The following is a 68092-nucleotide window of genomic DNA, read 5'->3' as shown; positions in this document are numbered from 1 at the left end:
TTTGCTTATTTTCATTGAGGTCCTCCAAGATGGCATCTCTTAGGAAAACCTTCAAACAGTTTACCCACAACAGATGTTAAACTTACCGGCCTATAGTTTCCAGGCTCTGTTTTTGGACCCTTTTTAAATATCGGCACCACATTTGCTATGCGCCAATCCTGTGGAACACTCCCTGTCAGTATAGAGTCTATAAATATCAGAAATAAGGGTCTGGCTATGACATTAGTTAATACTCTTAGGATACGGGGGTGTATGCCATCTGGTCCCGGCAATTTGTCTATTTTAATCTTTTTAACCACTTCACATCCAGGCCATTTGCCCCCTTCCTGACCAAGCCTAATTTTGCAAATCTGACATATGTCACTTTATGTGGTAATAGCTTTGGAACCCTTTTACTTATCCAAGCAATTCAGAAATGGTTTTCTCCGCTTTTTCTCTAGTTTTCAATTTCTCTGCTTTTAAAACAGAACGTGATTCCTTATAAAATACTTATTACTTAACATTCCCCATATGTCTCCTTTATGTTGGGATCATTTTGTAAATTTTATTTAATATTTTTTTTAGGACATTAGAAGCCATATAATTTTAGAAGCAATTCTTAAAATGTTTTAGAAAATTGCCAAAACCCACTTTTTAAGGACCAGTTCAGGTCTGAAGTCACTTTGTGGGGCTTACATAGTAAAAAAAAAAAAACTATAAATGACCCCATTGTAGAAACTACACCCCTCAAGTTACTTAAAACTGATTTTACAAACTTTTTTAACACTTTAGGTGTTCAACAAGAATTAAAGGAAAATGGAGATCAAATTTTGAAATTTCCCTTTTTTTGGTAGATTTTCAATTTTAATCAATTTTTTTCTTTAACACATCGAGGGTTAACAGCCAAACAAAACTCTATATTTATTACCCTGATTCTGCGGTTTAAAGAACCACCCCACATGTGGTTGTAAACTGCGGTATGGGCACTCGGCAGGGCGCAGAAGAAAAGGAGCGCCATATGGTTTTTGGAAGGCAGATTTTGCTGAACTGGTTTTTGGATGCCATGTCCCACTTGAAGCTCCCATGATGCACCCTTACAGTAGAAACTCCCAAAAAGTGACCCCATTTTGGAAACTAGGGGATAAGGTGCCAGTTTTATTGGTACTATTTTAGGGTACATATGATTTTTAATTGCTCTATATTACGTTTTTTGTGAGGCAAGGTAACCCAAAAATGACTGTTTTGGCACTGTTTTAATTTTTTTAAACATTCATCTGACAGGGTAGATCATGTGCTATTTTTATAGAGCAGGTTGTTACGGACGCAATGATATCAAATACGGTATGTCTACTTTGTTTGTTTCAGTTTCACATAATAAAGCATTTTTGAAAAAAAATAGTTTTTGTGTCTCCATATTCTGAATCTTTTTTATTTTTTACATGTGAAACTTTTTTTTTTAACACTTTGCGTCCCCCATAAGGTCATACAAGACCTCTGGGGGACATTTAACTTTACATTTATTTTATTTTCTTAACTAATGATTTCTCCTGTAACTGGGACTGACATAGTAGCCCCAGTTACAGGGGAAATACATTTCCCAGAGAGGCTGTACAGCGGTATACAGCGCTGTACAGCCTCAGTGCAGGGCTGATCGAGATCTGTAGAAGACCCGACAGCTCCTGCACTCTCCCGACCCCGGCGATCACATGACCACTGGGCCGGGACAGGAGGTGCATAGCGCTGTGTATACAGTGATCTAGAAGGCAGGTCTCTAGTTTGGCCGCTTTTATTTGTTTTTTACATGTTCTATTTTTTTCCTTATAGTTTTTCAGTGCTTCCTCGCCCCCCTCCTGTTTTAGTGATTTTAAATGCTTTCTTTTTGTCATTAATTGCTTTCTTTACCGTTCTATTTATCCACATTGTTTTGTTCTTGCTCCTTAACCTTTTATTCGCATAAAAGGTATGTACCTCTTACAATTAGATTTTAGGATGGTTTTAAAAATCTCATTTTGTGGCTGTATTTTTATTTTTGAGGACTTTGTCACAATTAGTAAGGCCTATGGGCCTCTCTTAGTTGGCTAAATTTAGCTTTTTTAAAGTTTTGGTTTTCTTTCCCTTTTTTATTTAGTTTGGTTATTTCCCTGTCATTTGTATTAAGGCCTGATGGAGATTCCTGTTTGTCCTTCCTTTTGGAGGAACGGGTTGTCTCAGTCCTGACATTAGTACCAGGGTCCTTTAGGGTGAGTTAGGACATTAGGTATTCCTGTGTATGAACTCACCTACCTCTGGGGTTTGTTCATGCTGGTAGTTAGTCAGGACTTTGATTAGGGTTTTACTAGGAAGTGTCCATCTTCCTTCCCTAGTTCTCAGATGGTCCTAGTGGTGATGGTGGTTACCAGGCCTGTTTCGAGCCTAAAGTTGCCCTCCCGGAGAGATTCTCTGGGGGAAGTGATAATTTCATTTTGTTTAGGGAGGCGTAAAAATTGTATTTTAGGCTAGGTCCACACTCATCTGGGGATGAGATTCAGAGAGTTGGTGTGGTTATTTAGTTGCTTAAAGGGGATGCTCAGTCATGGGCATTTTCTCTGCCGACTGGATCGCAGTCTCTCCGGTCGGTGGATGAATTTTTCAAAGCTCTGGGTCTCATCTATGATGACCTGGATCGGACCTCCCTGGCCGAGACCAAGCTACGTGGCCTTCATCAGGGAGAGCATTCTGCTAAGATCTATTCCTCTAAGTTTAGAAGGTAGGCTACGGATACTGAGTGAAACGATCCTGCCCTCCGTAGTCTGTTTTGTCAGAGATTATCAGAGAGTTTAAAGGACGCTTTCGCCTTTCATGAGAATCCTAAGTCTCTGGAAGCCGCTATGTCTCTTGCAGTAAGCATTGATAGACGAGATCTAGGGGCCCCCACTCTCAGGACATACTATCACATGTTGTATCGTCCTCCTCTGACACTTTGGGTGAAGATAATCCTGGGTTTATGTCTGGGGATGAACCTATGCAATAGAGGGAGCTACTTCTGGATCTGCTTTTAAGCGTATTAGTCATAGAAAGGGAGTGTGTTTTTTATGCGGACAAAAGGGACATTTTATCAATGTATGTCCATGCATTCAGAGTCAAAAAGAAAAAAAAAGGGGACGTCTAATTCCCATCTGACTCTTGGAGGGGTGAGAGGAGAGTCAGAGAAGGTGCATTTGTCTTTGACTGGTAGTACCCGATTTCTCCTGACTGCTGAGTTGGCGCTAGAGTCAAAGACTGTGGGGATTGAGGTGTTTAATCGACAGTGGGGCACCTGATTGATGCTCAGTTCCTCCGTATGCACGGGTTGTCACCGAGTGCATTAGAGAAAAACATTTCTATTTTTGCTATTGATTCTGCACCTCTACCTCAGAAGTGTTTATCTCAGATGGTGCATGATATCAGATTAAGAGTGGGTGACTTTCATCAGGAATTTCTCGTGTTTTTGTGTTGAAGGGTCTCTGCTCCAGTGGTTCTGGATTTACGGCAAGCTAGGCAGATTCTGGGTTGGGGTGATTATTGCATTGAAAATTGTCTGAATACTGGACGGCACCGGAGATGGCTGCCTGCTAAGTGAGCTCCAGAGCCCGGTTCTCATCTCCCTCACCTAGCGACTTTCACAGCATCAGTCGGCATTCCTGAGACCCCCAGAATGCCTGCCAAACAGTTGGGGAAGAAGGGGCCGAAAGCGAGAGGTCCGCTGCAATTAGAGCACTTTTTTTACCCTGAGGCGGCGAACAAAGATTGCGCGGACACAGAGACAGCGCGGGTAAGCAGACCGGCCCTGCTTGATCTCCCGCTGCACCTACCTCACCCAGCAGCCTCTCCGGCCCCGAACCCCACAGCAGCCCAGCAATTCTCCCTAAATGGGGACTGGGACTCACCGATCCCCTCTGGAATGGAGGGCGACGTCCAAAGCATACATGAAGCCTTGAATAGGCATCGGCATTCCCCAGCCCCAGGGAAGGGAGGCAGCCATACCTCTACCCCTGTAGGAGATGGAAAGGAAGCGCTGCTGATTGCGCAGCAACAGAGGCGCATTGGAAATCTTAAAGGGCAAGAAGCTGCTCCCCTACAATCTATTATGTTGGAGGGAGAATCTGACATTTTTTCACAGTTTCATACTTCGGACAAACAGAAAACACCTTGAAGAGAATGCTACTCACACTGCACTCTTCCCTGCACAAGGACCTCACCAGTATTCTCTCCCCCCTTCACACTGTGATCTCAGAGTTTGGTGATAGAGTCTCCCACATAGAATCCAAGATGGCGTCCTTCGCAGAGGCACATAATACCGTGGTTGACTCTCACAACTCCCTGGACGATAAAATTAATGTCCTGCAAGCCAAACTGGTGGAATATGAGGACAGGAGCCGTCAAATTCCGCAACATCCCAGAATCTGTTCCCGGTCCAGAACAGGGTACCTCCAACTATTCACAAAGTCAATGCTTCCCGACTGCGCGGATTATGAGCTCAGCATCGACAGGGCGCACAGAGTCCCTAAACCACCTACCCTGCCAGATTCGGTTCCCAGAGATGTCTTGGCTAGATACGTTCTACCATGTAAAGGAAAGGCTCATGGAAATAACACCGAAGCAACATCTACTTCCGGACCCATATATGTCCTTGAAGATATTCACGGATCTCTCAGCGGCCACTTTACAAGCCCGGAAACGCCTAGCTCCTTTGACTTCTCTCTTGAGACAGCATGGCATTCCGTACCGCTGGGGCTTCCCGACTAAAGTTCTCATCAACAGAAAAGGAACTTTCCATGCTGCTGCAACAATAAAAGAGGGAAAGGCGCTCCTTTCCAGATGGAACATTACCATAGATGAAGACCCTGCCCAGCTCACCAAAAAACCTCCTGAGAGGATGGACAAGGAATGGCATACAGTGTCCAGGTCCTGAGATGCGGTCCTAATTGGATCTGCCTTATCCTCTTGTTCTCCCTCCTCTTGTCGCCCTATGTTTAGGGTGAGGGAACTAGATGAACCTCCCTACAGTTAGTTCACCATGCTAACTGCTTTCACCCCCAGTTCACTATGTACCACGCAGATCGGTCACCTCTATGCGATCTGGGTACAGATATTGTTATGTTTTTGTTTATTGCGTACCTTTCAGAAATGTTTTTTTTTGTTGTAAGGCAATATCAGGAATTACGCACCTACTAAGATGGTCTCTGGGTAATATACCCTTTGGAGGCACTGGGCAACCCACTCAAACTGACAAGCATACTTATCACCTTGCTATGACTCACCATGGTACTTAAATTCCTCTCTTTGAATGTCAGAGGGTTGAACAGCCCTTTCAAAAGGTCGGTGTTATGGAAAGAATTGAAATCTCAAAAGTGTGATATTGCATGTCTTCAGGAGACACATATTTCATCTGCTAACCCGCCTAAGCTTCATCACAGGGATTTCCCCACCATTCTTAGCACATCCTTTCCGCAAAAGAAAAGAGGGGTGCTAATAGCTTTTAGGGCCTCCATAGCGGTCCAGATCTCTCAGACCTGGATAGACCCTCAAAGTCGATATTTAATAGTGCACTGCCTAATTAACAATGTAGAATATACTATCGCAAACATTTATGCTCCCAATTCACATACAGAACGCTTCCTCAAGCGCATTCTGCGTAAGATTCAGAATGTTAAGAAAGGCAATGTGGTGATATGCGGAGACTTTAATGCTATCTGCAACCCTTCCCTAGATACCTCTGCGCCTTCCCAATCCCGTAGAGTCTCAGTGATGAAGCTGGCGTGGGCACACGAATTGTACGACATATGGCGGATTTTACATGTGAATGAGAAGGATTATACGTTTTACTCTGCCGTACATAAGACCTATTCCCGTATAGCTATGTTTTGGATAGGAAGATCACTAATTGATAAAACCACCAAGGTGGAGATCGGTTCCATCCATTGGTCTGATCACGCCCCCATTTTGCTAACCCTAGAAGAAACTCCCTCTAGGACCTCTGACTACGTTTGGAGATTAAACACTTACCTTTTATCAATACCATCAATCGCTAAAGAAGTGGAGGAGTCCCTTAAGGAATTCTTCACTATCAATGCTACTCCAGAAACACAGCCCCACACCTTGTGGAGTTGTCAGAAGGCATACATGAGGGGGGTGCTTATCAAACAGAGCAGCATTTGGCATAAGCGCAGAAACAGTGAAATGCAGACTATCCAGAGATCAGAGGCATTAAATAAACAATCTCTCTCAGAGGCTCACATAACGGAGCTCTCTAGAGCTAGATTGCACTTAAAGAACCTCCTCATGTGCACATATGAGAAATCCTTTAAACACCTTAAATTCCAGTACTACGCCCAAGACAACAAATCTGGGGCACTTCTAGCTAGGAGACTGAAGTCTCTACAACTCAAATCGAGGATCCAAGGCATACATCATCCCCAGACGGGACACCTAGTCTCAGCGCCTAGAGACATAGCTAATGCGTTTAGGGACTATTACTCTCGCCTATATAACCTAGTAGATGATGCCAATACCGCCCAACCTACTCAGAACGAGATTGACTCCTTCTTGGATCAAGTAAATCTCCCCAAGTTAACCCCAGAAAACTTAGAGTCTCTAAACAGACCAATATCTGCAGAGGAGGTGCAGACAGTGATTTGTTCGCTCCCACTAAATAAGGCTCCTGGCCATGATGGTTTCTCCTCACTATACTATAAGAAATATAGCGCCCATTTAATCAAACATCTCCTACCAGTGTTTTCTGGGGCGGTGTCCTCTGGTCGATTGCCATCAGAAATGCTAGAGGCACTTATAGTGACCATACCAAAACCGGGGAAATCTCCTTTACAAACAACAAATTACCGACCTATCTCACTGCTAAATTGTGATACCAAAATATATGCTAAGATCCTAGCAAACAGACTTCTTTTGGTTGTCCCCTCTTTAGTCTCAATTGATCAAACTGGTTTTGTGTCAGGGAGACAGGCACCGGATAATACTAGGAGACTTTTGGCGCTTCTGCAGACAGCAGAACGTTCGGCCACGCCAACTACATTCTTAACACTGGACGCCGAAAAGGCGTTCGACCGTGTAAATTGGCCGTATGCCTTCTCGGTGCTACGAAAACTTGGCTTCTCTGGACCAATCTACTCAGCAATTGCTGCACTTTACTCCAATCCTTGTGCCAGAGTGTTTACAAACAGCGCCCTGTCCACAAATTTTAAGCTGACTAACGGCACCAGACAAGGGTGCCCACTGTCCCCTTTATTTTTCATTCTCTCCATTGAACCCCTAGCAGAATTACTTAGGTGCAATCCTAATATTAACCCCTTAAGGACACAGCCTTATTTCACCTTAAGGACCAGGCCATTTTTTGCAAATCTGACCAGTGTCACTTTAAGTGCTGATAACTTTAAAACACTTTGACTTATCCAGGCCATTCTGAGACTGTTTTTTCATCACATATTGTACTTCATGACAATGCTAAAATTGGGTCAAAAAAGTAAAAAATTTTTGCATAAAAAAATACCTATTTTACCAAAAAATGGGAAAAATTAGCAAATTTCAAAGTTTTAGTTTCTCTACTTCTGTAATACATAGTAATACCCCAAAAAATTGTGATGACTTAACATTCCCCATATGTCTACTTCATGTTTGAATTATTTTGGGAATGATATTAAATTTTTTGGGGATGTTACAAGGCTTAGAAGTTTAGAAGCAAATCTTGAAATTTTTCAGAAATTTACAAAAACCCAATTTTTAGGGACCACTACAGCTCTGAAGTCACTTTGCGAGGCTTACATAATAGAAACCGCCCAAAAATGACCCCATTCTATAAACTCAAGGTATTCAAAACTGATTTTACAAACTTCGTTAACCCTTTAGGTGTTGCACAAGAGTTATTGGCAAATGGGGATGAAATTTGAGAATTTCATTTTTTTTGCCTAATTTTCCATTTTAACCCATTTTTTCCACTAACAAAGCAAGGGTTAACAGCCAAACAGACTGTATCTTTATTGCCCTGACTCTGCCGTTTACAGAAACACCCCATATGTGGCCGTAAACTACTGTACGGCCAGACAGCGGGGCGTAGAGTGAAAGGTGCGCCGTATGGTTTTTGGAAGGCAGATTTTGCTGGACTGGTTTTTTGACACCATGTCCCATTTGAAGCCCCCCTGATGCACCCCTAGAGTAGAAACTCCATAAAAGTGACCCCATCTAAGAAACTACACCCCTCAAGGTATTCAAAACTGATTTTACAAACTTTGTTAACCCTTTAGGTGTTGCATAAGATTTAATGGAAAATAGAGATACAATTTCAAAATTTCACTTTTTTGGCAGATTTTCCATTTTAATATTTTTTTTCCAGTTACAAAGCAAGGGTTAACAGCCAAACAAAACTCATTATTTATGGCCCTGATTCTGTAGTTTACAGAAACACCCCATATGTGGTCGTAAACTGCTGTACGGGCACACGGCAGGGCGCAGAAGGAAAGGAATGCCATACGGTTTTTGGAAGGCAGATTTTGCTGGACTGTTTTTTTTACACCATGTCCTATTTGAAGCCCCCCTTATGCACCCCTAGAGTAGAAACTCCAAAAAAGTGACCCCATTTTAGAAACTATGGGATTTGTTGGTACTAGTTTAGGGTACATTTGATTTTTGGTTGCTCTATATTACACTTTTTGTGCGGCAAGGTAACAAGAAATAGCTTTTTTGGCCCTTTTTTTTTTTTTTGATATTTACAACATTCATCTGACAGGTTAGATCATGTGGTAATTTTATAGAGCAGGTTGTCACGGACGCGGCGATACCTAATATGTATACAATTTTTTTTATTTATGTAAGTTTTATACAATAACTTCATTTTTAAAACCAAAAAAATGTTTTAGTGTCTCCATAGTCTAAGAGCCATAGTTTTTTCAGTTTTTGGGCGATTATCTTAACTAGGGTCTCATTTTTTGCGGGATGAGATGACTGTTTGATTGGCACTATTTTGGGGTGCATATGACTTTTTGATCGCTTGCTAATACACTTTTTGTGACGTAAGATCGCAAAAAATTGCTTTTTTTACACTTTTTTTTTACGGTGGTCACCTGAGCGGTTAGGTCATGTGATATTTTTATAGAGCCGGTCGATATGGACGCGGCGATACCTAATATGTATACTTTATTTTTATTTATGTAAGTTTTACACAATGATTTCATTTTTGAAACAAAAAAAAAATAATGTTTTAGTGTTTCCATAGTCTAAAAGCCATAGTTTTTTCAGTTTTTAGGCGATTATCTTGAGTAGGGTCTCATTTTTTGCGGGATGAGATGACGGTTTGATTGGTACTATTTTGGCGTACATGCGACTTTTTTAATCACTTTATTACCTTTTTTGGGAAGTAAGGTGGGCAAAATTGAAATTTTCTCATAGTTTTTATTTTTTTATTTTTATGGCGTTCACCATGCGGGGAAAGTAACATGACCGTTTTATAGATCAGGTCGTTACGGACGCGGCAATACCTAATATGTGTAGTGTATTAATTTTTTTTAATTTTTATTCAGTGCTAAATGTTTTTTTTTTTATCTTAACTTTTTTCACATTTTTTTTTTTTTTTTTTTACCCAGACCCACTTTGTTCTTGAAGATCCAGTGGGTCTGATGTCTGCATAATACAGTACAGAACCCTATATAAGGTTCTGTACTGTATTTTACTTACACTGAACAGATCTATGCTTTTAGCATAGATCTGTTCAGCACCATGGACAGCAGGACGCCTGAGCAGGCGTCCTGTTGCCATGGGAACCTTCCCCGTCTGCCACGACTTCGCAGACGGGGAAGGGTGAGCATGGGGCTGCGGGGGGCTGTCGGGGGACTCTCTCCCTCTCCATTGGGGGGCTGCAAAGGCACAGCAGCCCCCCGATGGAGAGGGAGGGAGCTCCCTGACCGATGACCGTTAACCTTTTCCATACAGCGGTCCGTACGGACCGCGGTATGGAAAGGGTTAAACTGCTGACATCTGCGCAGATGTCAGCCGTTTATACCAGGGTGTCAGCAATGTGCTGGCACCCTGGTATAACCCACTAGAAGCCAACGAATTTTCAAGGGGAGGCGGGCTGGGGGATCGCGATCCCGCCTGCCGCACCGCCCGCCTCCCGCAACGCCCCCACCGCCTGCGACACCCCCCCTGCACCACCCGCCGGCATCAAATCGTGCAGGGGTGCAGGGGGGGGGGGGAAATCTTGATTTTAGGCACTCTAAAGTTTCTGATCCCCGCGGTCAGGGACCGCGGGGATCAGAAACTGCAAAAAGCGCAGCAAACCGCAGGTCTGAATTGACCTGCGGTTTGCTGCGATCGCCGACACGGGGGGTCACATGACCCCCCCTGGCGTTGTGACAGGATGCCGGCTGAATGATTTCAGCCGGCATCCTGTTCAGATTAACCCCTGGGGCGCCGGAATGCATATTTAAAGTTAGGACGTACCGGTACGTCCTGTGTCCTTAAGGACTCGGGAAATAGGGCGTGGTACACCCTGTGTCCTTAAGGGGTTAAAGGCCTACAATTAGGACCAGCTGAACATAAGCTGGCGCTCTTTGCCGACGACATTATAGTAGTCTGCACAGACCCGGTAGCCTCCCTTCGCAGAGTATTTGACCTACTGACATCCTTCGGTCTCATACTACAAATTAAATGTTGACAAATCCCAATGCTTGCCTATTAACATACCATCCGAACAATTATTACTACTAAAACGCCTATTTCCCCTGGACTGGCAACAGGAAAGTATTTCATACCTAGGTATTCAACTAACCCACCCAAGATCTAAAACATTCCACTCCAATTTCCCCCCTATCTTAGAAGAAATACAGCATGATATCAAAAATATGAAGAGTCAAATGATCTCCTGGTTTGGGAGGGTTGCAGCGTATAAGATGCTGTTACTGCCCAAACTTCTCTATCTTTTCAGAACCCTGCCTATCCCGATCCCTGACCATTTCTTTAACAAAGCTAAAGAACAGATGATGGACTTCATCTGGAACTTTAAACACCCAAGAGTAGCATATGCAACCCTGACCTCTCACAAAAAAATTGGAGGACTGGGAGTGCCTAACCTAAAACACTACCGAACAGCATGCCTGCTGGACCAACTGGTTCACTGGTGGAATGATTCCAAAGATAAACACTGGGTAACCATGGAGAGAACGTCTCTCAACCTCTCCTCACTCCGCTCACCAATGATGAGCGCGCTATGGAATCTTAATACTAGGCCTTCCCCTCTGCAGACAGTTAAATTATCCCTCAAGGCGTGGAAATTGTACCTGGGCAGTACTGGCAATGCAGGGACTATCCCATCCCAGATCATATCCATGAATTGTCTGGCTGATCACATTCCGGGACTTAACCTTCGGAGTTGGATCTCCCAGGGTGTCAAAACAGCGCAAGATTTGATGGACAAGGAGGATCTTCTATCCTTTTCCCATATACATGATAAATATCACATTCCCCACGTGGATTTCTACAAATTCCTACAAATCAGATCTTTTCTGAAGGGGAGGGAGGGCAAGTCCCTACAGTTCCCGCTGATAGTTAGGAGATTCTTGCATGATAGGTTCCCGAAAAGGGGAGGTATCTCTCTCTTTTATGATCTTCTGAATCGGGGAAATGAGTGGACAAAACCGCCCCCTATGAAAGCATGGGAAAAAGACCATGATCGAACGTTTTCTAAAGAGCAATGGCATGCAGCCTTCAGAATAGCCACCTCTTCTTTTAGATGTGTGACACACCAAGAGGCCATTTTTAAAACTAGCCTAAGATGGTATTTTACCCCGAATAGACTAAACCTGATGTTTCCCTCTGCCACTCCGGACTGCTGCAGATTATGTGGACACAGGGGGTTCCTCCTCCATATCTTATCTTGTCTTGCCCCAAGGTTTCCCCTCTATGGAGTGGTGTGCAGCACCTACTGGCCACCCTTATGCCTACACTCCCCCCTCTATCGCCCGAACTGGCACTTCTATTCATCGGAATAGACACCATAGATAGCAGCTGTAGGACTGTATTGGCTCATATACTTATGGCAGCCAAATTAACGATCACCAAGCATTGGAAGGACCCTAATACCCCTCTAGTAAATTCCACCTGTATGCACGAAAAAATGTCTCATACTGGCACTATGTCCCTAAAAAAATTCCAGCCTGCATGGTCAGTTTGGATTTCCAGTCAGTGGTATGTGTGTTAACAAATTCCCGAAGATTGTCCCAGAGTACCCATAGATCATAGGCCCTCTTGTGGTCAGTGTCGGTTTCGAGCTGCGATTCCGGTTAGTAAGACACCTGATAGCCTTGTGTTCAGACTGTTATTTCTGTTCTATGTTCATTGTCATTTATATTTTTGTGTTTCTTTACTTTGTTTTATTTATTATTTTCCTTGAAATCTCACTCCTTCAATGAACCCCTGGCTGCGGTGTAATTGACGCTTGTATTATTACTTAAACGATAACTGATAATAATCTGGCTATTGAATAACTACTGTTTTAGTGCTATTACGCCCTGTATGTGATATTGTAACTTTACTTTTTGGAGATAATCAATAAAAACTTTGTGATTAAAAAAGAAAATTGTCTGAATACATCTTTTTCTGTTTTAACTACTAAGACATTACCCTCTTTTATATCTGATTTTGCCAACGTGTTTTCTGAGAGTGGATGCCAGGATTTATCTCTGCATCGGGAATATGATTGTCCTATTAATCTTATTCCTGGAGCTAAATTGTCAAAATCTAGATTGTATAACCTTTCTGGACCTGAAAGACTGGCCATGAGAGAGTATATTACCAAGAATTTGGCCAAAGGACATATAAGACCTTCCAAATCTACAGTGGCTGCAGGGTTCTTTTTTGCAAAAAAAAAAAAAGATGGAACTCTTAGGCCATGTCTGGATTTCCGTGAACTCAATCGGATTACTGTCCGTGATCCTTACCCTCTTCCTTTGATTCCTGATTTGTTTAACCAGACTGTTGGTGCCAAGGTGTTCTCCAAGTTGGACTTAAGGGGGGCATATAATCTGGTTAGGATCAAGGAAGGGGATGAATGGAAGACGGCCTTTAATACTCCTGAGGGGCACTTTGAGAACCTGGTCATGCCTTTTGGGTTGACCAATGATGAGGAGCTTGGCGGGAGAGAAGAGGGCTTTAGACCCTCGAAACGCAATGAGCCACGTACCATTAAAATAATTGACCAGAAGCCACATGTGTAGGCGTTGTTCAATTATTTACATTTCTGCATGTGATCCTGGCCGGGGGGAAAAGTAGTCCCAGGGGTTTCTGAATTGATCCTGGTGACTGCCCCCCCCCCCCCCCCCCGTGAAGTGAGTGCATTTGATTTTACTATTCTTATTTTATAATCATCATCTGTCGACATCACCAATACAAGGTTGTGTTGATAGTCAAACCTTTGGCTCTTTTATCAGACCTAGGTGAAGGTCTTTTAATTTATACTTATTTTTTATATATATAACTAACAACAGATTCGAATTCTCATCACGTTTAGTGACTAAGGGATTTGGCGTCTATTACGTGTTTTCTTTTTCTTTTTAACGGGTGTGAAGGGTTCTCCCCTTTTTTTCCTTTCTACACCACCTCTATCTCGGTATTCCAACATTTTGTGAATGACATTTTTCATCACCTTGTGGGGAGGTTTGTTGTTGTTGTGTATTTGGATGACATACTAATTTATTCTCCAGACGCGGAGACACATCAGGATCACGTTAGACAGGTGTTACAGATCCTAAAGGACAATAAATTGTACGCAAAATGTAAAGTGTGTTTTTGCTGTACACGAGTGCAGTTTTTGGGCTACCTGCTGTCATCTTCAGGTTTTCGAATGGATCCAGAGAAAGTCTATGCTGTATTGAACTTGGGATAGACCCAAAAATCTGAAGGCTCTTATGCGGTTTTTGGAGTTCACCAACTATTACCGAATATTTATTCAGAAGTTTTTGACAGTGGTGAAACCCTTAACTTCACACGACTAAGAAAGGGACGGATGTCTCAGTGTGGTCTTATTCGGAGTTGCAAGCACTTTTCTGCGGTTAAGGCGTGTTTCGCTTCTGCCCCTATAGTGGTGCAGCCGGATGTGTCACAGCCTTTCATTGTGGAGGTTAACGTGTCCGAGGTGGGGGTAAGAGCAGTTTTATCGCAGGGCCCGTCACCTGGTAAATGGCGCCTATGTGCATTTTTCTCTAAAAAAAACTCTCTTCCGCAGAGAGAAATTACGAAGTGGGTAACAGAGTTGCTGTCCACTAAGTTGGCTTTTGAGGAATGGCATCATTGGTTAGAAGCCCCTTTTCATCCGATCACGGTGTTCACAGATGAGAAAAATCTGGCTTACCTGGAGTTGGCTAAACGGCTGAACCCAAGGCTGGCCAGATGGTCGTTGTTTTTCCACCAGATTACATTTCATTGTCACTTATCGTCCTGGGGTTAAGAATGTCAAGGCAGATGCCTTGTCACTTAGTTTTCCTGGAGGTGGTGATTTTGAAAATCCGAGTCCGATACTGTCGGAGGGGGTGGTGATATCCGCTCTATACCCTGACCTAGAAGTGAAGGTGTTAGAGGCTCAGGAAGACGCACCGGAGTCTTTCCCCTCTGGGAAATTGTTTGTTCCATCAAAATTGCGTAACAAGGTGTTTGAGGAACATCATTGTACGGTTCTTATGGAACACCCTGGGAGTAGATCCACTGCCGACCACATCTCTTGTACATTCTGGTGGCCGGGGTTGCGTAAGTGTTTTGAGGACTATCTGTCAGCCTGTAGTATCTGTGCATGCACTAAGGTGACACATACCGGACCTTCTGGATCTCTACTTCAGTTGCCCAGACCATGGACTCACTTGTCTATGGATTTTATCACGGATCTGCCTAATTCATCAGGAAAGACAGTTATACTGGTGGTAGTTGATCGTTTTAATAAAATGGCGCAGCTTTATAGCATTGCCTGGCCTACCTAATGCTAAAACACTTGCGCAAGTGTTTGTTCACAACATTGTGAAACTTCATCGCATTCCCTCTGACGTGGCCTCGGATTCTGGGACTCGGTTTGTGTCCAGATTCTGGAAGGCGTTCTGTACTCGGCTGGGGTTACAACAATGAAACACCTTTCTCAGGTGTACGTAGGTGACGGAACGTTCAGCGTCATTTTGTAGGCCCGAATACCGGTGTACGAATGGTGAGGCCAGAACAAGTAGAGGCGGTAGTAGATTGGATGGCTGACAGTGCCTCCAGTTCCTTCATATTGTCTTCCACACGGTCCCCTGCTGAAACCGCAGAGTTGGCACCTGCAGCCCATGGGCATCTTTCTTTCACCTCACCCCCTTGCAAATCAGCCAAGCAGTCTGAGATCCAAGTCATGCAGCAGTCTCTTCTGCTTTTTGATGACTCTGCAGGCGGGGTTTCTGAGGGCCATCCACCTATCCCTGCCCCAGAAGTGAAAAAGATTGAGTGCACTGATGCCCAACCACTTATGTTTCAGGGTGTGGACATGGGAGGACCACCGCAGCACATCTCTAATGTCTAATGATGATGACGAAACACAGGTGCCAACTGCTGTGGCTTTCTGCCGTTTGCAGACTGGCAAGGAGGGCAGGGGTGAAGAGTGGGTGGAAGATGATGTGGAGGATGATGAGGTCCTAGACCCCACATGGAATCAAGGTCATGCGAGTGACGTGTGCAGTTCGGAGGAAGAGGTGGTGGTCACACAGAGCCAGCCGCACAGCAGAAGAGGGAGCAGGGTGCAAAAGCAGAGTGGACATCCCCTAGCCAGTACGCCTGCTACTGCCCACCGCAGCAAGGGACCGAGCCGACCAAAGCCAGCTCCAAGGAGTTCCCTGGCGTGGCAGTTCTTCAGACAATGTGTTGACGACAAGCAGGGCCGTTTCTAGGGGCGGGCGGGACGGGCGGCCGCCCGGGGCGCTGTCAGAAGCAGGGGGCGCCCGTTGAGGTAAAAAAATAAATAAAAATTTGGTTATGTAGGACGGTAAAGGTTCGGGCGGCCGGCCGGCGGCGCCCCTCATGCTGCGCCTCCTGAGCGGCCGGCTCAGTGCTGCGCAGCCTGCCTGCGCTGCAGACTGCTGAGTTGTTAATGTAGCGTGGCCGAGCTCTGTTCGGTCCGGCCCGGGGTACAGGAGCATTTGTTTCCTGTACCCGGCCGGACTGAAAGGAAGTGCACACTAAGTGAGCACTTCCTGTCAGCCAGGTACAGGAAACAAAAGCTCCTGTACCGCGGAGCGAACAGAGCTCGGCCACGCTACATTAGAGGTGACATTGACAAGGGGGAGAAGAATGAGAGTGACAAGGGGGTAGGGGGTGTAGAATGAGAGTGACAAGGGGGTAGGGGGTGTAGAATGAGAGTGACAAGGGGGTAGGGGGTGTAGAATGAGAGTGACAAGGGGGTAGGGGGTGTAGAATGAGAGTGACAAGGGGGGTGGGGGGAGTAGAATGAGAGTGACAAGGGGGGTGGGGGAGAAGAGAGTGACAAGGGGGGTGGGGGAGAAGAGAGTGACAAGGGGGGTGGGGGAGAAGAGAGTGACAAGGGGGGTGGGGGAGAAGAGAGTGACAAGGGGGTGGGGGAGAAGAGAGTGACAAGGGGGGTGGGGGAGAAGAGAGTGACAAGGGGGTGGGGGAGAAGAGAGTGACAAGGGGGTGGGGGAGAAGAGAGTGACAAGGGGGTGGGGGAGAAGAGAGTGACAAGGGGCTGTGGGGGGAGAAGAGAGTGACAAGGGGGGTGGGGGAGAAGAGAGTGACAAGGGAGGGGGGGGGGAGAAGAGAGTGACAAGGGAGGTGGGGGGGGGGAGAAGAGAGTGACGAAGGGGGTGGGGAGAAGAGAGGTGGACAAGGGAGGGGGGGAGAAGAGAGTGACAAGGGAGGGGGGGAGAAGAGAGTGACAAGGGGAGGGGGGGGGAGAAGAGAGTGACAAGGGAGGGGGGGGGAGAACGAGGAGTGACAAGGGAGGGGGGGAGAAGAGAGTGACAAGGGAGGGGGGGGATGGAAGAAGAGATGGACACGGGAGGGGGGGAAGAAGAGAGTGACAAGGGAGGGGGGGGAGAAGAGAGTGACAAGGGAGGGGGGGGAGAAGAGAGTGACAAGGGGGGGGGAGAAGGAGAGTGACAAGGGAGGGGGGGGGAGAAGAGAGTGACAAGGGGGGGGGAGAAGAGAGTGACAAGGGAGGGGGGGGGAGAAGAGAGTGACAAGGGAGGGGGGGAGAAGAGAGTGACAAGGGAGGGGGGGGAGAAGAGAGTGACAAGGGAGGGGGGGAGAAGAGAGTGACAAGGGAGGGGGGGAGAAGAGAGTGACAAGGGAGGGGGGGGAGAAGAGAGTGACAAGGGAGGGGGGGAGAAGAGAGTGACAAGGGAGGGGGGGAGAAGAGAGTGACAAGGGAGGGGGGGAGAAGAGAGTGACAAGGGAGGGGGGGGAGAAGAGAGTGACAAGGGAGGGGGGGAGAAGAGAGTGACAAGGGAGGGGGGGAGAAGAGAGTGACAAGGGAGGGGGGGGAGAAGAGAGTGACAAGGGAGGGGGGGAGAAGAGAGTGACAAGGGAGGGGGGGGAGAAGAGAGTGACAAGGGAGGGGGGGAGAAGAGAGTGACAAGGGAGTCTGCAGAGCCAGACCAAGAGCCAGACTGCAGCCAGAGACCAGATCATCTAATTGTCCTGGTGGTAAGTAGACAATGCAATATGTGTATTATTTAATTGTTTAGTTATTAATACTACATTTTGCGGACCGCACATTGCCGGCACTAAGAGAATATGCCTATTCTTGTCCGCTATTGGGGACAAGAATAGGACATGTATTATTTTTTTTCAGGATCGGAATTGCGGATCCGGGTCCGCAATTCCGGATCTGATAAGGGGGGGGGGGGGGGGGGCGCGTCAATTTTTATCTTGCCTAGGGCGGCAAAAATCCTTGCACTGGCCCTGGTCAGACTTACTGACGTCACGCGCCTGATCCTCCCACTAGGCAGCGCAGGCGCGTGACATACAGTGAGTGAGTGAGCGCCGCACTGCCTGCCTGTTACCGCCCGCCCTGAGCCCCTGAGCAGTGCTGATGCCTGCTGTGAGGCGAGTGATGGTCTGGGGGGGCATTAATTACAATGGGGGGGGCATTAATTACAATGGGGGGGAATTAATTACAATGGGGGGAATTAATTACAATGGGGGGAATTAATTACAATGGGGGGGCCACTGTGGGAGACATGAAAATGGGGGCCACTGTCACTGTGGGGGACATTAAGTTTAATAAGGATCACTATGGACATTATTTAGAATGGAGGCTGCTGTGGGTGTCATTACTCATTATAACTGTATAATGTCTGATAGGCCTAGTCCTGAGTTATATTACCCTGCCCATGCCCTGTATAATAATGTACCCATCCCTGATACCCCTTAGTTATATTACCCCGCTGGAGTAATATAACTAAGGGGTATCGGGGTACATTATTATACAGGGCAGGGTAATATAACTCAGGACTAGGCCTATCAGACATTATACAGTTATAATGACATCCACAGCAGCCTCCATTCTAAATAATGTCCATAGTGATCCTTATTAAAAATAATGTCCCCCCACAGGCAGGCAGTGCGGGCGGCGGCGCTCACTCACTGTACCTCACGCACTGTGTGACGTACAGTGAGTGAGGTGAGCACCGCCGCCCGCACTGCCTGCCTGTTACCGCCCGCCCGGAGCAGTGCTGAGAAAGAAGCCTGCTGTGAGTGAGAGCCTGAGTCTATGGGACAGTGGGTCACTGGGTGCGTCACTGCGACCGTCCGGGCAATGTGGTTCCACATTTTTTACAATAGGGAGACACTTATTTCATCGAGCAGTTGTGAGGGGGGGGAGAGTTTTTTTGACACTCGCCCTGAGAGAAATTTTACCTAGAAACTGCACTGACGACAAGACACAAATGGTTTGCACGCTGTGCAATCAGAGCCTGAAGCGAGGCATAAACGTTCTCAACCTGAGCACAACCTGCATGACCAGGCACCTGCATGCAAAGCACGAGCTGCAGTGGAGTACACGCCTCAAAAACCAAGAAAGGTCTCTGGATCCTCCTGCCTCCTCTTCTGCTGCAGTCTCGGCCTCTTCATCCACCTCTGGAGTGACAGTGCCACCTGCCACCCCGCAAACAGAGGATCTGCCAGCAACACCAACACCTGGGTCACCAAGCATCTCCACAATGTCCCACGGAAGCGTTCAGCTCTCCATCTCCCAAACACTGGAGAGGAAGAGGAAGTACCCCCCTACCCACCCGCGATCCCTGGCCCTGAATGCCAGCATTTCTAAATTACTGGCCTTTGAAATGCTGTCATTCCATCTGGTGGAGACAGAGACTTTTAAAAGCCTTATGGCGGTGGCTGTCCCACGGTATGTGGTTTCCGGCTGCCACAAATTTTCCAGGCGAACCATTCCTGCCCCGCACAACCAAGTGCAGGACAAAATCAGGTGTGTACTGCGCAACGCCATCTGAGGCAAGGTGCACCTGACTACGGATACGTGGACCAGTAAGCACGGCCAGGGACGCTATATCTCCCTAACAGCACACTGGGTAAATGCAGTGGCGGCTGGGCCTGAGGCGGAGAGCAGTTTGGCGCATGTCCTTCCACCACCAAGGATTGCAGGGCGCTTCAGTTTGGCTCCTGTAGATTCCTCCTCCTACTCCGCTTCCTCATCCGGTCAGCGTAACACCTTCACCACCAACTTCAGCACAGCCAGGGGTAAACAACAGCAGGCAGTTTTGAAACTTCTGTTTGGGGGACAAACCCCACACCGCGCAGGAGCTGTGGACGGGCCGTGAACAACAGACCGACGAGTGGTTGGTGCCGCTGAGCCTCAAGCCCGGCCTGGTGGTGTGCGATAATGGGCGCACATCGCTTGCCTGGCGCATGTGCTGAATTTGGTGGTGCAGAGGTTCCTTAAAAATTACCCTGACATGTCAGAGCTGCTGCAGAAAGTGCAGGCCGTTTGTGCGCGCTTTCGTCGTTCTCGCGCTGCAGCGTAACTTCGGCCTTCCCGCTCACCGCCTCATATGCGACGTGCCCACCAGGTGGAACTCCACCTTGCACATGCTGGACAGACTGTGCGAGCAGCAGCAGGCCATAGTGGAGTTTCAGCTGCAGCACGCACGGGTCAGTCGCACTACGGAACAGCACCAGTTCACCACCAATGACTGGGCCTCCATGCGAGACCTGTGTGCCCTGTCGCGCTGTTTCGAGTACTCCACCAACATGGCCAGTGGCGATGACGCCGTTATCAGCGTTACTATCCCACTTCTATGTCTCCTTGAAAAAACGCTTCAGTCGATGATGGAAGAGGATGTGGCACAGCAGGAGGAGGAGGAAGAGGGATCATTTCCACGGTTATCAGGCCAGTCATTCACAAGTGGCTCGGAGGGTGGGTTCCTGCACCAACAGAAGCCAAGTACACAACTGTCCAGCCTGGGCACAGTTCTGCAGGAGGAGGAGGATGATGGAGTGTGGCTGAGGGGATACAGAGGACAGCTTGTTGTTGCCTCTGGGCAGCCTGGCACACATGAGCGATTACATGCTGCAGTGCCTGAGCAATGACCGCCGAGTTGCCCACATTTTAACTGGTGCCGATTACTGGGTGGCCACGCTGCTGGATCCCCTATACAAGGATTGTGCCGTCCTTAATTCCGTCACTGGAGGGTGCTAGGAAGATACTGGTGGCATTCCCACCTGACAGCGGGGGCACAGTGGAAGCACAAGGTGAAGGCAGAGGAAGAGGTCGCCAACGCAGCTAGGGCACGGCCAGCAGCTCAGAAGGCAGGGTTAGCATGGCCAACATGTGGAAAAGCTTTGTCAGCACAACAACCAGCACCACCAGCTGACATGGAACGTCTTAGCAGGAGGCAGCATTTCACCGACATGGTGGAGCAGTATGTGTGCACACGCCTACACGTACTGAATGACGGGTCTGCCCCCTTCAACTTCTGGGTCTCCAATTTGGGCACGTGGCCAGAGCTTTCCCTATATGCCTTGAAGGTGCTGGCCGCCCTGCAGCCGGTGTATTATCTGAACGTGTATTCAGCACGGCAGGGGGCGTCATCACAGACCAGCGCAGCCGCCTGTCTACAGCCAATGTGGACAAGCTCACGTTCATTAAAATGAACCAGGCATGGATCCCACAGAACTTGTCCGTACCTTGTGCAGGATAGACATTTATACTGGCCTCACCCAGCCAGTGTTATACTGCAGCGCACTTTCTCTTTGCATTCTCATTTCTTTCCCAATGTTTTGGAGTCTTCCTAAATTTGAAGTCATTTCCATATTCACATTTGTTTGCAGGGCAATTGTCCTGCTCTTACCCCATTTTGCTTCCATTTGCAGCCCTCTAGCCCTTACTATGTCTATTTTACAGCCATTTTAGTGCTCCCTAGTTCAGGTCCCCAGGAACCCGAACTTTGACCCGAAGTTCGTCCGAACCTAGCGAACCCGAACATCCACGGGTCCGCTCATCCCTATTCCTGACCACACCACCAGGCACAGGCGTCATCGTCCTGCATGGGCCAGGGAGCATCTACGCTGGACGAGGGACCAGTGGGCTGGTGAAAGTTGATTCACGCTGAGTAGAAATGATGGCCAACGATGTTGGAGACGTCAAGGAGAGCGCTCTGCATCAGCCACTGTGGTCACCAGACGAGCCTGTGGTGGCGTCAGTGTGGGCCGGTGTGTCTGGTCCATACAGAACTGTCCAATACTGTGAATGGTCCAGTGACAGCCCAGACCACCTGAAGAACATCAGTAATCCAGTTATTGCGCCTCTTAATGAGGGCTCATGCACACAAACGTAGTTTCCTTCCGTGTCCGTTACGTGTTTTTTACGTATACAGAACCATTCATTTCAATGGGTCCCCAAAAAAAAATGGAAGGTACTCCGTAACACGTCCTATTATTGTCTGCATTACGGACAAGGATAGGACTGTTCTATTAGGGGCCAGCTGTTCCGTTCCGCAAAATACGGAATGCACACGGACGTCATCCATATTTTTTGCGGATCGCAAAATACATACAGTTGTGTGCATGAGGCCTGAACAACACAGGCCTAATGTCATCTTCATGGAGGACAATGCACCAGGTCATCGAGGTCCCATCATTAGGGAAAGGCTGCTGGAGACTGGGGACCTCACATGGAGCGGCCTCCACTTTCTCCAGACCTGAATCCCATTGAAAACCTCTAGGATCAGCTGAGGCACCGTGTAGAGGCTCGTAACTCTGTACCTCAGAACCTCAATGACCTGAGGGCCGCCCTTCAAGAAGACTAGGATGCCATGCCTCAGCGGACAGTAAGTCGCCTTGTGAACAGCAGGAGACATTGTAGTCAGGCTGGAATTGATGCTCAAGGCCACAGGACAAGTTCCTGAGACACTGACATTTTGTGGCGGTGTACCCAGCACTGGGGTCGGCTTCTGTGTCAGTAAATTGTGAGAGGAGGAGATCACCATCGCTGCTTCTACTTAACTTACGGAACTTTTTGCGCTTTCTATAAATTTCACCCCAAAGGCAAATATCCCGAACTTTTTGTGAATAGTGTATGAAGTGTCACCAGTGGCGGCCGGGTCAGGACTGAGCGCGCTCTGCTGTGGTGCATTGTGGGATACGGAAAGTGGTTTCATGTAATGAAGACAAAAACATCTCCACCGATGCATCGCTGCAGTGCAGGAACTATAGTAAGGCTGGGTCTTGTCACTGACAGGTTCAAAGAGGCAGCCAGTGACTTGTGACTGCAGCTCTGGATGTGACTGGAGTATAAGACATGATGTCAGGATCAATGCAAAATAAAGAGACCGAATTACAGAGTTGCAACCAGAAATGTCCACGTCTGAACTGCGCCACCAATGGTTATAATTTATAATCCTGGATTATACGAGGCACAGACGTGGCCTCAATAACAATACTTACTATACAATAATACTTGAATTAATGTGTTTTACATTCATTGGTGGCGCAGTGGCCACAGTCCCTCCCCTATATTACCTGTGAGGGGTCCGGCGCATGGGGGGGGGCTGTTTCAGAGCTACCTCTCCATTGGTGGCAGCAGCAGCCACGTCACAGTGGGGAGGGAGGGATTCCTTCTCCACTGTGCTAGTGAAGAGAACATGGCGCGCGCTGAGAGCGGCACGTGCCATGCTCTCTGATACTCAGCTGCGCAGCCTAGAATCGTTAAATATTAAGACCCGGTATTGTATCGATCCGGGTCTAAAAGTATCGATTGGGTACTGATACTTCAATACCCGGTGCAACCCTACAGGTATGTGGCACTCGCTGGTGACAGCAGGCTTCCGCTCGCTCAGATTCCCGCTAGAAACACGTTTTGTGCCAAGATTCTCTCAGTAAAAGGTTTTATCTTCAATTAGAAAAGCAAAAAGTTGACTCGGCTTCAAAAGTTTCCAGTTTATAACGACGATCAGCGACAAACACAAGAAAAGCCCTATTACCGCCGGTGGTGGGGCGACGTGACCCCTCACTGCTGAGCGTCCAGGGGGTACGGTACAAAATGATGCAAATTTCACATTGTCTTAACCCCTTAAAATGGTTTTCTGAGAGTTTCATACTGGTGACCTCTCCTCAGGACAGGTCATGATCAGCATCTTATCGGTGGGGGTCCGACACCCGGGAGATGGCATCGGAGCTCCTGTGAACACCGCGGGCTTCTCCGTGCTCAAACACTGCGCCATACATTGTATAGTGGCCGTGTGTGGTATTGCACTCAGCCCCAGTCACTAGACCAGTGGTCAGCACCCTTTGGCACTCCAGCTGCTGTGAAACTACAACTCCCAACATGCACACTTGCTTGGCTGTTTTTTTTTTTTACTCCTATAGAAGTAAAAGGAGGATTCTGGGAGTTGTAGTTTGATCCCCGCACCACACGCTGTACTTAGACCATGTGACCAATGAAAGTGACGTCGCCCGCCTAGGGTGGTCTGCGAGGCCGCTGCACTACTGGAAGCACCGGTGACTTCTCAAACAGCTGATCGTGGGGGGCTCAGGTGTCAGACCCCCACCAATCAGATACTGAGGACCTAATCCAGAGGATTTAAGTCTCGGAAAACCACTTTAAGGACCGGCTCATTTGAATTTTGGATTTTTCCTCCCCACGTTCTAATAGCAACAACTTGTTTTGTTTTCCGTTTACACAGCCGGATGAAGGCTCATTTTTTGCAGGACAAGTTGCATTTTTTAATAAAACCATTTAATTTACCACGTCTTTTATTAATAATTGGGAAAAAATTCTGTCGGGTAAAATTGAAAAAAAAACAAAAACAAACTTGTATAGTTTTTATTTTATTAATTTAAAAAAAAACTTTAAATAAAATTCAATTTTCTTATATAGCCATTTTCTGACAGCCATAACGTTTTTATATTTCGCCCACAGAGCTGTATGAGGCTTGTTGTCTGCAGGATGAACTGTCGTTTTTATTGCTACATATGTGCGACTTTTTGATCACTTAAATTTTTTGGGTGGACAAGGTGACTAAAAATGGCAAATCGCATGTTTTTCATTTTTCTTCCGTTATGGTGTTTATCGCTCAGGAAATGTTGAAAATATTAATAGTTCAGACACAGTAATATCGAATATGTTTATTTTTTTATTGTTTATATTTTGTGTGTGTAAAATTGGGAAAGGGGGTGATTTCATTTTTTTTTTTTTTTACTTTTTACACAATAACTTTTAGCCCCCTCAGGGGAGTAGAGCCTGGGATCTTTTGGTCCCATACACCATAATATAGATCTATTAGGATGAATGGGATTCTGACACGTGCACAGCTTAGCAGGCAGATTACTATGACCAGCCCGGGTTCTCATGGTTACTGATCGGAGCCCCACGATTTCACTAGGGGTCTTTGATCGGAAAGCAGATGGAGCCGCATCCCTCTGCCTAACCTCACAGATGCCACAATCACTTTGAAACACAGCATCTGAGGGGTTAAATGCCGGGATGACCATTGGGGCCGGGTGCCTGCTAATATGATACAGCCGGTATATGGAGTGGGCTCTCCGCAGCAGCCCGCTCCATACAATTCCCAGAGCATAATGGCGTACATGTACGGTATTATGTGTTAAGGGGTTAAATATCAATTCTCGTTTTATGTTCGCAGCTCCTGGTCAGACCTATGTGTCTCCCTGGTTACAACCGGCAGTCCTGTTCTCCTGACCCCTTATCCAGCTGCAGGTTATCGTGATGGGTAGAGGAACACGTGACGGCACGATCAGACCGCACAGGGGATGAGTGACATAGTGAGGGCATGCTGGGAGGTGTAGTTTCACAGAAGCTGGGGAGCCAGTAGCATCTGACCAGTAGACTGCAGCAGCCAGAACTGGGAGATAATGACAAGTGTGAACAGGGTCTAATGGGGATTCTCCTTCCAATTTTATATTATAGCTAGCGATGAGCGAATTGGCATAAATCCCAAAGTTACAGAAAATTTTTAAAAATTCACAGTTTTCTAAATTTGAATCTCTCTGCTTTTAAGACCTCATTAAACACTTATTAAAGGGGTTATCCAATTTCTGAAACGGCCCCCCCATGTGCCGGACCCCTCACAGGTAATATACTTACTCCGCTCCCTGCTACTGCTGATTCTCCCTGTACACAGGGGGAGCAGCCAATGGCAGGCGGGGAAAGAGACGAGCCTCCCTAGCATCAATGCTGCCGCCCCCGGCATCCGTGTACAGGGAGAAGCAGCGGCAGTGCAGGGACCAGGAGCGGAGTGACTATATTACCTGTGAGGGGCCCGGCCCATGGGGGCGGCTGTTTCAGAAATTGGATAACCGCTTTAACATCCCCCATATGACTACTTTATATCTGCATCATTTTGGTAACGTAATATATATTTTTTTTTAGGTTGTTAGAAGGTTATGAATTTTAGAAGCAATTTTTGAAATTTTAAAGTTGTTTTACAAAATTTTCTTGAAGAACCAGTTCAGTTCTGAAGTCACTTTGGAGAAGCTCACATAATAGAAACCCCTCAAATTATTCAAAACTGGCTTTAGAAAGGCCTCATGCACACGACCGTTGTTGTGTTCCGTTCCGCAAAATGGGGTTCAGTTGTTCCGTGATCCGTTTTTGTGTGTCTTCCTTTTTTTTTGTTTTTTGGAGGATCACCAGACATGAAGGAAAGTAAAAAAAAAAAGTCTAAGTCAAGTTTGCCATGCAAATGATAGGAAAAAAAACGGAGGCGGATGACAATCTTGTGTGCCTCCGTGTTTTTTCACTGACCCATTGACTTGAATGGGTCTGCGAACCGTTTTCCGTGAAAAAAAATAGGACAGGTTATATTTTTTTGACTGACTCAATTGGTCCGCAGAAAATCACGAAAAACGTAACGGACAGGGAATGAAACAACGGTCGTGTGCGTGAGGCCAAATGCTGTTAACCATTTAAGTATTCCACAGGAATCAAAAGCAAAAATTGGGTAATTTCAAAATGTTACTTTTTTTTTTACAGGTTTTCCATTTTAATCAGTTTTTTCCTATAACACATTAAGGGTCAACAACAAAACAAACCTCAATATTTATTACCCCGATTCTGCAGTTTGCAAAAACACCCCATATGTGGTCGTAAACTGCTGTATGGGCACACGGCAGGGCGCAGAAGGCAAGGAGCGCCGCATGGTTTTTGCAGGGCAGAGGTCTTTAGGAGCCATGTTGCATTAGAAGAGACCCTGAGGTACCCCCACAGTGGAAATCTCCGAATAATGACCACATTTTGGAAACTACACCACCCAAGGAATTTTTAAGGGGTGTAGTGAGCACTTGACCCAACAGGCGTTTCATAGAATTTATAATGAATTTAAAATGAAAAATTAATTATTTTTTTATTTTTTTTTACAATAAAACTTTCTTTTTCACAATGGATAACAGGAGAATATCCCCCAACAATTTGCTCCCTAATTGTGGTTGTAAACGGTTATTTGGGGACACGCCAGGGATTTTCTGACATGGTTTTTAAGAGCGATAACTTTTTTATTTTTTTTGTTGACTGAGCTGCGTGAGGGCTTATTTTTTGCAGGACCAGCTGTAGTTTTTATTTGCACATTTTGGGGTACATTTGGCTTTCTGATAGCTTTTTTTTATCTCATTTTTTGGAGGTGAAGTAAAAAAAAAAAAGAAAGCTGGTGTCATTTTTCTATATTTTTATTTTAGACCGTTGACTTGATGGGGTAGATTATATGATATTTTTATAGATCCAGTCATTACGGATGCAACTATACCAAATTGGTCTATTTATTTATTTTTTTATGTTTTACATAATAAGAACATTTTTAGAAAAATAAATAAATAAATAAAAATCATGTTTTTGGTGTTGTCATTTTCTTAGAACCATATTTTTTTAATTTTTCTGGCGATTGTCTTGTGTGGGGGCTTGTTTTTATTGCTACCATTTTGATCTGTTTTGGCATAATTTTTAATTTTTTTTATGGCTTTTACCTGATTGGGTAGAGCATGGGATATTTTCATGGAGCCAGTCATTACGGACGCGGCGATACCAATTAAGCCTTTTTTTATTTATTTATATAAAACACCATTATTTTTATTTATTTAAAATCGTACATTTCTATTAGGAAAATAGCTGTAAAGTGGCCCATTTTAAACCTTAGCAGCGCTCCTCTGCCAGGCACAAGAACTGCCACAGGTGCATCTAATTTAGGATGAGGCCCACTCCTTGTCGTAAATTAGACACATTTTTCCGAAGCGCAGGGGGTAAACCAAGACCGGTGTAAAAAGTTGATCTTAGTAATAAAGTGCACCCAGGTCCGGGGCAGTCTTCTGTGGGGCAAGGTGAAAATGACGCCGCAGACTCCCTTTAAGAAATTACTAAAATATTGCAGTTGTCGTCTCTCTGGTGGGATCCCCACAATCAATGTAAGCTGCAGGGGACCCCCCACAGTGTATGACAGCAGAGGATCTCCATAAGGTCAGTATCAGATAAGCATGCTCCATGTGGAAGCGCTATCCTGGCCTGAACACTGCTCCCCTGATGGGACCTGACGGCATAGTGATGATATATAATCCTGTGTGTCCCTGCCCGCCATCAGCTGTAATGAACTGCACTCGCATACTGCCATCAGCTGTAATGAACTGCACTCGCATACTGCCATCAGCTGTAATGAACTGCACTCGCATACTGCCATCAGCTGTAATGAACTGTACTCGCATACTGCCATCAGCTGTAATGAACTGCACTCGCATACTGCCATCAGCTGTAATGAACTGTACTCGCATACTGCCATCAGCTGTAATGAACTGCACTCGCATACTGCCATCAGCTGTAATGAACTGCACTCGCATACTGCCATCAGCTGTAATGAACTGTACTCGCATACTGCCATCAGCTGTAATGAACTGCACTCGCATACTGCCATCAGCTGTAATGAACTGCACTCGCATACTGCCATCAGCTGTAATGAACTGTACTCGCATACTGCCATCAGCTGTAATGAACTGTACTCGCATACTGCCATCAGCTGTAATGAACTGTACTCGCATACTGCCATCAGCTGTAATGAACTGCACTCGCATACTGCCATCAGCTGTAATGAACTGCACTCGCATACTGCCATCAGCTGTAATGAACTGTACTCGCATACTGCCATCAGCTGTAATGAACTGCACTCGCATACTGCCATCAGCTGTAATGAACTGTACTCGCATACTGCCATCAGCTGTAATGAACTGTACTCGCATACTGCCATCAGCTGTAATGAACTGTACTCGCATACTGCCATCAGCTGTAATGAACTGTACTCGCATACTGCCATCAGCTGTAATGAACTGCACTCGCATACTGCCATCAGCTGTAATGAACTGCACTCGCATACTGCCATCAGCTGTAATGAACTGCACTCGCATACTGCCATCAGCTGTAATGAACTGCACTCGCATACTGCCATCAGCTGTAATGAACTGCACTCGCATACTGCCATCAGCTGTAATGAACTGCACTCGCATACTGCCATCAGCTGTAATGAACTGTACTCGCATACTGCCATCAGCTGTAATGAACTGCACTCGCATACTGCCATCAGCTGTAATGAACTGCACTCGCATACTGCCATCAGCTGTAATGAACTGCACTCGCATACTGCCATCAGCTGTAATGAACTGCACTCGCATACTGCCATCAGCTGTAATGAACTGCACTCACATACTGCCATCAGCTGTAATGAACTGCACTCACATACTGCCATCAGTACAGTTCATTACAGCCAATGTCGGGCACAGCATTATAAAAGGCATTATAACGCAGCAAAGTGCGTTTCACGGAGACTCACCTGAAGATGGCCTAATGCGGCAGACGCTACTGGCCTGCAGAAGGAGGGGGGGGGGGGGTGATTGTAAAGATCAGCCGCCTGGGTCATCGCTTCCTCTGTGTCCGATGATTGGCTGCATGTGATGACAACAGTTCCCCGACCAAATGGAGATGCGACATCCTGCAGGACGGCCAGTGAGCGACAGAGGCGCAGTGACCGACGCCACAGCGACAGAAGAGCCTCCTCGGACGTGCAGATGTTACTAGCAGCCATATTTGCTTTATCTCACTCAGTGTCAGCTCCCAGGCTGCACTTCTACTCCTGCTCAACTGTGAATGCAGCTCTGGCTGTAACTCCAGCAGAAGACCCACACAGATGTGGACTGGGGCTACAGAGCGACTTGTGGTCACGCGACACAAGATTGCACAACAGGACACCGCAGAAACCAAACCTGCTGTCCTCCTGCGACCCGCAATCAGAACTGACATTTGCAATCTTCGTGTCGCACGCCCACGAGTCAAGCCCAAGTCTAGGTTCAGCGATCATGCAGCAATCGGCGTGTATGCGTGCGCGCGCTCCGCGCTTCCTGGCCTCGCTCTACACAGATACGAATCACCGTCTGGAGAGAAATGAGCATGGTTTAATCATTGTGGCAATTCCAGAAAATGCACCAGACCCGTGAGGACGTGCGGAGCGTCCGGTCAGGGAAATGCTCTATATAGGTCTCTATAGTGTCACCGCCCTGTGACCTGTAAAATGGCCTCGGGAACAATAAACAATGTTTACATTAAAATAATGCAATAATTTACACAGCAAAGAAAAATTTGCTGCATCAACGTAAAATAAAAATATATATATACTCTAACCTACAGCGGCTTCTCTTGTAAACCAGACAGATGAAGGGCAGGAGGCCGCTTGGCCCGTGAAGACCTCCCTCAGGAACAGCCTCCGTGGCGCGCGGCAAAAGATTCAGTCCCATCACATTTGTTTTGTGTGTGTTTTTGGAGGAGGTCCATTTAAAGGGGACGGGGAACTTTTTTTTTTTGTCCTTTTTTTTCATGTTTTTTAATTTAAAGAGTCACTAGAAAAGTCTCCACAAAAAGAATTTCAAAGTCCGTCGTGTCTCTGGGGAGGAAGTAAGGACAGCAGCCGTCCACAGTCTCATGGGGTCCGAGGGAAGAGACACAAAAATGTTTAAAGTAGCAAAATAATAAGTAAAATAAAATGAAGGCAGCCTGAAGATCATGGCGAGAGCTGAAGCACCCGCTCCAGGGAGAGAGATGCCGATCCCAGCTCTCGGTGCAGAAGTTACGCCTCATGTAGTAAGTCTCTAGCTCGTCCCTCTCTTACGTTCAGGGCCGGCAGCTCGTATCGGGAGGGCCCATGTCCCAGCACCGGTCTCCTGGGTCCAGGCCATTCTTTGTCCTGTCGGGTGTATGCGGTTGGTCGGGTCTTTTTGTCACTGTGTTCTTGCAGTTGAAGTCGGAGGTGAAATGGAGATATGTTAAAGCATTCGGATGGGCGACGCCATTCTGTGGTGGCGTAGGCAGAGGCTTGGGGTCCCGGCTCCGCTGACAGCGCCAAATGTCAAAGAGGAAACGAGAAGAGAGCGCACAGTGAGGAGGAGAAGTCAAGGGGGGAGAAGAGCAGAAACCAAAAAAGAAAATACTGATGGAAGAAAACAAAGAAAGGTTTAAGGAGCGGAAAGAGGGGGAAGAGAAGGCTGCGCACGCGCAGACAGATGGAGGAGGAGGAGGAGGATGGACATCTAGCTCTGTGGCATGCTGCGGGTCTGGTTACAGCTGGAATCTCTCCACTGGAGCTTCCCGCTGCTGGAAGATGTACTGCTGCTGGCTGAGATCTACTTGGGGGGCAATACTGCTGTCTTCATCCTCCGTGCCAAAGTAATGCTCAATCAGATCGAACGCCTTCTGGTAGATCTCCTGGTTCTCGTGGCTCTGCAGGAACTCAATCTTGTCTAGGCCTGGACAGGGAAGAAAGACACAGAGAGGTCAGAGCGATACCATGAAGTTCCATCTAGAAATATCCTCTGCTTCACCAATCAGTAATTACACCCAGAGCTGAACTCAAAATGCAGCTGCTGCTCTTCTCTGAGCCAAAGATCTCTCAGGCAGAAAAAAATCTTGCCCCATGCTAGCTGGGTGTATGCACACAGTAGGCGGCACTGTAGTGTTAACACAAGGTACTCTACAAATAACAAAAACCCACAGCGGGGGGCATGGTCAGCTATGAGAGAGCGAGGACGTGCTCTGTAGGAGCTCCGCTGCATCTCTGGCGATTTTCCCCTTACACTCACCACTCCTGATGGGCAAAACGATCAAAAAGGGTAGACCCGACCATCGGCTCCCCTGGCACCCTCCCAAGGAGATCTCCCTCACTTCTTCGCCCGGCAATCCACTCTCCCGGACCCGGCTTTGAATGACCACGCCATGCGCTTCAAGATGGCGCTGGCGCTCATACCCCGCGGCCTACTGAATCGCTGCCTGAGGCCTGGGAGTTGTAGTTTTGCAACAGCTGGAGGGACGCAGGTTGAGCATCCCAGACAGAGAAAACCGCAGTCGCCACAACAATATACGGATCAGAGGTCTCCCAGAGTCAGTAGCAATGGCCGATTTACTGCCCATGACTATGGAAATATTCAACATCTTGAACCGCCCGCCAGACACTCCCATAGAGATGGATAGGGCCCATCGTGCCCTTAGGCCTCCTAATCCAGACGACGCTAGACTTGGAGATGTCATATGCAGAATACATTTCTACGCACTCAACGAGCAAATCCTGAACAAAGCTCGACAACCATCTCCCCTGTCTCATGAAGGGACATCCATCAGAATGCTGCAAGACCTTTCCCGTCACAACGGTCTGCCTTACGTCCTCTACTGGACCTTCTCAGAGACCATGGAATCCCTTATCGCTGGGGCTAGCCTTTTGCCTCGTTTGCGGCCCCAAGGGACATGTTGCTGCTCTCCGTAACCCCATGGACCTTCCGCACTTCCTTCAACAGCTGGATCTGCCACTGGTCGATCTAGGTCCTTGGCCCTCCATTCACCCACCTGCTCCTGCACTGCTAGGACGTCCTCCTTCCTCACAGGCCGCCAGTACCGAGGCTTCTGGACCGACCACGCCTGCTGCCCGTGGACGACAACACCGACGATCTGCTGGTCCCTGACGAGAATCCCCACCTAGCTCCGTCACCAGAAGGACTGTCTGCTGTTCCTGACTGGGATGATTGATCTGTTGCCAGAACGGCTTATCTCCCCCTTTACTTTTTGCATTTCTCTGTTTCACCCCTCCTCAGTAGCAGGCGATACCTTTTTGACCGTTTACGTGGACAGGGAATGTGGCATGTCTGCTACTTTCCCCCCAATAGTTTGAGACACTCCCTCAGAGCGGTTTGGTTCCTGGTGATTATCTCATTAGACCTTTTGGTCACACTAGATAGTCATCTCCTTTTTCTTTTTCTCTTTTGTTGCTCTGCCTTCTTTTTTACTTCTCTACTTGGTAACCTCATTTGTTTCCCCCCCCCCCCCCCTCCTTTCTTTTTTACCCTCTTGCCCCTCCCCTCGCTCCTCTTGTTTTCCCTTCCCCGCAGTTATGACGTCGTTCAAGATGGCGTCCTTCAACGTGAAAAGGCCTTAACACTCCTGAAAAAAGGCCCAGGTATTTCACCATTTTCATCGCCAGAAGGTACACGTTTCAAAGAGGGTAGTGCCCCTGGCATTCGGCATCAACACTACACGACCTGGCACTTTTGCAAACAACCCAGTGAATAAGACAAAGGGGGGGTCGCCATAGCGATCCACAAATCTTTGCCTCATCAAGTGCTGGATATTTAATTCTCTCGCTATTGACTGGCGGCCGAGAATTCACCTTTCTTAATGTTTACGCCCCCAACCAAAACCAGGTCACCTTTCTCTTAGACCTTGTCGATATGGCCCTGCCCCTAGTCCGTGGTACGGTTGTCCTCTATGGTGACCTTAATCTCACCCTAGACCCCACACTTGACAACTCAACTGGGCGCGCTTCCCTTTCCTATTCGTTTGCTGGCAAGGGCTCTCGGGAAAATTGGCTGCCTCTCACATCCCCACCATCAAGAATCCTGGGGATCGTGTGGTCCATACCTCCGCATATATTGCCTCCTCCTTTCACTCGTTCTACTCTGAACTATACAACCTACCCCGCCCTGCTTCGGGGCAACTGGAACATGGACCTGAACCCCTCTCTCAGTCTTTTAGATTATCTGAACTGGAATCCGCTAGTTTAGAAACTCCATTCACGGAGGCTGAACTTCAAACGGCAAAAGCCCGAGTCCTGACTGGTTTACAGTCAGGTTCTATAAATCTTTCTCGACTTCTCTCCCCCTTCTTGCTCCAGGTCTTTAACGCGGTGTCTCAGTTGCTCCCCTTCCCGGTACAGGCCACAGAGGGCAATATTGCAGGTACTCCTAAACCTGGGTAAGGACCCGCACGCTATCGTCCTATTTCCCTCCTAAATGTAGATCTTAAAATATATGCAAAAATACTGGCTAACAGACTGAACGTCTTTCTACCCTCGATCATCCACCCTGACCAGGTGAGGTTTGTGCCGGGATGGGAGGCTCGTGACAACACCCTGAAGACACTAGATATTATCCACCACGCAAAAACAAACAAACAATACCCCTCTCAGGATTCTGTCCCTTGACCGCATCTCCTGGTATCTCCTCCACACAGTCCTCTCCCACATAGGCATAGGTTCGGGATTTCGATCAAAGATTCTTAGCACCCCCTCCCTATTCATAATAGTACGTGACAAGGCTGCCCATTGTCTCCTCTGCTTTATGTCTTGGTTATGGAACATCTCACGTCCTCCATCCGCAATAACCCGGACATCTCAGGAGTAAAAACTGGAGACCATGAATACAAGTGTGCGGCTTTCGCGTATGATTTCCCGCTCTATATGACTAATCCTCGCATTTCTCTACCATCTTTGCTCCATGAGATCTCTCGCTTTGGCGAATGGACCAATTTTAAGATCAACATGACCAAGTCTGAAGCCCTAAATGTTTCCTTACCTGGTGTTCCCTGGTCTCCTCTCTCAAAACCTCCTTTCTTTTTGCCTGGCCATCAAACGGGATAACATACTTCGGTATCAAAATTACCGCTGACCTGTCACAACTCTTTAGACTTAATTTCACCCCACACCTTCAACGATTCCAGAAAGACCTGGAGTGCTGGTGGAGGGGTTGGTCTTCCGGACTGCCGCCTATACTATCACTCTACCACCTATGCTCAGCTTTTAGACATGATACGTACTGATACCTCCAAATCCTGGGTACATACTGAGCGAGACTCGTCCTCTTATTCTCTGACAGTACTCCCCTGGTTGGTGGGCACTCCACACTCTACTGCTCCCACGCTGTCCTTTACGGCCCACCATACTTTTGCGATACTAGCGTCCATTAGCCGTCACACCTCTTTTATTGACCCTAAAGGCCCCCTTGTCCCGATTACCGATCATCCACGTTTCCCCCCAGGTCACTCCCCCCTCTTCTTTTCTCAAAGGCACGAAAAACTTGCCCACTTAGGTTCTGTCATGTCCTCTCGGGATCCTCCCTGAAACCTCTATCTCTACTGTTGGAGACTCCCAACCCATCAGCAAGAAACTCTTTTGAATACCTACAACTCCAGCACTTCTACCCTTCCACACACAAGACCCACACACTAACCCGAAACCTCACGGCATTCGAACAGTTATGCACGGCCCCATCAGCGATATTTAGAAATATATCAACTATATACAAGTTACTACTTCAATGCTCTTCACACCTCCCTTCCTTCTGCCAGGCCTGGGACCCTCTCTTAGTGGAACAGGCGCTTCCTTCTGTCTCACAAAGTGCTGATTTCCACTAAAGCTCAGCAAACAAGCAATAAGATTGCCTCCAGATGATACAGGGTGCCCGCGCTTCTCCACAAGTGGTTCCCCACAGTATCGGACCGCTGTTGGAGATGTCACGCGGAGGAAGGTACGACGATTCATATCTGGTGGCACTGTGCTGTCCTACGCCCCTTTTGGGACTCTGTACACAAGACGATCCGAGAGGTGATGGGCATCCCTGTACCAAATTCCCTTAACATCCCTTCACCTTAACATCCCTGCCTATAAGAACTCACCTCTTAAGGACACGATTCAAGCAGCAAAAGCAGTTCTTCCACGACACTGGAAATCCCCCTCCCACCCTCACTAGAGGAATGGTTCGAGGAGATCACTTTGTATCAGCGAATGGAAGACCTAATTATCCTGACCCCCTCAGACTCCTTGCGATTCCTGAAAACCTGGAGTTCGTGGGACACGTTCCGCTCCTCAGAAACATTTCGGAACCTACAGATGTGAGCCATACACATTAGCCTCCTACCTCTCTATCTCCTACCTTCTTTTTGTTTCGTTTCCTCCGCTTTATTCTTTCCCTTTAAGTCACTTAACCAGTTGCCATGTTTTACGTTTCATCGTTCGCCCTCATCGATGTTTGTTGCATGGTTTGATACTTTTAAATGCAGGAAGATATATATGTGTTCTCTCTTATTATAGGTCTTTTCCGAAATTGTATTATTTGTTGATGCAAAGAAAAAATTATAATTATACTAAAAACCCCAATAAAATACCTGAATAAAAAAAAAAAAAAACAGCTCCTGCAATTCAATTCACCCGTAGTAGGTGGAAATGTAAACCGGCCGAGAGGAATCACCTAACCATCTCACCAACTGCATTATAGGGATTTATGGGGGCAAACCTAATATAAAGAGGACGTTTTTATCACAGAAACTGTGCCTGCAGCTCTCGATGTGACTGGAGCATAAGACATGATGTGACTCAGTATCTGTACATGTTCAGTTGTTCTAAACGTTGCGGTCCCATAGTCTCCACATTCTTATCCTTACCATAGGCTTCCTCGATGAGAGCGCAGTACGGGTTTATGCCAGATCCGCTCCGCTTTGATTCCTGCTCGCCTAGTCTCAGGATATTTTCTAAGCCATTCAAGGCCACCTGCACGATCTTGGAGTCCATGACAGTTAGAAGGTCACAGAGCGGCTTGATGCAGCCCAGATCGACCAGGTATCTGGAACGCAGAAGAAAATATGGATGTAAAACCCAGAACAATGTATGAGGCTTCTTGGGATTGTACGTGATTGTATGAAGCTGCTGGGGATTGTACGTGACTTCTGGGGATTGTATGAGGCTGCTGGTGATTGTACGGGATTGTGTGGAGCTTCTGTGGATTGTATGAGACTTCTGGGGATTGTACAAGATTGTATGAAGCGGCTGTGGATTGTACGAGGCTGCTGGGGATTGTACAGGATTGTATGAAGCGGCTGTGGATTGTACGAGGCTGCTGGGGATTGTACAGGATTGTATGAAGCTGCTTGGGATTGTACAGGATTGTATGAAGCTGCTGGGGATTGTACAGGATTGTATGAAGCTGCTGGGGATTGTACAGGATTGTATGAAGCTGCTGGGGATTGTACAGGATTGTACGAAGCTGCTGGGGATTGTACAAGGCTGCTGGGGATTGTACGTGACTTCTGGGGATTGTACAGGATGGTATGAGGCTTCTGGGGTTGTGTGAGGCTTCTGAGGCTTGTTTGCCCATTGGTTCTTCATTCCACAATAGAACATGTTCAGGGCTTGACGTACAATGAGTGATGAAGAGAATCCCTTTATGGCCCCTTTCTTATTAAGGGGGTCTCAGCAAGTGTAGGATTATCCACTGCTTGTGTTTCTTAGGGCACCTATAGAACGTGCAGTTAAAGGGTCCCCCTCGATTACCCATGTCTGCCCTACAAGGATATCTGTAGAGTAGCTGTAGCAGCCGCGCAGAGTGAGTAGAGCCCTACTTTATCTGTTCTGCGGAGCCCCCAGACGTGGCGTTTGTTATTGCCCATGCGGCTTCCTTCCGGGTCCTGAACTCGGCCGTCTGCAGGATGTTAATAAGAGCCGGGAAGATATCGGCTTCTATCACCGTCTGTAGAGAGAGAAGACGTGGGGGGAGGGTTACACAATGGCTCCTAATAACAGAAATTAATTCCACTTGGTGTAACTGGATTTTCTCGCCGTCTCCGATGACACGCTGCGGATTTCTTGTCTGGATTTTGTGGGTCGAAAATCTGCAGTAGATGAAATATTAGCAAATGTCACCCACACAGAAACTGACCTGAGGTGCGGATTTTAAAGAGGTTCTCCAACCCCGGCCCTGAAAGTGTGTAAAAGAGGCACTCACCGAATCACCACAACGACTCCCGTCACTGGCGGACCGGATGTGTGACCTCCCCGTCTGTGCTTACATGTAGCCGCCACTCAATGGCCTCATCAGTAATGTCTCCCCAAATGTCACCTGACCACAGAGGCTCAGCGGTCACATTACGCTTGGGGACACCAATGTCTGCAGTAGGGTTGTCTCAATACCAAAATTTTTATTTGGTCTCGATACCATAAAAAAGTATTGCGATACTCGATACCACGCAAAAATAAAATAAAACACAAAAAAGCCTTTTGATTCACTATAATGGGGGCGGGTTGGCGGTCCAGCCCCAGTACGGCAAACGGGCAGCTGGACAAAAACCGCAGCGTGCTGTAATTATAGTAAATGGGTCTGGAGCGGACTTCCGGCGGCACGGTGGGCTAGCGTTAGCATGGATCCGGCAGGCTGTTCCCCTGCTGAAAAAGGCTACCGCAAGTGTGACAGTAGCCCAAGTGGCCTGCATTCTGTAACTCACATTAACCCCATGTCGCCCATTATGTGGGATGTACTTTGGGGGTTACTTACAATTAAGGTGAGGCACATGGGGACCAGTTCAAAAGCGTGTGCCCAGCCTGACATTAAAAATAAGTGACCCCCATGGTAGTGGCAAGAATGGGGTTAATGAGTCACATTAACCCTAAATCTTGCTGGCTGCCCGATACATGTTTTTTGCCTGCCTTTACTGTGGGCCGGGCACCTGCGCTGGCTGTTCAGTGCGCTAATGCACACTGACGCTGGGGAGAGCACAAGACTCAGGAGGAGGAGGCCGCCGTTCCCTGGGCTCACTAGCTCAGACGGCGCAGCGGTTTATTACCTCCCCCGTCCCTCCTCCTGCTTTAATTAGCCGCCCATTCATTGGTGGCAGTGGTGCGGGCAGCTTCAGAGCCCGCTCATTTAATTGGGCTCAGCGGTGGCAGCGTCATAGGAGGGAGGGACCCTCTACCTCAGTTTCTTCCTCCCTCCCCCACTGACTCTGGCCAAGAAATGAAGCGCCAGTGGATAGGTGTGTGTTTATTTTTTTTTTCATTTACACATTTCAGGACCATAACTAAAAACCCTTAGGATAACAGAGGTTATTTTGTTTTAATTTTTCTTCCCCATCTTCCTTGAGCCATAACTTTTATTTTTCCATTCACAGCCATTCGTGGGCTTATTTTTTTTTTCAAGTTCTACTTTCTAATGCCACTATTAATTATGGCAATTATGGCATACAATGTAGTGGGAAGCAGGGGAAAAAAAATTCAAATGGGGTGGAATTGGAAAGAAAATGCAATTCTGCCACCGTTTTACGGATTTTGTTCCCACAGCGTTTGGTTTGTGGCAAAACTGACCCATGGCCTTCATTACCTGGGTCAGTACGATTACAACGACACCCCAGATGTATATATTTTTTTTTTAAATGTCTAAATAGTGTAAAAATAAATGTAAACTTTGAAAAAAAAAAAAAATATCTTTTTACATCCCCATATTCTGACCCCCATAACTTTTTTTTTTTTTTATAGTTCTATATACTGAGCTGTGTCGGAGCTCATTTTGTGCGGGACAATCCGTAGATTTTATTGATACCATTTTGGAGTGCGTGTGACTTTTTGATCATATTTTATAACTTTTTGGGGGTTAAGAAAAGCGATGAAAACAATTGCAAATTGCCCATTTTGACCCTTTTTTCTGTTACGCCATTCAGCATATCGGAAAAATATTTTAGTATTTTATTAGTACGGGCGTATTCGGTCACAGTGATACCCATGATGTTTATATTTTTTGTTATTTATGTATTTATGTTTTTATTCTACAAAAAGGGGGGCGATTTAAACTTTTATATATTTAAAAAAAAATTATATGCAAGGTTATTTTTACTTTTTTGTTATGATTTTAACCCCCTCAGCCCCGCTAGGTGAAACCCCCTTCATGACCAGAGCACTTTTTACACTTCGGCACTACACTCCTTTCACCGTTTATCGCTCGGTCATGCAACTTACCACCCAAATGAATTTTACCTCCTTTTCTTCTCACTAATAAAGCTTTCATTTGCTGGTATTTTATTGCTGCTGACATTTTTACTTTTTTTGTTATTAATCAAAATGTAACGATTTTTTTGCAAAAAAATGACATTTTTCACTTTCAGTTGTAAAATTTTGCAAAAAAAAACGACATCCATATATAAATTTTTCGCCAAATTTATTGTTCTACATGTCTTTGATAAAAAAAAAAAATGTTTGGGCAAAAAAAAAAAATGGTTTGGGTAAAAGTTATAGCATTTACAAACTATGGTACAAAAATGTGAATTTCCGCTTTTTGAAGCCGCTCTGACTTTCTGAGCACCTGTCATGTTTCCTGAGGTTCTACAATGCCCAGACAGTAGAAACACCCCACAAATGACCCCATTTCGGAAAGAAGACACCCTAAGGTATTCGCTGATGGGCATAGTGAGTTCATAGAACTTTTTATTTTTTGTCACAAGTTAGGCTACTTTCACACTAGCGTTCGGGTTTCCGTTCGTGAGCTCCGTTTGAAGGAGCTCACGAGCGGACCCGAACGCAGCCGTCCAGCCCTGATGCAGTCTGAATGGAGGCGGATCCGCTCAGACTGCATCAGTCTGGCGGCGTTCAGCCTCCGCTCCGCTCGCCTCCGCACGGACAGGCGGACAGCTGAACGCTGCTTGCAGCGTTCGGGTGTCCGCCTGGCCGTTCGGAGGCGTGCGGATCCGTCCAGACTTTCAATGTAAGTCAATGGGGACGGATCCGTTTGAAGATGCCACAATGTGGCTCAATCTTCAAGCGGATCCGTCCCCCATTGACTTTACATTGAAAGTCTGAACGGATCCGCGCAGGCTACTTTCGCACTTGCGCACTTGCGAATTTTTTTAAAGTTATTAATGCAGACGGATCCGTACTGAACGGAGCCTCCGTCTGCATTAATATGAGCGGATCCGTTCAGAACGGATCCGCCCGAACGCTAGTGTGAAAGTAGCCTTAGCGGAAAATGATGATGATTTTATTTTTTATTTTTTTTCTTACAAAGTCTCATATTCCACTAACTTGCGACAAAAAATAAAAAATTCTAGGAACTCGCCATGCCCCTCACGGAATACCTTGGGGTGTCTTCTTTCCAAAATGGGGTCACTTGTGGCGTAGTTATACTGCCCTGGCAATTTAGGGGCCCAAATGTGTGAGAAGAACTTTGCAATCAAAATGTGTAAAAAATGACCGGTGAAATCTGAAAGGTGCACTTTGGAATATGTGCCCCTTTGCCCACCTTGGCAGCAAAAAAGTGTCACACATGTGGTATCGCCGTACTCAGGAGAAGTTGGGGAATGTGTTTTGGGGTGTCATTTTACATATACCCATGCTGGGTGAGAAAAATATCTTGGTCAAATGCCAACTTTGTATAACAAAATGGGAAAGTTGTCTTTTGCCAAGATATTTCTCTCATCCAGCATGGGTATATGTAAAATGACACCCCAAAACACATTCCCCAACTTCTCCTGAGTACGGCAATACCAGATGTGTGACACTTTTTTGCTGCCAAGGTGGGCAAAGGGGCACATATTCCAAAGTGCACCTTTCAGATTTCACCGGTCATTTTTTACACATTTTGATTGCAAAGTTCTTCTCACACATTTGGGCCCCTAAATTGCCAGGGCAGTATAACTACGCCACAAGTGACCCCATTTTAGAAAGAAGACACCCCAAGGTATTCCGTGAGGGGCACGGCGAGTTCCTAGAATTTTTTATTTTTTGTCGCAAGTTAATGGAATATGAGACTTTGTAAGGAAAAAAGAAAAAAAAAGAAAAATCATCATTTTCCGCTAACTTGTGACAAAAAATAAAAAATTCTAGGAACTCGCCATGCCCCTCACGGAATACCTTGGGGTGTCTTCTTTCCAAAATGGGGTCACTTGTGGCGTAGTTATACTGCCCTGGCAATTTAGGGGCCCAAATGTGTAAGAAGTACCTTGCAATCAAAATCTGTAAAAAAATGGCCTGCAAAATCTGAAAGGTGCACTTTGGAATATGTGCCCCTTTGCCCACCTTGGCAGCAAAAAAGTGTCACACATCTGGTATCGCCGTACTCAGGAGAAGTTGGGGAATGTGTTTTGGGGTGTCATTTTACATATACCTATGCTGGGTGAGAAAAATATCTTGGCAAAAGACAACTTTTCCTATTTTTTTATACAAAGTTGGCATTTGACCAAGATATTTATCTCACCCAGCATGGGTATATGTAAAATGACACCCCAAAACACATTCCCCAACTTCTCCTGAGTACGGCGATACCACATGTGTGACACTTTTTTGCAGCCTAGATGCGCAAAGGGGCCCAAATTCCTTTTAGGAGGGCATTTTTAGACATTTGGATCCCAGACTTCTTCTCACACTTTCGGGCCCCTAAAAAGCCAGGGCAGTATAAATACCCCACATGTGACCCCACTTTGGAAAGAAGACACCCCAAGGTATTCAATGAGGGGCCTGGCGAGTTCCTAGAAATTTTTTATTTTTTGCATAAGTTAGCGGAAATTGATTTTTTTGGTTTTTTTCTCACAAAGTCTCACTTTCCGCTAACTTAGGACAAAAATTTCAATCTTTCATGGACTCAATATGCCCCTCAGCAAATACCTTGGGGTGTCTTCTTTCCGAAATGGGGTCACATGTGGGGTATTTATACTGCCCTGGCTTTTTAGGGGCCCTAAAGCGTGAGAAGAAGTCTGGAATATAAATGTCTAAAAATGTTTACACATTTGGATTCCGTGAGGGGTATGGTGCGTCCATGTGAGATTTTATTTTTTGACACAAGTTAGTAGAATATGAGACTTTGTAAGAAAAAACAAAAACAAAAAAACAAAAAATTTCCGCTAACTTGTGCCCAAAAAAATGTCTGAATGGAGCCTTACAGGGGGGGTGATCAATGACAGGGGGGGGGTGATCAATGACAGGGGGGGGTGATCACCCATATAGACTCCCGGATCACCCCCCTGTCATTGATCACCCCCCTGGTAAGGCTCCATTCAGACGTCCGTATAATTTTTACGGATCCATGGATCGGATCCGCAAAACACATGCGGACGTCTGAATGGAGCCTTACAGGGGGGTTATCAATGACAGGGGGTGATCAGGGTGATCACCCCCCTGTCACTGATCACCCCCCCTGTAAGGCTCCATTCAGACATCCGCATGATTTTTTACGGATCCATGGATACATGGATCGGATCCACAAAACACATGCGGACGTCTGAATGGAGCCTTACAGGGGGGTGATCAATGACAGGGGGGTGATCAGGGAGTGTATATGGGTGATCACCCGCCTGTCATTGATCACACCCCTGTAAGGCTCCATTCAGACATTCGCATGTGTTTTGCGGATCCGATCCATGTATCCATGGATCCGTAAAAATCATGCGGACGTCTGAATGGAGCCTTACAGGGGGGTGATCAATGACAGGGGGTGATCAGGGAGTGTATATGGGTGATCACCCGCCTGTCATTGATCACCCCCCTGTAACGCTCCTTTCAGACGTCCGCATGATTTTTACGGATACATGGATACATGGATCGGATCCACAAAACACATGCGGACGTCTGAACGGAGCCTGACAGGGGGGTGATCAATGACAGGGCGGTGATCAATGACAGGGGGGTGATCAGGGAGTTTATATGGGGTGATCATGGGTGATCAGGGGTTAATAAGTGACGGGGGGGGGGGTGTAGTGTAGTGTGGTGTTTGGTGCGACTGTACTGAGCTACCTGAGTCCTCTGGTGGTCGATCCTAACAAAAGGGACCACCAGAGGACCAGGTAGGAGGTATATTAGACGCTGTTATGAAAACAGCGTCTAATATACCTGTTAGGGGTTAAAAAATTCGGATCTCCAGCCTGCCAGCGAGCGATCGCCGCTGGCAGGCTGGAGATCCACTCGCTTACCTTCCATTCCTGTGAGCGCGCGCGCGCCTGTGTGCGCGCGTTCACAGGAAATCTCGCGTCTCGCGAGATGACGCATATATGCGTAACTGTGCGCAGGGCTGCCACCTCCGGACCGCACATCTGCGTTAGGCGGTCCGGAGGTGGTTAAAGCTCGCATTTGAGCCTACAAAATCTAATTTTTTTTGTTTTTAATTCTGAACATTCGTGGATATTTTACATCCATTTAAAAAGGTCAGAATTGCTCATTTCTTATGTTTCTTAAATGCCCTTGGTCTCTTCGGCGACACTCAGCGCATTTAAATTAATTACCGGCATCCTCATTGGCCGCAGAGGATGCCGGCAAGATTCCCAGAAGCGCAAGCTTTCGGCTTTTTCACCAGAAGTTCGCGCACTTGATCACGGCGTCTAAAGGCTTTAATTACCGCGATTGCCATTATTGGCGATCGCGGTAATTAGCCGCAGGTCTCTGCTGCTTTGAAACAGCAGAGACCTGCCGGACATGATGCCTGTTGCACGTGCGAGCGGGCGCCATGTTTGCCCATTGCTCCAGCGCCGTACATGTACCGAAGGGGTTAAATCCGCAGCATATCATTCCACCATTTGCACTGCACAGGGTGAAACCTGCAACAAATCCACATTTACAGTAATTTTGCATCTGTTTTTTTCCTCACACAATGTCCCGCATGGACGTACCCTTTAGTGACGCAATAATAATGTAAGGTAATAGTGAAAGACACGCGGATAATGACCTGGATCTGAGCTCTGTTCCCGGCTGTGATGTTGGATATCGTCCAGCACGCCTCCTTCTTAATGGACTCCTTGGGGCTGCTCAATAAATGGAGTAAACTCTGCAGCGCCGAACAGTTCAGGATGACCTGCGGATCAGGGAAAGGCCTCTTAATGGCTGCAGCACTACTACCAGAATGAAGGCAATTAAGGGGTTATCCCACAGAAAATGCCCACCGATCACTAGGGGGAGCAGCCAATGGCAGGCGGTGACTAGCCTCCCTAGCTTGGCATTTGACGCTAGGGAGGCTCGTCCCCACCAGCCAATGGCTGTTCGCCGCCGCCGCCCCCCTCCTCCTCCTCCAGACACCAAATGTTTTCATCCGCGCACAGGGAGAAGCAGCTGCGGCAGTGCTTTTTTAGCCACTAGAGGGCAGAACAGGCTTAATGCTGTGACATTCTCATCTAAGGCTCTGTGGTGTGCTCAGACAGGGTGCAGTCTCCTAGTCCTCACATCATCTTCATGTCCTGAGTGGGAAATCCTCTATTCTGGGCTGACTTTATTCTACAGGTACAGTCAGGGTTCTACTGCACCTAGAGCCCAAATCTCGTGTACATCCACTGACCACATATCGGGAGGTAACCCAACGCCCGGGGCATTCAGAGGCTGGCAGTACTTAACCTCTCTGACTGGAAGGCTACCTCCAGGGTTAGGTGCCTGGTATTGCATCTCACCCCCATTCACATGACTACCAGACACAGCCCATGGACGGGCGCGGTGCTGAAGCTGCACTTCCCCCTACAAGGGACACATATCTGAGGGCATCATTCCCAACAAACCTGTGTCTGGACATCATCTCCGGTGACAATATTCCCCACAGCTCTCAGGGCGGGTGACACCACTTTGTAGTCGCTGTGCCTGGAAGAAGAAGGTAGGTTAATTGTCAGCAGGCGCCACTTATCACCCCGATATATAGTCTGGACTCTGCGGGGCGATATTAGTCCGGTGTCTGCGGGTCAATATCCAAACACTGGGCACCAGTCGCACCCGTCACATCCACTACATCTTACAGTAAGAGCTCCACCAATCGTCTGCACACTCCAGCATCGATGACAGCCTGGATCTTATCGTTTGGCCCATCGGACAGGTAAGAGAGCGCCCAGCAGGCATCAGCGAGGACGTCGATGTCACTAACAAAGAGCAGCCAGGACAGCACGTTCAGACATGGAGAGACCTGGCGGAGAGAGCACAGCGGTCACAAGTCACGACCAATAATTGCATTAGGGGACCCCCCCCTCTATCATAGCCCCGACCCTGAAGAACTGTTAGTGAGACAACCCCTTTAGCTTTGCACAAAGGATCCTCCGATACCGATGATGTCCCTCACCTTGGCAAAGTCCGGAGGCGGGTTCTTCCCTCGGCACAGGTTAGACAACGCCCAAACTGCGTTCCGGGTCATCGTGAGGCGGTTCTGCTTAGAGAGCAACCTAAAATATATACAATCAGCGCAGGTGACATATTGTTTGTATAGAAGTCATGCAGCTCATCAGGTGCCGGCAGCTCCGGGCCAGTAGAGCCGGATACTTCTCTACATAACATGGAAGACAATCAGCAAAGAGACTGAAAGATCCTCCACCTAAATGTGTTACTGCAAAATACTGATCAATACTGCAAATGTAATACTAGAAAACTGTGATCAATACTGCAAATGTAATACTAGAAAACTGTGATCAATACTGCAAATGTAATACTAGAAAACTGATTAATACTGCAAATGAAAAACTAGAAGAATCTGGTTAATATTACAAATAAAAATTTAAGGCGGTCATTTATTATCAGTTTTACCCCAGTTTTTGGCATTAAGTTGCAGATTTTGTCGCTAAGGTGTTTTGCGACAGGGTCTGTGGTTTTCCTCGCTCACGCCACTTTGCGAAGTGGTGACAAATGGGGCGTGCCAGCCGGCCCTTCTCATTCATCATTTTCCACGCCACTTTATGCGTGGAACATGGCCTTACAGTACACCAGCAAGGGAGCTAGCGTAGTTTAAAGCATGTGGACGCAAAAGCCAAAAGTTATGTAGAGACCGGCAGAGCAGAGGGAGTTAGACCGGCATATAAATGTCCTCTTAAGTATCCGATTTAGGCTAGATGCACACGAACGCTGTTTGTTACCATGTCCGTTCTGGACCCATTCATTTCAATGGGTCCGCAAAAAATGCGGACAGCACACCATGTGCTGTCCGCATCAATATGTCCGTTCCGTAGCCCTGCAAAAAAATAAAATAGAACATGTCCTATTCTTGTCAGTTTTAGGCATGGTTACAATGGATCCGGAAAAAAATAAAAACATGATGGCATACGTTGTTTTTTTTTTGCGGATCCGCAATTTGCGGATCTCAAAACACATACGGTCGTGTGCATGTAGCCTAATTCTGCAAATAAAAAATTGAAAAATCCAATTAATACTGCAACATCTGATTAATACTGCAATTAATATTAAAATGAAAAAGTAGAAAAATCTCCCTAATACTGCAAAATTAACACTCGAAAACACTGATTAGATGAGTATTCCTTCACCCTTGTGCAGAAAATGGTATTAAAAATAAATAAATCAGAAGAGCCCATACTCACCGTTCCGCTGCCTCCCTGATTTGCTCCACTTCCTGTTCCTGTCTCGACAGCAAGAAATGGTGATGGCCTGCCTGCCTTAGGGCTCATGAACACAACCATATTTTATTTCCGTTTTTTTTACAGGTCTGTATGAGGAACCATTCACTTCAATGGGTCCACAAAAAAAACGTAAATGACTTTGTATGCATTCCGTATGTCCATGTCCTATTCTTGTCCGTTTTGGGGACAAGGATAAGCATTGTTACAATGGATCCACCCAAAAAATGTATGCAACACAGATGTCATCCGTTTTTGTTTTTTTTGCGGATCCGTGTTTCGCGGACTGCAAAATACATACAGTCATGTGCATGACGCTTAGAGAGTGATTGGCTGAGCAGCAATCCCAGGCTTTTCCTGCTGTGCAGGAGCAGGACGTGGAGCGCAGCGCTGGAACCGCAGGGGCAGGTAGGTGGTTTAGGTGAGTTTAAGTTGAATTACTAGAAAATCTGATTAATACTAGAGGTCGAGATAACATTCCTGTCCCTAGCAATCAGTCTGCATTTGATTATTCAGGTCTTTAGCCCCATGCAAACCGGCAGAGACGAGGCAGGGCACGGATCAGAACATATTTTTGTGAAAATAACGTTAGGTGGAGAATTTTTGCAGGAGGGTAACACAGCTCACTAGAAAGAGGAATTACAAAAAGGACAGCTCATGTAGAGGGGTATAACACCAAGCGCCAGGTGTCAACCTCCCTGGAGAGGAGCAGATCCTGCCTATAGAAATACTCACTGTAAGAGGGGGGGCAGGATGTTGCAGTCCAGCACGTAGTCCCTGCACACGGTGCTGTCTCCAGCGATGTTCCCCAGAGCCCACACCGCCTGGTGGAGAAGAATATATGTAATGACAACGCCCGATACATGAGAAGGGGGTAGGAATCACTGGGCGCTGTAGTACCTGCTCCTGCACATCTTCAAACTCGGAGCTGAGCAGTTCTATGAAGATGGGCACGGCCCCCGCCTGGATGACGATCCGGGTCTGCAGGGAGTTCCCCGAGGCGATGTTTGTTAACACCCAGGCTGCTTCAAACTGCAGGAGACAATGAGATCCCGCGATGAGTGTGAACAGCCCCGACCGTCGCGATACACAATACATACAATGCGGCGTCTCCACCGACCTGTAATGTGCAGTTCTCTTTCCTCTTCAGGAACTCCACGAATCTGGCGACCACCCCTTGCGCCCCGATCACTTCATCTATTGGGGGGTTAGGCTCTGGGGAAACACGTAAGAAGTAAAGACGTAAGAGGAAGCCTCACTCTGCGGCCCCTATGGGCGATCCCTCTCTGACCAGCAGGAAGCCCAGGGTTAACGTATCACATATATACAGGAGGACGACTAACGGAGATGAACGTTACGGACACACTGTACATGCAGCGCGCACAGGAGGTACCTTTAGACAGGAGTTTCCGGAATTTCTGGGTGGCGGCGAGCTGCTGCTCTGGATTATTGGAGAAGATCATGTCTATCATGTCAGAGGAGATCACGCCACTCTGCCGAAGGAAACAGAAGAGCTGAGCTAAATAATGCGAACAGACCAGGAAACGGCATGAAGAGCAACTCCATAGTATATGTGACAGGAAGGGTTCTCTATGGAAGAGCGTCCAATAAAATTGCATTCAAGCGGAAATTTGTAGTTTACAATAATGCAGGCACCATCTATATCAATAGCCACAGGGCGTCTCAGTAGTGCAGCCTCAGAATTTGGGGGATAAACTTAGCACAAATAGGCCTTTCATAAATGTAGATTCCTTTAGCCGGCATTCCTCCAGGACAGTGATCTCCAATGAAACTACATTCCCAGCAGCTCAAGCTGGGAGTTGTAGTTTTGCAATGGCTGGAGATCACTTGTCTCGGATACGCCTTCACTCGCCCAATGTGAGGGTCCGATCACTGATCGCCACTGGAGAGGGTCTTGGTTGCAGTTCTACGCACCTCCTGGAGGCGGCGCTGTGCACAGGACTGGTGAGGGCCCTGCAGTTAGCAAGCGAAGGCATATCCTAGTGACGGGCGATCACATAGGGATAAAGGTCACACACTTACCGACGCCATCTCCATATTATTTGTCGCCGCTTCGTTGGTGTCCAACATGACATCGTCTTCGGCCGCTTCATCTGCGGTGGCGACATTTCTTCTTTTGAATAACTGCAAGAGAAATCAGCGATCAGTTTCTGGAAGCATGTTCGTACCTCCCGCGGGTATACGGCATGCGCAGTGCACGACCGTGTTCTCCGTGTCCAATACCAGATCTATGGATCTGAGCCAGGGATGTAAGACTACAACTCCCAGCATGTCCTGACAGCCCACGGCATCCTGGGTGCTGAACTATTACAACAGCTGGAGACCACAGCCTCCGAGAGTCAACAATTTCAGAACTGCTGTATTTGCTTGGCTGCACCCAGATAAGTTTTGGGGGGGGGGGGGGGGGGTCCCTGTAAGAACACCAGAGCAGCACCCAAACAAGTTTTGGGGGGTCTCCTTTAAGGTCTTTTTCAATTCAGTGAAATCCCCACAACTAGTACAAGAGACGTCAGTGGTTATCAGAAAAAAAAACATGTCAGCCGTCGGCTCCCTTCCCCCGACCTCTCCTGGTCAGTGACTGACAGCGGCAGCCGGTCCCTGCATCACTGACACCTGAGGCTCCGGCCCCCCGCACCAGACATTCCTCAGGACTTCAGCCCCCTGCAGTGACGTGTCCGCCTGTGGGTGTCAGAAGACGGGATGCAATGGAAGGAGGGGACAATGACATCAGCGAGTGCAGCGATGCACGCCGTCACCTGACGGAACCAGAGAAGAACAGAACCACCCCCCCCAACCGGCTGCAGCCTCTGAAGATGGAGGGGAAGTCGGCTCTTAGTCATCATTACACTCCAGGGTGACAGCACCTACACTAATGCACTGTAACAAACCCTCAGCTAGGAGAAGCATTAGGTACTTCCAGCTTTTAGCAAAAAAGCTTCTCCCATTCACTGCCAGCAAGCAGAGATCTTGAATAAGGTTGAGACTGTACACAAATGTGAAAAAGAAAAAACGCGCCCCATCGGTCCACAGGATTATCTGATGCTGCTCCAGTAAGGGTCACCGCGATCCATCTCATCAACCAGAGTTCTCCACCAGCGAGGGGCTGCTCCCGAAGACGCTTCCCCTGCCGCTTGACAGACGGGGCGGCCAAACAGCTTGTGTCTGTGCTCCAAATAGTGGCGCTTGCACAGCGGCTCTGCTTCTCCTTATAGAGCAGCGACTGTGCACGCACCTCTCTACAGTTCCAGGTACAGGGGCATGAACCGTTTTGCTGTGAGCCTTCGCGCTTGCACTGTTACTTGGAGCAGCAATGCAGGCGCTAGATAGTCAGGCCCGAGCAAGATTTCCGTCCCTGTCAATCAAGTGAAGGGGAAGCTTCTCCAGCAGCAGGAACTGCCCCTCGCGGGTGTAGAACTCTTGTTGTTGGGACAAATTGATTCGCTCATCTCTAGTGCAGTACCATGCACGACCTGCGGACGGGTGTGGCGCTGTTTTAAGGACAGCAGCCATGTTTTAGTAATCATAACAACCCTTTTAACTATAAAACTTATTATACAACATAAGAAAAAGCCCCTCCCCCCCCCCCCCCCCCAACTCCCGGAACCCCCCGCCACCCACCTGCTCCTCTCTCTTCTGTTTGCGCAGCTGTAGCCCCTCCTCTTCTCGCCTTCGCCGCATCTCGTCCGGGTTCAGAGACTTGTTCTTGTAGCTCTTGAGCCGAGAGTTCTCCTTTCCTGAGCTCGTCATGTTAACTGAAAACAAGGGGAGAAGCAGAATAAATGGCCGCCCACTGCCCTCACCTGGTGCAGGCCCGGACCACCGCCCTGCCACCTCCACTATACAGTCCGCCATATATCTTATGTAGGAGGCGGCTGCTCTCACCCAGTGCAGGCCCGGACCACCGCCCTGCTACCTCCACTATACAGTCCGCCATATATCTTATGTAGGAGGCGTCTGCTCTCACCCGGTGTGGGCCCGGACCACCGCACTGCCACCTCCACTATACAGTCCGCCATATATCTTATCATGTAGGAGGCGGCTGCTCTCACCCGGTGTGGGCCCGGACCACCGCCCTGCCACCTCCACTATACAGTCCGCCATATATCTTATTATGTAGGAGGCGGCTGCTCTCACCAGGTGCAGGCCTGGACCACCGCCCTGCCACCTCCACTATACAGTCCGCCATATATCTTATTATGTAGGAGGCGGCTGCTCTCACCCGGTGTGGGCCCGGACCACCGCCCTGCCACCTCCACTATACAGTCCGCCATATATCTTATTATGTAGGAGGCGGCTGCTCTCACCAGGTGCAGGCCTGGACCACCGCCCTGCCACCTCCACTATACAGTCCGCCATATATCTTATGTAGGAGGCAGCTGCTCTCACACAGTGCAGGCCCGGACCACCGCCCTGCCACCTCCACTATACAGTCCGCCATATATCTTATTATGTAGGAGGCTGCTGCTCTCACACAGTGCAGGCCCGGACCACCGCCCTGCCACCTCCACTATACAGTCCGCCATTTATCTTATTATGTAGGAGGCAGCTGCTCTCACCCGGTGCGGGCCCGGACCACCGCCCTGCCACCTCCACTATACAGTCCGCCATATATCTTATTATGTAGGAGGCTGCTGCTCTCACACAGTGCAGGCCCGGACCACCGCCCTGCCACCTCCACTATACAGTCCGCCATTTATCTTATTATGTAGGAGGCAGCTGCTCTCATCCGGTGTGGGCCCGGACCACCGCCCTGCCACCTCCACTATACAGCCCGCCATATATATTATTATGTAGGAGGCGGTAGCTCTCACCCGGTGTGGGCCCGGACCACCGCCCTGCCACCTCCACTATACAGTCCGCCATATATATTATCATTTGGCCAACAGCTTTCTTGCTTGGCTGGGGGGGAATGGCTGGGACGCTGCAGCTTCCATGACAGACACCGGGGGGGTAGTCGCTGCAGTCCTCACCAGATGTTTTACCGTGAATGCTTTACACTGAACTACATCTCTCATCATCCACATTTAAAGAACATGACTGGAGAGACTCCTCATCTGCATTTCAATAGCTCTGCTGGAACTGGTCCCCTGTACGGCTCCTTATTCACAAAGACATGAACAATCTCATCTACCGGGTGTCACCACTAGAGGGCGGTCTACAGGCAGCTCAATAGGAGTCTATGCAGCTTTCTCATTTTAATGGTCATTCAGAGAAATTACGGGTTTTTACTGGGTTTTGGTTTCCTGTAAAACACAGATTCTTTCATTGCTATGGCCCGGCCCTGGTATAGGAGACGGTACGGAGCGGCCCTCATACCATCACCTGGGCCAGCCCCATATATTCCCTCTGAAGGATGGTTCATCTACATGTACAATCCCCCTCAGACCCCCTAGATTTAATTTTCATCAGGGATTCATCTTCCTATTGATACTCCATTTTACAGTGACCTCTCATGATCCCATGTCTTTGTTCATCCTGTTCTCTCTGGTTCATGAACATAAATCCAGAATTAAAAGTGAATTTCTGCAGAGCCTTTGCTTATACTGAACAAGTAGAGCTGCAGTGTAAAGCATGGAGCAAGGAGAGAGCAGCAATATGAGCATTTTATGAGGAAGCTGAGGATTTCAGACTTAACTCGAACTCCATTAGCCACTGGTCAGAGCGGTGACATAAGAGGGGAACTCATTTCATATCCAGTCTGCAGCCGCTCATGAACACGGCACAGAGACCGCAGAAGACTATTTGATATTTGGTCGTATGGCGGTGTGACTATGGGGGGGGGGGGGATAAGACAGCGCAGTCAGTGACAGATGGAAGAGACTCCCGGGGATTAGCCGAGTTTACACAGATCTCACTTTATAACGTGGGCTGAAGAGACAGCGGGGCCCCTGCACCAGGAATCAGAAGACACCAGGATGTGTGCGCCGCTCCACGGGGAATCCGCATCGCTCCAGGATTTACTCCATGTACCAGAGATCAGCGCTGAAGTCACAAGGCGAAGGCTTCCCCCGGAAACCCGAAAACTACACAGAGCTAAAGCCGGGAAACATCCGGGTACGGAGGAGATCAGAGAGCAAGAGACAGCCGCACCCAGAACAGAGGGCAAGACCGTCACCGCCAGATAAGAGCCTGAGAGCAAAAGATAACCCGACACATGGGAACAACCGCTGTTACACTGCTCCCATATAGAGGGGTATAACTACTATAATACTGCCTCCTATGTACAAGACTATAACTACTATAATACTGCTCCTATGTACAAGAATATAACTGCTATAATACTGCTCCTATGTACAAGAATATAACTGCTATAATACTGCTCCTATGTACAAGAATATAACTGCTATAATACTGCTCCTATGTACAAGAATATAACTACTATAATACTGCTCCTATGTACAAGAATATAACTGCTATAATACTGCTCCTATGTACAAGAATATAACTGCTATAATACTGCCTCCTATGTACAAGAATATAACTACTATAATACTGCCTCCTATGTACAAGAATATAACTGCTATAATACTGCTCCTATGTACAAGAATATAACTACTATAATACTGCTCCTATGTACAAGAATATAACTACTATAATACTGCCTCCTATGTACAAGAATATAACTACTATAATACTGTTCCTATGTACAAGGATATAACTGCTATAATACTGCTCCTATGTACAAGAATATAACTACTATAATACTGCCTCCTATGTACAAGAATATAACTACTATAATACTGTTCCTATGTACAAGGATATAACTGCTATAATACTGCCTCCTATGTACAAGAATATAACTACTATAATACTGCTCCTATGTACAAGAATATAACTACTATAATACTGCTCCTATGTACAAGAATATAACTGCTATAATACTGCTCCTATGTACAAGAATATAACTACTATAATACTGCTCCTATGTACAAGAATATAACTGCTATAATACTGCTCCTATGTACAAGAATATAACTGCTATAATACTGCCTCCTATGTACAAGAATATAACTACTATAATACTGCCTCCTATGTACAAGAATATAACTGCTATAATACTGCTCCTATGTACAAGAATATAACTACTATAATACTGCTCCTATGTACAAGAATATAACTACTATAATACTGCCTCCTATGTACAAGAATATAACTACTATAATACTGCCTCCTATGTACAAGAATATAACTACTATAATACTGTTCCTATGTACAAGGATATAACTGCTATAATACTGCCTCCTATGTACAAGAATATAACTACTATAATACTGCTCCTATGTACAAGAATATAACTACTATAATACTGCTCCTATGTACAAGAATATAACTGCTATAATACTGCTCCTATGTACAAGAATATAACTGCTATAATACTGCCTCCTATGTACAAGAATATAACTACTATAATACTGCCTCCTATGTACAAGAATATAACTGCTATAATACTGCTCCTATGTACAAGAATATAACTACTATAATACTGCCTCCTATGTACAAGAATATAACTACTATAATACTGCCTCCTATGTACAAGAATATAACTACTATAATACTGTTCCTATGTACAAGGATATAACTGCTATAATACTGCCTCCTATGTACAAGAATATAACTACTATAATACTGCTCCTATGTACAAGAATATAACTACTATAATACTGCTCCTATGTACAAGAATATAACTGCTATAATACTGCCTCCTATGTACAAGAATATAACTACTATAATACTGCTCCTATGTACAAGAATATAACTACTATAATACTGCTCCTATCTACAAGAATATAACTACTATAATACTGCTCCTATGTACAGGAATATAACTACTATAATACTGCCTCCTATGTACAAGAATATAACTACTATAATACTGCTCCTATGTACAAGAATATAACTACTATAATACTGCTCCTATGTACAAGAATATAACTACTATAATACTGCTCCTATGTACAAGAATATAACTACTATAATACTGCTCCTATGTACAGGAATATAACTACTATAATACTGCTCCTATGTACAAGAATATAACTACTATAATACTGCTCCTATGTACAAGAATATAACTACTATAATACTGCTCCTATGTACAAGAATATAACTACTATAATACTGCTCCTATGTACAAGGATATAACTACTATAATACTGCCTCCTATGTACAAGAATATAACTACTATAATACTGCTCCTATGTACAAGAATATAACTACTATAATACTGCTCCTATGTACAAGAATATAACTACTATAATACTGCTCCTATGTACAAGAATATAACTACTATAATACTGCCCCTATGTACAAGAATATAACTACTATAATACTGCTCCTATGTACAAGAATATAACTACTAGGGGGCGGAGCTTGGCTGCCTTCCTGGATGGCTGCCTGTTGCTGAGCTCCTCCGGCTAGCTGGTGATTAACCCCATTAAAAGCACTTTTTTACCTGCACAAATGGTCAAAACGGGGAGAGACCGCAGCAAGGACCCTTTAGAGACCACCCGGGTCCGCTCCAAGCAGCCAGACATGGAGCAATACCTGAAAAAGCAGCCCAAGGCCCGTGGAGCTGAGACCCCCAAGATGGCGCCGGCTGCCTCTCAGCATTCTGAGGGAGAAGACTATTCTGAAGCAGGAAGCGCTTCTGACATCTCGGATTACAAAGCCCGAAAACGGAGTGGTACTTTATCTAAGACAGCACTTCGGGAGGTCCTGGACGCCGCTCTGGCTCCCCTGAGACAAGACCTAGCAGAGATCAAGGTAGATCTGCGCAGCATGGGGCAGCGGGTGGCGGACTTAGAAAATTCGCATGATGCGATTATTCGCCACGAGGGAGAAATATGCGCAGTATTAAATTCGCAAAAAGACTTCCTTAATGATGCTTTGCTGCGCATCGAGGATCAAGAAAATCGCAGCCGCAGGCGAAATATTCGCATCCGGGGCCTGCCTGAATCATTCGCATCGGAAGCTCTGGAAATTTTTGCGAATCTTTTGGGAACGGACAGAGCTGCGAAAATCACAATTGAGAGGATACACAGAGCTTTGAGACCTAAACCTAAAGGCTCTGAGCCGCCGAGAGATGTTGTTTGTGGCCTTCTAAGTTTTGTGGACACTGCGGCTCTGCTAAAGGCAAGTAGAGAAGCAGACCGCTTGGGATTTGAAGGCACACCGATCTTGTTTTTTCAAGACCTGGCTCCTACTACGCTGGCGAAACGCCGAATTCTCCGGCCACTCCTAGAAGCTCTCAAGGCCTCTGCCATCCAGTTCAGATGGCTTTACCCATTCGGCCTGGCCGTTATGAAGAACGGGAGACAGATTACTATACGCTCCCCTCAGGATCTAAACGCTGCCTGGGTTCACCTGGGTATTTCACCGCTGGAGATACCGTCCTGGATGCCTGCCGATCAGGGAGTGCCGATACCCTCGCCTCCAAGCTCGGACCAGTGGAATACTGCCACCTCGGGTAAAGCTACCAGACCTAACCGGGAACGCCATCTCCCCGCCACTTCCGAGTTTCCTCCGCACCGCTGAGATGATATGTCGCATATGGGACACGAATCAACTCTACAGCCCAATAAAAGGGCACTGCCTTCGCTGGTCACCCGGCCTGTGACCCCTGATGTCACCCAGATGACGTCCCTTGTTACAGCACGAAAGAGACTTTCCCTTTTCGTTCTCTTTGGGACCTTGTTTATGCTACGTTTTATGGTTCGCATTACTTTTCCCTCCTCCCCCCGAGAAGCTGGGGTTTAACCAGCGTCTAACCCGGTTCACGACCCTACCCCCTGATGGCCTCCTTCTGGCCCCTAAGGGCTCCACGAGACCCCCCGCCCGGTAGATCCCGGCTGTCCGCCGTTATGCAAATGGATCGTTTCACCACCGGGCGCCCTGTGGAGCTTTCATTTTTCTGTGTTTTATGCTGGTTTTTGCATTTTACTTTCTGTTATTTTATTTGCAGAAGTTTTGTTCATTTTGTCTGTGTCTTCCCTTCTCCTACTGTGTCTTTCCCTCCTTCTTCCACGCTTGATTGGTCTACCACTGATGACATGCAATGTACCCAACCACCGCCCGGAGATGGCTGAAGTCATAGTTTCCTCTTTCAACGTGAGAGGTCTGAATGAGCCATGTAAGAGGTCGCAAATCCTATCTCTACTGCAGAAAGACAAAGTCTCCATAGCATTCTTCCAAGAGACCCACTTCCGGTCGGGTAAGATACCTAATCTTCCACCCAAAAAATTCTCACAATGGTACCACAGCACGCATAGCTCGGCTAGCAGAGGTGTTAGCATAGCTATTCACAAGCAACTACCCTTCGTAGTCTCGGCTTCTTCCTCAGACCCGGATGGTAGGTACTTGTTTGTGAAGGGCGTAATTGCTGACACCCAGATCACACTGGCTAACGTCTACGCTCCAAATAGGGGACAGGTCCAATGGCTGATTCAGACCCTCACGCTCCTATCCTCCAAGGAGGGCATTGTAATTTTAGGGGGAGATTTTAATGTTTCCCTTGATCCTAGCTTAGACTCCTCCTCCGGGAAGTCAGCTATTACGCACATACGTTTGAGGCGTTTGAAATTGGCCCTGAAAAAATTAGGTGTGTTTGACACATGGCGCACTCTAAACCCCTCTGGTAGGGATTATACCTTCTTTTCCCATGCCAAGTCCTCATACCATAGACTGGATCACCTCTTCTTATCCTCCAAACATGCCCAACTGCTCCTACACGCCAAAATAGGTAATATTACTTTGTCAGATCACTCCCCAATTTTTATACATTTCACCTTGACCTCTCTTCCAAAAAGGGAATGGAATTGGCGCCTCAATGACACCCTCATATTAGATCAAGCCAACTCCCAGAAGCTAGCTTCCTCTCTGACAGAGTTCTTCCAACGGAATAACGCAGGTCCCACACCTCCCTCGCCACCGATTGTATGGGAGACCCATAAAGCGGTGATCCGAGGTGAACTTATCGCCCTCGGCTCCCATGTTAAAAAACAACGTGCTCAAGCCATTGCCACCCTTATGTCCCAAATTGAGTCGCTCGAACTTACCCACAAACAATCACAGGCGCTTAGTTGTGCCACTGAACTTAGTAATGCCAGAACTAAGCTTAAGAACTTACTAAATGTTACATCAGCCAAACTGCTCTTACGCTCTAGATTTAAATCGTACGCTCATGGCGATAAGGGGAACAAACTTATGGCAGCGCTGGTTAAAAAACAACATTCTGATTCTTTTATCTCTGCTATCAAAGATGCTAAAGGAACTCACCTGAAGTCCACCCCTGACATTGCGATGGCCTTTAGCACCTTTTATACGGAGCTCTACAATCTTCCACCCCCCTCGAATCAGTCGCTCAATACCCTCACGGACGCCACGGAAAAATTTATTTCATCCTTACATCTCCCTAATATCACCCAATCCCAGTCAACTCAACTAGTAGCCCCAATAACAGATACTGAAGCGCGGAAGGTACTGGCCTCTATTCCTTCAGGGAAGAGCCCTGGACCTGATGGCTTCTCCATTACGTATTATAAAAATTTTCAAGAGGTCCTAGTCCCCCACTTCCGCTCCATGTGTAACCACCTTCTGAACGGTGGCCACCTCCCCCCCCCAATCGCTTTCGGCCCACATTACGATTATTCATAAAGAGAACAAAGATCCTCTAAATTGTGGTAGTTATCGCCCAATCTCCCTCCTTAACACGGACGTAAAGTGGTGGGCTAAGATATTGGCTCAGCGAATTCAGCGGATTCTCCCCGATATCATCCATAGGGAGCAGGTGGGGTTTGTCTCTGGCAGACAGGGGAACGAAAATACCGTCCGCCTCCTTCACCTCATGAATTGGGCACGGAGCACTTCAACTCCGCTAGCCTTGCTCAGTACAGACGCGGAAAAGGCCTTTGACAGGGTCAGTTGGCAGTACATGTCTGCGGCACTGTCAAAATTTGGCTTCCCTGATCAGTTTATCGCGGCTATTTTCTCTTTATACTCGTCCCCCTCTGCCAGAGTCAAAGTCAACGGCACTCTTTCCCCTGCCTTTGCCATATCCAATGGCACTAGACAGGGATGCCCCCTCTCCCCGTCCCTTTTTGTCATAGTTATGGAAACGCTGCTATGCAAGATTAGACAAGACCCCGCAATTGAAGGCATCAAGATGGGCTCTTGTATGCATACCACCGCGGCATTTGCCGATGATCTATTGATTATGACCACCAACCCCACGATTTCTTTCCCTCGGCTCCACTATCTGTTCGAAGAGTTCGGGTGGATATCTAACTTCAAGATTAATTATAGCAAATCCATGGCCCTGAATGTTTCATGCAAATCATATGTAGTCAAGGACCTTAAACGCGCCACCTCCTTTGCTTGGGCCCCCCGTGATATTAAGTTTCTAGGGATACGAATCTCGGCTAACCAAGATGACCTATTTAGTCTGAATTATGGCCCCCTACTCAAAGATATTAGAACACATCTACAGTCCCTTAAACTCCCCTTCATCTCCTGGATGGGAAGGAAGAACTTCCTTAAAGCCTTCATTGTACCCAAACTTCTATATTTAATTCAGACACTACCAATTTGGCTACCCCGCTCCTTTTTTATGGAAATACGCCGTGTGTTCTCTTTGTTCATGTGGGCGGGCAAGTCCTCTAGGATAGCGTACTCAATATTGACAAGAGAAAAGAGATTTGGGGGCTTTGGTATGCCCGACATCCAAACTTATTACACAGCGTCGCTCCTGAACAGGTGCTTTTCTCTCCTCTCACGCCAACCCCCGAATCTTTGCGTACAGCTGGAACGTGCTCTTCTCACCTACAAAGAAGGACTTATCCTATGGGGAATCCGCACATGCACCCCGAATAACGCGTTTGCCTCTCCCATTTGGAAAGGTATGTTGGTGGAATGGGCCAAACTGTATAAATCCCGAGACATCAGATTTCCTAATATCCACCTCCCCCTACATCTACTACAGAACTATATCCACCCCGATATACTCAGACCCTCCGGAGTCTGGAGCATACTATCTGACCTTACCTTACAAGATATAGCTTCCACGTCTGGGGACTTGGCATGGGACAAGATTCTGGTTCTGCCAAAGGTTAAAGCCCTCTCCTTCCTTTCTATTGGGGCCTTTAGCCGAGATGTTAAAGCCCTCAAGCTACCTTCCCCCACTGATGATACACCTACTTGGCTAGAGAAGAAGCTCTGTGTTCCCGAGTTACCGAAAAAGCCCCTCTCGACACTCTACAGGGAGCTGCTCTCTTCTGCTCCTCCAGCACTGCACTTTATGTCTGCCTGGGAAAAGGAGCTCACAATCCAACTGACTGAGCCGGAGAAGGCCTTTATCTTAGCCCATTCACATGGCTTCAACCGATGCATCAAAATTCAGGAGAATTCCTACAAGTTACTGACCCGCTGGTACAAAACGCCAGAATTCCTACATAGGCTCAACCCTGACATTCCATCGCAGTGCTGGAGGTGTGGAACAGAGGTCGGCTCTTTGTCACATATATGGTGGTCTTGTAGTAAAATTCGCCCCTTTTGGTCTCAAATAGAGAACACAATTAACCGGATATGCGCCTCTGAGGTACGTCTGGATGCAAAACTAGTACTCCTCTGGTGTCCCAACGATTCCCTTACTCCTGCCAAAGCTGACCTCCCGACCATGCTTCTTACTGCAGCGCGTTTGTTGGTACCCCTTCTCTGGAAGAATGACTCACCACCCTCAATGTTAATGTGGACCGAGAAAACAGATCAACTGTTTAGATTTGAGGAATTAGCCCATTGGGAAACTCGCACACGTCCCAAATTTCTCAAACTGTGGCGACCGTGGGAGAAGTACCGTAATCCCGAGTGAATTGGAAGAACTCCCTCTCCTCCTCTACCCACCCAATTCTACCCCTTCTCCCAACCCCCCACCCTCCAATCTTGTCTGTGTCTTTTCTTTCATTCGTTGTTACTAAATTGTTTATACTCACTATGTTAGTAGATCTGACATGGTCTGTGAGAATATTGGCACCCATTATACTGCTGCCATCTGCGAATGGCTTTATATTGATACGCATTTTGTGGACAAGACCGTATGCACTCTCAATAAAAAGAGTTTTGGTTAAGAATATAACTACTATAATACTGTTCCTATGTACAAGAATATAACTACTATAATACTGCTCCTATGTACAGGAATATAACTACTATAATACTGCTCCTATGTACAAGGATATAACTAATATTCCTGTACATAGGAGCAGTATTATAGTTATATTCTTGTACATAGGAGCAGTATTATAGTAGTTATATTCTTGTACATAGGAGGCAGTATTATAGTAGTTATATTCCTGTACATGGGAGCAGTATTATAGTAGTTATATTCTTATACATAGGAGCAGTATTATAGTAGTTATAGTCTTGTACATAGGAGGCAGTATTATAGTAGTTATATCCTTGTACATAGGAGCAGTATTATAGTAGTTATATTCCTGTACATAGGAGCAGTATTATAGTAGTTATATTCCTGTACATAGGAGCAGTATTATAGTAGTTATATTCTTGTAGATAGGAGCAGTATTATAGTAGTTATATTCTTGTACATAGGAGCAGTATTATAGCAGTTATATTCTTGTACATAGGAGCAGTATTATAGTAGTTATATTCCTGTACATAGGAGCAGTATTATAGTAGTTATATTCTTGTACATAGGGGCAGTATTATAGTAGTTATATTCCTGTACATAGGAGCAGTATTAAACTACTATAATACTGCCCCTATGTACAAGAATATAACTACTATAATACTGCCTCCTATGTACAAGAATATAACTACTATAATACTGTTTCCTATGTACAAGAATATAATTACTATAATACTGTTTCCTATGTACAAGAATATAACTACTATAATACTGTTTCCTATGTACAAGAATATAACTACTATAATACTGCCTCCTATGTACAAGAATATAACTACTATAATACTGCTCCTATGTACAAGAATATAATTACTATAATACTGTTTCCTATGTACAAGAATATAACTACTATAATACTGTTTCCTATGTACAAGAATATAACTACTATAATACTGCCCCTATGTACAAGAATATAACTACTATAATACTGCCTCCTATGTACAAGAATATAACTACTATAATACTGCTCCTATGTACAAGAATATAATTACTATAATACTGTTTCCTATGTACAAGAATATAACTACTATAATACTGTTTCCTATGTACAAGAATATAACTACTATAATACTGCCTCCTATGTACAAGAATATAACTACTATAATACTGCTCCTATGTACAAGAATATAATTACTATAATACTGTTTCCTATGTACAAGAATATAACTACTATAATACTGTTTCCTATGTACAAGAATATAACTACTATAATACTGCCTCCTATGTACAAGAATATAACTACTATAATACTTCTCCTATGTACAAGAATATAACTACTATAATACTGCTCCTATGTACAAGAATATAACTACTATAATACTGCCTCCTATGTACAAGAATATAACTACTATAATACTGCTCCTATGTAGAAGAATATAACTACTATAATACTGCCCCCTATGTACAAGAATATAACTACTATAATACTGTTGTGGTATATATAGCATGGTGTTGTGTTGCTAGGCAGTGACATCATCAGTTACTCGTTCGCGGTGATGTACTGGATGTTACTCCTCAGTGTCAGGGCCACTCGTGGAGACTTGAGGTTATTTCCGTCACGCTCGCCGCTCTCTGGGTATAAGGACAGGTTCTCAGCGGTCACATCTTTGGGTGGGGGGGGGGGGGGGGGGTCACATGGTGCGATAAAATATATATATTTTTTAATCAGACTTTTTGGTGCAACAATCCTCGGCTCAATAATTCCCTCAGTGGAGGAGATCAGCGGCGGCAGACACAACTGATGCCGCTTATCTCTGCAGAAATAAACCACCCGCTGGGTGTGCGGAGGTCGTAGGTTTCCCACATGTGACTGTTTTTATAGTGATCATGAGATCTGCTGCTGTAGAAGCAGGAAATACTGAACTCCGATTAGAAATATACTCTTTGAAGCCCCGCCCCCGAGGAGCTAAAAGGAATATTTCAGAATCTAAAGAAGCTACAATCCCTAGGCGACCCATAAAACAGAGAGCAAGGAAGGAGGGAACCAGACTGAAGGGGGTCTGGCTCCTAGATCCCCAATTGATCAGCTGTTTGACAAGGCTGTGGCCAGTGATGTCATGTTCATCAGTCACATGACCCATCTGCAGCTTCAAGTGAGTGGTTCTGGGCCGCCATACCACATGTGGCCTCTATTTAATAGACAGCGCTCTTCTTGGTAAGCTGATCCGTGGGGGCGCCAACCAATTCAACTCCTTCCTCATAAATATGCTTTTTAGCTCCTCAGGGGCGGGGCTTCAGTGACATTTTCATCCAATCAGAGCTTTTGTAGCAAGATTTGTGCTTCTGTATTAACGCCTGGTGCCGGGAGTCAGACCTGCGCTGATCTGATATCGCAGATCTATCCTGAGGATCAGTTGGAGAGCCCCTTTAAGGTAGCAATTTATTTTTAATTTTTTTAAAAGGGGAACCCCACTGCTCAATGCAGCCACTCCCGCCGGTTTAGTGTCGTACATGCGGCTATCACTGCCTGCGATTGGCTGCTGCGGTCACATGATTAGACGGGCACGTCCTCACCGCACCGGTTATTCATTGCAGTCCCTGCTTTTGGACAAATTTGGGGATTTTACTGAAAAATTTGGAAAAAATAAAATATTATATAAAATAATATTGTAAAAAATAATATTGCGCCCAGCGGTGTCGGCTGCGAATATCATGTGACTGATAATAATAATGATGAGGGGGCGGGATCAGACAGGTGATTATAATCTATAGAGACCTATGAACTCCAGTAGAATGATATAATAATCCAGTGCAGGTCAGCTGACCCGTCTGACAGCCGGTGACGTCACATTATAACAGCGCTCTCCGTCCTGTACATTATAACACTGTAATATAAGGGGGGTAGGGGGTGAGCAGCTGAGGGCCCCCGGGGCCCGGCCGACGCCTCTGCCTCTCACCTGCCGCCTTGTGTCTCTCCTATGAGCGCTCCTGGGCTGTCGCTGTTCCGCTGAGCTCCGGTGTCTCCGCTCTCGCCGGTGTCAGGCCCTCGCCGTCGCAGCCGGTATTAGCCCTGCGTGTGAGGAGAAGGCGCATGCGCAATTGCCGAACCCCTTGGACGCTTCTGGTAAGGGCTCGTCTAATGACAGGCGCAGGACACGCTCCCTAACCCTCCTCGGCTTCCGTAGAGGCCGCCATCTTGGTGCTCCATCTGTAGTTCGTAGTCGTCACTAGAATGTAGTTGCTCCTGGTGAATATGATGTCACAGGAAGAGGCGGAGTCTCGACATCTAGTGGATGGAGGAGCGGGTGTTGTGTGAACGGGACCAAGAATGGGGAGGGGAGAAATGTTATTTACGTGGGACTGACTGTATATTGGAGGGAGAGATGTTTTTGTTTTGTTTTTTACATGGGACTGTATGTTGGAGGGAGGAAATAATTATATTTACATGGGACTAAATGGAGGGAAGAGATGTTATTTGAATGGGACTGTATGTTGGAGGGGCTGAAGGGTAGGAGTGATCTTATTTACATGGGACTGTTTGTTGGAGGGGCTGAAGGGAGGGTAGTTATGTTTACATGGGACTGTATGTTGGTGGATATGTTATTTACATGGGACTGTATTTATAGGGTTGCTGATGCTTAGGGACTTTTTTTCAGTTTTAGTTTCTTCATTAAATAGTCGTCTCGGACCCCGCAGGTTATTACAGCCCCCGCTGTACCTGGTGAGCGCACAGCCGCCCCCAACCCATTGTTCACACTTCAGTGATGGTGAGCGAGATCCAGGAGCGGCGCCTGCGCAGGAATAAATGAAAGATCCGGCCTTACAGGGGGCTTCAGATCACGGATTTATCTGTCACCGGGATCTTGGACTGTTATTTGCGGTCAGTAGTCCTATAGATGAGAGGTCCAGATCTTTATTTCCTACTGCCCTCAGTTCTTCCACTGTCGGTGCTCAGAGCTGCACTGAAATACACAGTCCGCACTGCGGTGCATGCGCAGAGGAGTCCTCTCCATTATCTTAGCGCTGCGGTGCACAGAGGGGTCCTCTCCATTATCATAGCGCTGCGGTGCATGGACACAGGAGACCTCTCCATTATCTTAGCGCTGCAGTGCATGGACACAAGAGTCCTCTCCATTATCTTAGCGCTGCAGTGCATGGACACAGGAGTCCTCTCCATTATCTTAGTGCTGCGGTGCATGGACACAGGAGTCCTCTCTGTTATCTTAGCGCTGCGGTGCATGGACACAGGAGTCCTCTCCATTATCTTAGTGCTGCGGTGCATGGACACAGGAGACCTCTCCGTTATCTTAGCGCTGCGGTGCATGGACACAAGAGTCCTCTCCATTATCTTAGCGCTGCGGTGCATGGACACAAGAGTCCTCTCCATTATCTTAGCACTGCGGTGCATGGACACAGGAGTCCTCTCCATTATCTTAGCACTGCGGTGCATGGACACAAGAGTCCTCTCCATTATCTTAGCGCTGCAGTGCATGGACACAGGAGTCCTCTCCATTATCTTAGTGCTGCGGTGCATGGACACAGGAGTCCTCTCCGTTATCTTAGCGCTGCAGTGCATGCACACAGGAGTCCTCTCCGTTATCTTAGTGCTGCGGTGCATGGACACAGGAGACCTCTCCGTTATCTTAGCGCTGCGGTGCATGGACACAGGAGACCTCTCCGTTATCTTAGCGCTGCGGTGCATTGACACAGGAGACCTCTCCGTAATCTTAGCGCTGCGGTGCATGGACACAGGAGACCTCTCCGTTATCTTAGCGCTGCGGTGCATGGACACAGGAGACCTCTCCGTTATCTTAGCGCTGCGGTGCATGGACACAGGAGACCTCTCCGTTATCTTAGCGCTGCGGTGCATGGACACAGGAGACCTCTCCGTTATCTTAGCGCTGCGGTGCATGGACACAGGAGACCTCTCCGTTATCTTAGCGCTGCGGTGCATGGACACAGGAGACCTCTCCGTTATCTTAGCGCTGCGGTGCATGGACACAGGAGACCTCTCCGTTATCTTAGCGCTGCGGTGCATGGACACAGGAGACCTCTCCGTAATCTTAGCGCTGCAGTGCATGCACACAGGAGTCCTCTCCGTTATCTTAGTGCTGCGGTGCATGGACACAGGAGACCTCTCCGTTATCTTAGCGCTGCGGTGCATGGACACAGGAGACCTCTCCGTTATCTTAGCGCTGCGGTGCATGGACACAGGAGACCTCTCCGTAATCTTAGCGCTGCGGTGCATGCGCACAGGAGACCTCTCCATTATCTTAGCGCTGCGGTGCATGCACACAGGAGTCCTCTCCGTTATCTTAGCGCTGCGGTGCATGCACACAGGAGACCTCTCCGTTATCTTAGCGCTGCGGTGCATGCGCACAGGAGTCCTCTCCGTTATCTTAGCGCTGCGGTGCATGCACACAGGAGTCCTCTCCGTTATCTTAGCGCTGCGGTGCATGCACACAGGAGACCTCTCCGTTATCTTAGCGCTGCGGTGCATGCGCACAGGCGTCCTCTCCGTTATCTTAGCGCTGCGGTGCATGGACACAGGAGACCTCTCCATTATCTTAGAGGTGAAATCTGCAGCTAAAACCACTGACATGATGCCGAATTGGAAATTCACACGGAAACTGTACATGAGACTAGTGTCCTCCCCGACGTGTGGTGATGGCGGCGGCAGCCGCTCCTCGTATGTTCCTCGCTTTCCGGGGGGTGGTTTGTGGTTAGATTTTAATAAAACGGATGAGAAAGTTGTTTGTTTTTTTGGGTCATATTGATTACCGACGCGTCCCTTGTAGGCTGGGGCGCTCACCTGGACGGATCCCCAGTACAGGGATCTTGGTCTCCTCTGGAGCGGCATCTTTCTTCCAATCTTCGCGAGATGCGAGCTATCCGGCTAGCCCTCCTTCACTTCGCCCCTCAGATTCGGGGCAAGGCAGTGAAAGTCCAGTCAGACAATATGACTGCGGTTCTCTATATAAACAAGCAGGGAGGCACAAGATCATTGCCCCTTCTGTCAGAGATCGGGGTAATTCTTCGGTGGGCAGAGATGAACCTTTCCCATCTATCTGCCACTCATATTCGAGGCTCCCTCAATATGATAGCGGACCGCTTAAGTCGAGGATTACCGACCATGGAGTGGTCTCTGCATCCGGAGATCTTCAGGCAGTTAGTTCACAGATATGCCAGAGGTGGATCTCATGGCAACCAGGTTCAACGCCATGGTGCTGAGGTTCTGTTCCCTCTACAGGGAAGACAACCCCCTGGCGATAGATGCTCTGTCGATACCGTGAAGGTTCAGGCTGGCTTACATCTTCCCTCCGTTTTCCATGATACCGAGGGTATTGATGAAAATCCGTCAGGATCAGGCCTCGGTAATAGCCATCATACCGTTCTGGCCCAGGAGATCCTGGTTTACCCAGCTCATTCAGATGAGTCGGGGACAATACTGGAGACTCCCCCCGGAGCAGACCCTGGTGTCGTGGGACACTCATCTCTGCCCAGATCTGCACAGGTTCAACCTGACAGCCTGGAGGTTGATCAGTCCCTTCCCAACATAGAAGGGCTTTCCGAGTCGGTCCTGAGAACTTTGTCGCATTCCCGAGCAGAGTCTACGAAGAAGGCCTACTCCAGGATCATGAGAATCTTCGTGGCATGGTGTGATTCCAAACAGGTGGCGTCTGCAGATCCGCCCCTTCCTGCGATATTACAATTTCTTCAAGATGGATTAGATAAAGGTCTTTCTCCAGCTACCTTGAGGGTACAGATTTGTGCCATCTCGGCCTGTCTCAACAGGCCGCATTCTCGGGACCCTCTCATTAAACGCTTCCTGAAGGGAGCTGAAAGATTAAAGCCTACTATACTGAAACCTATTCCCCAGTGGGATCTTTCAGTAGTGCTCAGGGGGCTAGCATCTCCCCCCTTCGAGCCTTTGAAGGAGGTGGAATTCAGATTCCCGACTTTAAAGATGGTTTTTCTTCTGGCTGTAGCTTCAGCCAAAAGGATTTCTGAATTGCAGGCTTTCTCTGCTATTCACCCCTATATTATCTTCC

At 46.9% G+C, this 68092-nt stretch overlaps 1 protein-coding gene across 2 annotated transcripts; it reads right to left on the bottom strand.

The window, feature by feature from the left end:
* Window positions 1-29902: 29902 nt before the first annotated feature.
* On the bottom strand, window positions 29903-64155 carry KPNA1 (karyopherin subunit alpha 1). 2 transcript variants are annotated; one of them, XM_044284126.1, is made up of 14 exons: window positions 63998-64155; window positions 50528-50661; window positions 48932-49033; window positions 48282-48381; window positions 48009-48103; window positions 47789-47920; window positions 47624-47712; window positions 45610-45709; window positions 45293-45456; window positions 45062-45140; window positions 44245-44370; window positions 37175-37302; window positions 36221-36399; window positions 29903-31266 (listed from the first exon to the last, which is right to left on the bottom strand). In XM_044284126.1, the coding sequence occupies exons 2-14, from the start codon at window positions 50654-50656 to the stop codon at window positions 31079-31081; spliced, it is 1611 nt and encodes a 536-aa protein (XP_044140061.1). In that variant the 5' UTR covers window positions 50657-50661; window positions 63998-64155; the 3' UTR covers window positions 29903-31078. The 2 variants fall into 2 exon arrangements, with proteins under 2 accessions (XP_044140061.1, XP_044140062.1); XM_044284127.1 differs by lacking the exon at window positions 63998-64155 and adding an exon at window positions 52765-52918.
* Between the last annotated feature and the right edge of the window lie 3937 nt (window positions 64156-68092).

Source organism: Bufo gargarizans, chromosome 3, assembly GCF_014858855.1.
Source record: "Bufo gargarizans isolate SCDJY-AF-19 chromosome 3, ASM1485885v1, whole genome shotgun sequence".
NCBI lineage: Eukaryota > Metazoa > Chordata > Amphibia > Anura > Bufonidae > Bufo > Bufo gargarizans.
Note: the sequence above shows the minus strand (reverse complement) of the source record. Positions and strands in the feature narration are given on the sequence as shown.

Coding starts and splice junctions, on each gene's coding strand:
- KPNA1 (XM_044284126.1), bottom strand. CDS start 50,656: ATGACGAGCTCAGGAAAGGAGAACTCTCGGCTCAAGAGCTACAAGAAC. Junction 48,382..48,931: donor ATAATATGGAGATGGCGTCG/GTAAGTGTGTGA, acceptor TTCCTTCGGCAG/AGTGGCGTGATCTCCTCTGA. Junction 44,371..45,061: donor GAGATGATGTCCAGACACAG/GTTTGTTGGGAA, acceptor CCTGATCCGCAG/GTCATCCTGAACTGTTCGGC.